Genomic DNA, 69,750 nt, shown 5'->3' on the forward strand with positions numbered 1-69,750 from the left:
GAGTTTCCCTGATGTGCAACATCCAGAACACATTAGTGCTGAAGCAGAAGAACTGGATTGCTTTGGAAAGCATTCAGCAAAGCGATGGAAAAGGGAAGGCTGGAGGAGATATACCTTCACCTTGCAATGATGGTGCACCAATTTTCCCTCCTTCCCATGGAAAGCCAGATTAAGATCTTTCTCCTCTGTTACATCTTGCTTTTTGGCTAGATGTCTTGATTCTGTTCTTAGGCATCCAGTTATAAATCCAAAATAATGCCTTTGACGTCAATAGCCCACATCTGCAGCTGGTGTGAATCACTGGTGCTCCGTTGACTCAGGTGATTACACCAGCTAAGGGGCTGGCCCAACAGAGTTATAATGGGTAAAAGTAATGGCCTAGCTCTTCAGATGGTGTAAATCGGCATCGTTACAGTGGCAGATCTGGCCCTGTGACTGTGAGATCAGACTCAGGAGTCAAGGTCACAAAGCCAATGATTTTGCATAGTCACCAAAGAAACATGTCCATAATACATACCAGGTTAATGTAACTGTTCATGACTATGTCCACACTTGTAACCTGCTAGCATGTTAACACTGTTGAGCCATATTCTGCTCTGACCTGGAATAACTCCATTGATTTCAGTGGCATTGCTCTGGATTTTCATCAGTGCTGATGACATTTTGACCCATTGTTCACAATTCTGAGGGCTACAGGGTCCATATGGACAATGCTGAAGCAACTACATTTGGACCTGGGGTAAGCAAGGGCAGAACATGCGTGTCAGTCATAACTGACATTCGGTGGATGTGCAAAAGGACTGTAACTTCCATGCCAATGAGCCAGGAGATGAGGTATCAGAACACGGTGTTCACTGGGGGGTGTAGGAAGTGTATGTGTCTGAGCCAGAATCTCATTTATACTAGTGTTACTCCAGTACCTGTGTAACTCCACTGGCCACAATGGAGTTACGATAGATTCTCACCATTGTGAAATCACTGGTGCAAATCAACAGAGCTCCATTGAAGTGATTGAAGATGAGTATCTGGGGTGCTTTTTCTAACCCCTGGTTGCTGGGTGCGTTTCCTAGGCCGTGGCCTCGCTCAGTTTCTGCCCCGTCAGCCTGACTTTGGATGGCCCTGTTATCGCTACTACGACCGGCCATAGCATGTGACGGAGATAAGAGTGATTCACAGGTGCATGCAATCCAGCAAGCTACCAGTGTCAGTCCACTACGTACCTCCTGCCTGGGCACTATTCTATACATCACTAGTAACATGGAACCTCCACCTCTCCTCTTGCCATCAGCTTTTACTGCCCGGCTGTAATCACGGACTGCCTGTGAGTTGTTCAGCAAAGAGCACTCTCTCTCTCCTTCTCCTTTGTGTGTGGATGCTGTTAGTTCAGAGAGTGAAGGGAATGTGTTAATATCTCTGGAACCGGAGGGGGGATTTTTCATGGCAATTCACCTGAAAAAGCAGTTCTTGCTTCCAGAGTTTCTCTGATGACCATTTCTGCGCTTTTAAATTATTATTTTTTTCTCAGAAGAGGCTGGTACATACAAGGAAAAGTTGGACTCAAGCAGTCCCTGGCACCAGACTGTATTTTCCACAGCTTGTGCTTGGAATACAGCTAGCTCTTGTGTCCATATTCACTTGTTTATCCTTTCTCTTCCCCTCTTCCTCCTCTTCCCGGTCAGTTGTTAGAACCCTCTTTCCCTGATAAACATTACTTTTTTCAGGTAAGTCATTAAATCATTTCTGAAGAAATATTTAAAAAACCCAAATAAAATTAACTTTGTCCATTTGGATTCCCTAGCTGAGAAGAGACAAGATCAGACACCTGTGAGACCAAGGTACTTGTCAGATCCACAAGGCAGCTGGCAAACACCAAGTCTGGGATCCTTTGCTGCTAGGAGAAGGGTTTTCAAAATAATTCTATCGGCTCATTAGTGCATAAGTATCATGGCCATAAAAATATGCCAATCTTCTAGGGCTCCCGCTGTAAGAGGGGGGCCTCTCCAGAATGTTGTTCCAACTCTCCCGCTCTCTATCACTGCTACAATAGCGCTGATTGCCAATGATTCCCATGTCAAGGAGTGCATACCAGGATCTACATACTACAGCCACAGTTCCTGGATCTGGGACCGTTTATAGCTCATTGCTGTCTCTCTAGCTGCCACCTCTGCTCTAGGGTGACATAAGGGACTGATCCTGTGAGGTTCTGAGCTCCCTCTTCAAAATGTTTTGAGCTTTCAACATCCATTGATGTCAGTGGAGTCATTCCTGATTTGCACTGGCGAGTGTTCAGAATCAGGCCTTGCGCCTTTCTCATCTAGGCTGCTGGTTCAAATCTATCTCAGCCAGCAGTGACCAACAGTCATTACCATTAGGTAGCTAGTTGGTGTCTTCTGGAAGATCAGATGGAGATCCCAGTCCAGTTTCAGTGGGAAGTTGATCGTGTCGCACCCCGCAAATACCACTCTAGCTGGTACTGGGGTGAGGGTCCATGTCAGGGTGTGTCTATGGCACCAGGAAGCTCCAGTCTGGCCCTGCTGCAGCACACATCCCTGTGCAAAGGAAGAAACCTACGGTGGAACTGCAACCAGCAAAGAGTTGTTGCCGCTGGGAAGCAATCCTGCTTGGGAGTAAGAACAATGAAGAGAGTGGGGGCAATGCTGAGTCTACTGCAGTCGCGCTGCAAAAGAAATGTCAATGTAAAAATAGACTAATTCAGAAATAACCATCTTCCCTTGACTAGATCTCATGGCAGCGAAAGCCCCAAAGCAGAACAACGCCCGGAGCCAGGGGTTACTTCGAAACCACTTGTAATTCGTGGAAACCAATTTGCAAACTTTTGGGTGGTTTGGGAATAAGAAAAATCACTTTACAAATCATCGTCCACTGCAGGAAAAGCAATTGTCCTAGCCCCAGATTAAAAAAAAACATGCCGTGGGACTTTTTAAGCCTCCAGTCATGTGACAAATTAGAGGGACACCAAATAACATAATTTCAACACAGTCAAGCCGTGCACGCTCTGCCGGCATGGCGATTATCCTCTCGGTTTACACAGATCTTTGCACTCCTGCGGTGCTTTAATAACATCACTTTCAAACCCTGACATTTTGGTAACAGGAGGAGCAGCGAGTGCTCACTGCACCTACAGCAATAAGTCACTGTCAGTTCCCGTCGCTGAGGTTTCTTTGCTTTCTAACTATGAAGCTGCCTGTGCAGCTTGAACTCCTTTCTCTGACACGGAATATTTCACATTGCCCGAAAGAGTAACTCACTTGCCTGCTTGAAGCTGTGGGAGCCTCTGCAGATTATCTTGTAAGAGAGAGGTTTGCATTTAAACCCAGGAAATGGGGAGAGCAGCCCCTAAGGGTGGTCATATCTCTTCTGTACTGTTTGCATGACAGTAGTGCCTAGAAGACCCTATCAAGGCTGGGGTTAAGCGCTGGACATACAGATAGTAAGAGACAGCCGCTGCTGTGAAGAGTTCACCATCTAAACAGCAAGTTGGGCAAAGGGGAAGAAAGGAAGGATTATTATCCTCAATTTAGAGATGGGCAAATGAGGCACGAAGAAGTTAAGAGACTTGCCCAGGGAATGCATTAGCAGAGTGGGGAACTGTACCCAGCTTCCCTGAATCTTTGTGCAGGGCCTTCACCCAGGACTATCCCTCCATGCAGCCGGGGGTGCCTTGATTATAGAGGTGTAAATCAGGAATACACCCCTGACGTAAGTAGGGTTACTCTGCTGGAAATCAGCGTGAGTGTAGAACCAGGCTCCAATTCTGATCCCTGCTTCAACCTGGATCCCATGGGGGCGAGAACATAAAAAGAATGAGGGGTGGAGGGATAAATAACGGAGCATTTTTAAATCTCCAGAGGGGTTTGTTTGTGGTTCAGTTTAAGTTTAGGATGACATTTGGGGGGGCTTATTTTTTTAGACCTGACTGTCCATCCCTACTGCCTATCTAACCAGCCCACCTGGGCTCCTGATTGTATCCAGTGGGGTGCTTACTCCCACTGAAATCGGTGGTCAAGCCAGGGCCGCCCAGAGCGGGGGGGGGGCAAGTAGGGCAATTTGCCCCAGGCCTCGGGCCCAGCAGGGGCCCCTGGAGCAGGGTCCTTCACTCGCTCCGGGGGCCCCGGAAAACTCTCGCAAGGCCCGGGCCCCCGGAGCTTCTTCGCTCACGGTCTTCGCTAGCCGGGGGTCCTTCCGCTCTGGGGCAGAAGGACCCCCCCGCTGCCGAATTACCTCCGAAGTGGGACCCGCTGCCGAAGTGCAGCCGGGTCTTCGGCGGTAATTCGGCGGCGGGGGGGAGGGTCCTTCCGTTCCGGGACCCGCCGCCAAAGTGCCCCGAAGACCCAGGGTGGGGGCTGCACTTCGGCGGCGGGTCCCGCTTCGGCGGTAATTCGGCGGCGGGGGGGTCCCCGCCGTGGGTCTTTGGGGCACTTTGGCGGCGGGTCCCGGAATGGAAGGACCCCCCGCCGCCGACTTACCGCCAAAGCGGGGCCCCCCGCCGCCGAAGACCCCGGGCCCCCGGAATCCTCTGGGCAGCCCTGGGTCAAGCTACCACTAATGCCAATTACAGCAGTTTTGTGTGATGGTGTTTCTGCCGGGGGGGAACATGGGACAGATTCTCCTCTCTGTTACTCCAGTGTAAGATCTACTGAGCCTTATTTTGATCTCATTCATACTGGTGTAAATCAGGAGTAACTCCACTGAAGTCAGTGAAGTGACACCAATGTAAAATCAGTGTAAGTGTGATGAGACTTCATAGACTCATAGAATATCAGGGTTGAAAGGGACCTCAGGAGGTCATCTAGTCCCACCCCCTGCTCAAAGCAGGACCAAACCCAACTAAATCATCCCAGCCAGGGCTTTGTCAAGCCTGACCTTAAAAACCTCCAAGGATGGAGATTCCACCACCTCCCTAGGGAACCCATTCCAGTGCTTCACCACCCTCCTAGTGAAACAGTGTTTCCTAATATCCAACCTAGACCTCCCACACTGCAACTTGAGACCATTGCTCCTTGTTCTGTCATCTGCTACCACTGAGAACAGCCGAGCTCCATCCTCTTTGGAACCCACCTTCACGTAGTTGAAGGCTGCTATCAAATCCCCCCTCACTCTTCTCTTCTGCAGACTAAACAAGCCCAGTTTCCTCAGACTCTCCTCATAAGTCATGTGCCCCAGCCCCCTAATCATTTTTGTTGCCCTCTACTGGACTCTCTCCAATTTGTCCACATCCTTTCTGTAGTGGGGGGCCCAAAACTGGACGCAATACTCCAGATGCAGCCTCAGCAGTGCCGAATAGAGGGGAATAATCACTTTCCTTGATCTGCTGGCAATGCCCCTACTTATCCAGCCCAATCTGCCATTGGCTTTCTTGGCAACAAGGGCACACTGCTGACTCATATCCAGCTTCTCGTCCACTGTAATCCCCAGGTCCTTTTCTGCAGAACTGCCACTTAGCCAGTCAGTCCCCAGCCTGTAACAGAGACCCATTGATTTACTTCAGCGTTACACCCAAGTAACTCCAAACAGATTTGGTCCTATGAGTATATTGTGAGTAGGAGGAAGGAGACTGCCTGATCTGTGTACATATTTCCAAACTGCTAGCTCTCTGCTTGATCCTGTGTGCTGCCAAATGCCCCAGCAGTACGGTGCATGCTTGCTGCTCCCAGCAATACCACAGGGTGCTTAGCATTTTGCAGAATCCGGCCATAAATTAGGAATATTAAAGCATGTCAGAGAAGTGCCTATGTGCAAAATGGCCCCTTCTTGCTCAACATGCCTGCTTCCCATGGGCCTTTGAGGGTCAACTCACTCTACAGACCAAAGCAAGGTTTCACTCCTGTCAGTCCTGCAGAGCTTATTTAGCTATGGACAGGGCCGGCTCCAGGATTTCTGACGCCCCAAGCGGCCAAAAAAAAAAAGAAAAGAAAGAAGAAGCTGATTGGTGGCACTTTGGCGGCAGCTCGATCGCGCTGCTCCATTGTTCGGCAGTGGGTCCTTCACTGAGGGACCCGCTGCCGAAGACCTGGCTGGGCTGCCCCAATAGCGGACGGAGTGCCGCCCCTTTGCATTGGCTGCCCCAAAAACCTGCTTCCTTCGCTGGTGCCTGGAGCCGGCCCTGGCTATGGAAGCATGAGCTGGATTCTGCTCTGCCTTGTGCACCAGTGGCAGTGTTGTCAGCCAAGTTCTTTTCGAAGAATATCTATCTATCTATCTATCTATCTATCTATCTATCTATCTATCTATCTATCTATCCCCATCCACTCCCTCTATCTATCTATCTATCTATCTATCTATCTATCTATCTATCTATCTATCTATCCCCATCCACTCCCTCTATCTATCTATCTATCTATCTATCTATCTATCTATCTATCTATCTATCTATCCCCATCCACTCCCTCTATCTATCTATCTATCTATCTATCTATCTATCTATCCCCATCCACTCCATCTATCTATCTATCTATCTATCTATCTATCCCCATCCACTCCCTCTATCTATCTATCTATCTATCTATCTATCTATCTATCTATCTATCTATCTATCTATCCCCATCCACTCCATCTATCTATCTATCTATCTATCTATCTATCCCCATCCACTCCCTCTATCTATCTATCTATCTATCTATCTATCTATCTATCTATCTATCTATACCCATCCACTCCCTCTATCTATCTATCTATCTATCTATCTATCTATCTATCTATCTATCTATCTATACCCATCCACTCCCTCTATCTATCTATCTATCTATCTATCTATCTATCTATCTATCTATCTATCTATCCCCATCCACTCCCTCTATCTATCTATCTATCTATCTATCTATCTATCTATCTATCTATCTATCTATCTATCTATCCCCATCCACTCCCTCTATCTATCTATCTATCTATCTATCTATCTATCTATATTACGAAGCACCTAAGAGCCCCAGTTGTGGAGCAGGACCCCAGCATGCTAGGTGCTGTACAAACAAGAACAACAAGAAGGTCCCTGCCCCAAGCAGCTTACATTCTAAGTATTACTAGTGTGGCTTGATCAGTCATGTAGGTACTTCTATGACACCCATCGCAGCTGTAGCTGGGTGCAGTAGTATCTAAGATGGGAGGGGGGAATCCTAAAGCCACAGCTGTATTTCCACATCCCAGCTTCCCAGTTTGCATTTGCAAAACTATCAGTTAGGAAAATCCATCATCTTCTTGGAAGTCACTGACGGAGAATAAGAAGTGAACCTCACAATGTTATTTTTCTGACTGCAGCTTTGCTATATAGCAAGGTTCTGAATTGAGTCCATACGGGGCCATATGTCAGGTAGCATCTACACTACCATATTGCACGACAAGATGCAGTTTAAGAGCCTGGCCCTGCCCTTCCTGATATGCGGATTCTTTACTTACATGAATTGTTCCCTTGACGGCAACTTGCTTGAATAAGGGCTGCAAGATTGGGTACACAATGCTTAGTCAGCATTATCTGCTCTCTGTTTCATTCCAATGGTGGATGGTTGGTTTTAAATATATCTTGGATGCCTAATAATTCCAATAAGAACTTTCTAAAAGAAGATCAGAAAAGCCGTCCGCAGTATTTAAATCACTATGTTAATACGACTGAGGTCATGCGGCTCAAACATTACAAATCATTTTCAGATGCCGTCAGCGTATTTTTTTGCGCTTGTCTAGGTCTTCCTGTGACCATTGCTTGGAGAGCCATGTACACACCCAGAGGATTTGCTGTTTGGGGAGGGCTCAAATATCAAAGTGGAAAAAAGCACTTTGAAACCTAAAAGCTGACCATAAAGCCCAGCACATCATTTTCAGCAGCAGAACATTATTGTTACTCTGCTGACAAACTTCTTTTGAGGGCAGCAGAGCTGTCCAGCACCATTTTAGATTTGTCTTGAAGCCGCACGTAACCAAAATAAATATATGGTTACATGAGAAACTCCATTACATTTTTGCGTCTGGGTTCCAAGCCTAATTGTAAAGTAAGCACAACGCCAGTACATCTGCACTTATGGAGGGCCAGATTCCTCCCCGGTGTAATCCAGTTGACTCACACCTGGGATAACTTTGGCCAAGAGTGTGGAAGGAAGAGGTGTACGCTTCTAGGGCCTTGTGTGAAATGTGCGTTCCTACATAAGGAAGTGAGCTGATGTGATGAATGAGAGCAGGACAGGTAGACAGATGCACATCAAGGGTGTACTCAGGCAAAGAGCGGCAGAGACAGTCTGAATACTGAACCCTGAGACGTCTGTGTTTTCATGGAAGTGTTACAGGGTTTAAGCAAAGGAAGGTATCTGCTGAATTTTAAAGATGATGTTATATGGTCTTTCGTGTACCACAGCTTGGTTTGAGTAACTGATGCCCAGAGGATTACATTCCCAGTGCTGATTACTAAGTACTTCTTTAGCTCTATAGTATTCTAGCTGCTGTATTTTATGTAGGCAGAGTTGATAGCAACACCTACGGTTAAGATTGCCTAACACTTCTTATCATAATACCATGTTGTCAGTGGGTTTGTAACTTTGCTAAACTTTAACGGTTTGGGCTGAAATGTTTCATGCCAGGTGTCTGTCTCAGGCTAATTTTCTTTGTTTTGAAAGTTTCAGCAAAACTGGTTCCGCCATTTTGCAGAACAAGGTTAGGGGGAAATATGTTTTCTCCCTGTGGTAAAAAAAAAATTGTGCAAGAGTTTCACTGAGAAACTTTAGCAAGGCAGGTCTTTTGGAGCAGGGGGTTTGATGTTTGGCAAGGGGGCCACCTTGGGATCAAGTGTGTGCATTTTGCCTTCCCCAAGAAAATCCACCAAATCTGGCTAATTTATGAGCTACTGAAAATCTCAGTTCACAGAGATTTAGCAGAGACTTGTTAGGATTGGCCAGCTAAATTCTCCAAAGTATGCTCCATTCTGGGACTGTGAGGACTGAGCAAGCTTTTCTGTGGGGCTGCGGTGATGGTGGGCACAGAAACTCAGAGCAGGGTGTCTGGCTCAGCTTTGCTGTCCTGGTGCTCAGGCAGTGTGGAGGAGAAGCAGCAAACCTCCTGGCTGGAATGCAGAGGGATGAGGATCAGGGGGAAGAGCACAGGTGGTGGGAGAGCAGCAGAGATCGTGCCAGAGACAAGTTGCATGGGAGGACTAGGGGCAGTGGAGTAGAGGAGATGTACTTCTGTAGTGGGGGAGGAACAGGGACAGAGGGAGAATGGGGACAGGCTCTGGAGTTTATGAGACTTGCTGTTTTAGTCGAACAAAGACAGTGAGCTCAATACACAAATAATGAATGAAATTCTGTGGCTTTTCATGTTCTCTGTATGTATAAATATCTCGTCTGTGTGTTCCATTCTATGCATCCGAAGAAGTGAGCTGCAGCTCACGAAAGCTCATGCTTAAATAAATTTGTTAGTCTTTAAGGTGCCACAAGTACTCCTGTTTTTTTTTCTGTGGCTTCTGTTATCCAGAAGGTCCGACTAGATGATCTAATGGTGCCATCTGGCCTAAAAATCTTTGACTCTCTGCAAGGGGCAAAGGCAGAAGGGGGCAGGCAGGGGAAGAAGAGTTTATAACCACTAGAATATTTTCCCTTCAAGTGGCAGAGTCTGTGCTCTGGATCTAAAGGTGCCAACCTTGTTGATGTTGCATATGCAACTCATAGAATCATAGACTATCAGGGTTGGAAGGGACCTCAGGAGGTCATCTAGTCCCACCCCCTGCTCAAAGCAGGGCCAACCCCAACTAAATCATCCCAGCCAGGGCTTTGTCAAGCCGGGCCTTAAAAACCTCTAAGGAAGGAGATTCCACCACCCCCCTAGGGAACCCATTCCAGTGCTTCATCACCCTCCTAGTGAAATAGTGTTTCCTAATATCCAACCAAGACCTCCCCCACTGCAACTCATGTGGAACTCACTATGGTTACACATGATTCCAAATTTTTTTTCAGTGTTTCCCCCCCACCCAAAAAAACCCTTGGAAATTGCACCCAATAAGCATGCATTGAAAGAACATTCTTAACGTTGCAAAGTCAAGCATTCAAAAATTAGGAAATGCCAGAATTAAGGTTGCCTGCATCCCTTTGTGATTAAGCTTTATGACCCAGACTGTAATTACATGATCACATACTATTTTTTCCACGTGACCCCTGCCTCACTCAGTGCACAGAAAGGACCTGCTCTGGGGATGAATCAGGGTTATGCAGAGAAGGGACTGTTGTCCGTAGGACCCAGTCTCAATTGTTGCTGATGCAGGAAGGTTTGTAGGCAATGAGATAGGGGATTGCTGGAAGAGAATTACCTTGTTTCTTAGTTGACTGGTGCCCTGGTAAATTGGATTCTATCCCTGCCTCTACCATAGAGTTCCTGTGTGTTGCTGGGCAAATCACTTAACCCAAAATGTTCACAGGTGGTAACTCACTAACTGAGTGCTTCATTTTCCGGGTGCCTGACTTGAGACCCGGGGTCTGATTTGCTGAGCGCTCACAGCTGCAACTGATGTCAACAGGAGCTGTGCTCTGAGCAAATAAAGTGCTCTAAAGCGAACTACTCTGAAATATCAGGCCATAGGTGTCTCAGATTGGGCACCCCAAGTTAGTGGAGACTTTTGACCTTAGTCTCTCTGTGCCTCCCCATCAAGACCACTCAGATGCTATAGCAATTAGCACGAGAGACAAGCTCACGAGGAAATGGATATTTCTCTCTTCAGAGCAGAGTTTGAATAGTGTGCAATAAATAAGGTCTGGGGCCACGCTTTGAATGATGGGGATAAAAATAAATATTCTCTAGCTAACTATGAGAAGTTAGCACAGGCCATCGTGTGCACTGAAAGAGGCCAGGGCTCTCTGGAAGAACTACGGTGTGATCATGTAACTGAAGACTGTACCATAATGTGTGCACACAAGGGGCTGTATTACAGATGAACAGGCAGCTCTTAATTCCGGCACTTCCTACTTTTGAGAGTTTGACTGTGAAACTTCAGCATTCTTTTAATGCAACTTTTTTGTAGGTCATTATGAGCAGAGCAGCTTTCATCACAAAGCACTTTAGAGACCGTAGCCTGATCCTGGTCCCACAGAACTCAAAAGGTAAAGACTAGCCTTGACCTGGGTGGGAGAAGGATTGGCCCTCTGCGGGATATAAGGTACCATCCATTGCTGGAATTAGGTGCAGGTACAGTAGAGACAGTAAAAACAACAAGGAGTCCTTGTGGCACCTTAGAGACTAACAAATTTATTTGGGCATAAGCTTCCGTGGGCTAAAACCCACTTCGTCAGATGCATGGAGTAGAAAATACAGTATGGAGGTATAAATACACAGCATATGAAAAGATGGGAGTTGCCTTACCGAGTGGGGGGTCAGTGCTAACGAGCCAATTCAATTAAGGTAGAAGTGGGCTATTCTCAACAGTTGACAAAAAGGGAGGAAAAATCACTTTTGTGGTACTAATGAGTTCAATGTAATCAAGGTGGCCCATTTCAAACAGTTGACAAGAAGGTGTGAGTATCAGCGGGGGGGAGTTCATTTTTGTAGTGTTGTAGTGTTCACAGTGAGCACTCATTGGGGTTCAAGACAGCTGTTCAGGTCAGTCATGTTCTGCCCCTCTCTATTTACTATTTGTGAACATCCATGACAATAGTACTTTTGTTTGGAGAATGATTGTTCTTTGTGGGTGAAATTCACCCCTATGCAAAGAGCCAGCCTAAGGCCTATGTGAAATTTCAGTCCCACTTGAGCCCTACAAGTCCTTGTGCTGAACCTTGGCACAGGGATGAGTTTCATGATGTACAAATACCCATCTGTGCATGCAAAGCAGCTATTCCTGCATAAACCACAGGATCCGTTATTTGCTATTGGTTACTTGTCATTTCTCATTCTTTATATTTCTCTTTAAACCTCTGGGCCATGCAACCAGTGAAAAGAAAGAATCTTACATAGCATTGGCTACACTTAAAATGTTGCAGCATTGTTCTTCCCGTATAGCTACACCAACAAACCCTTCTAATGTAGAGGCAGCTCGTACTGCCAAAAAGGTCCTTTTGCCAGTATAGTTTATGCCAGTTCCCTGAGAGAAATAAGCGATAAGTGCATCCTCACGAGGGCTTTTCCTGTCACTGCTGTGTCAGGAAAAAAGCACCAACCAAAACCCAAATGAAAACAAAACAAAAACACACACCACCCCTAACTGATATAACGATGCCAGCCAAACTTTTACGTGTAGACCAGGCTTGTGACTTAGGTGTCTAATCACATAACAGAAACAATGAACAATTGTAAGGAGCAAATAAATTCACAATTTCCAATGCTGAAGATAAAAGGTCTCAGTTCATCAGATAATTTCATTTGTCATGAAGATCCAATTAGTGCTAGATGAGATGCAGCCACCTCTAGGGGGAGTTAATTGGCTAATTAATGTTTGCAAAGAAAATTGAAGATGAAGAGCATTATGCAATTTATAATTTTTGTTGTTGCTCTTTGTTATAATGCAGCAGCTGTTTAGCAGATTACAGCATCACTACACAATGGTTTAATTATGATGGGGCATCATCACTGAATGGGTATGTTTCTAGTGGGGTCCCGCGGGGATATGTTCTTGGCTCTACGCTATTGGACAATTTTATTAATGCCTTGGAAGAAAATATAAAATCCTTACTGAAAAAGTTTGCAGATGACACAAAAATTGGAGGAGTAGGAAATAATGAAGAGAACAGGTCATTGATGCAAGGCTATCTGGATCACTTGGTAAACTGGGCGCAAGAAAATAATGCACATTTTAATATGGTTAAATGTATAATACATCTAGGAACAAAGAATGTAGACCATACTTACATAACGGGAGACTCTACCCTGGGAAGCAGTGACTCTGGAAACGATTGAAAAAGGGAGTAGATAATCAGCTGATCATGAGCTCCTGCTCTGGCCAAAAAGGCTAATGCGATACTTGGATGCATGAACAGGGGAAACTTGAATACGAGCAGAGAGGTTATTTTACCTTTGTATTTGACACTGGCGTGAGCTGCTGGAATCCTGTGTCAGGTTTTGGTATCCACAGTTCAAGAAGGATGTTGATAAATTGCAGAGGGTTCAGAGAAGAGCCATGAGAATGATTAAAGGATTAGAAAACCTGCCTTACAGTGATAGACTTAAAGAGCTGAATCTATTTCACTTAATAAAGAGAGATTAGGGGGTGACTTGATCACAGTCTATAAGAATCTACACGGGGAACAAATATTTAATAATGGGCTCTTCACTCTAGCAGAGGAACGTCTAATATGATCCAATGGCTGAAGCTGAAGCTAGACAAACTCAGACTGGAAATTAGGTGTAAATTTTTACCAGTGAGAGTAATTAACCATTGGAACAGCTTACCAAGGTTGTGGTGGATTCTCCATGACTGACAATTTTTAAATCAAGACTGGCTGTTTTTCTAAAAGCCCTGCTCTAGGAATTATGTTGGGGCAGTTCTCTGGCCTGTGTAGGACATCAGACTAGATGATCACAGTAGTCCCTCCTGGCCTTCAAATCTATGAATCTCCAGATTAGTAAGTGAAGAAAATGTTGGTGTCCATTTGAAGTAACAGGAATGTTGGAATTTGGCCAGAATACCAGAGCAAATTTATTAAGTGTCATGGGATCTTTAATAATCACAAGTGGCCAAAGGCTTCGGTTTTACATCTCAGCTATAAACACAGCAGGTGTGTTTTTGAAGTAACTTCTATGGGTTAAATTGGGAGTAACTCTCCTGAAGTCAGGGCATTTGTACCAGAGCAAAACGAACATAAATAAGATCAGAATCAGGCCCCGCAGCCCCAACTCCACAGCACCATACTGAGGATTGGTTCAATATTGACTAAGAGGGAAGAATGTGGCCTGCTCGTTATTATTATTTATTACTATTATTGTAGTAGTGTCTAGCGGCCACCAATCAAGGAACAGGGCTCTGTTGTGCTCGGCGCTGTACATACATATATAACAAAAAGATGGTCTCTGGTTCCCTTTCCTCCAGCACCAAGCGTTGGTTGGAGACTCCCATCCAGGCCCATCTGGACTCCCTTTATTAGTATTGACGGGGTCCAAGCCCAGAGTAGGATGACTAAGGGTAATCATGTGCCCCAGTCCGTTTTCGCCAGACCTTTGCCATCACACTCTGCCTCATCATAGTAAAGCCAAAGTGAATTCCACTTTCTTAATTCTGTGGATGTGACTAAAAAGCTGTGAGTGGGTGTAGAAGAGGGTAGGAGCCCAGCCCTGTGAGGAAAGGTACTGCCTGGAACTGCAAAAGCTGTGAGGTCAGTGTGGAGCGCTGATGATTTTTTCACATAACCACATATCTTTCATTTTGGCAGTTCTGTGCCACAAAGCTAAACTCTAACCTTGCATTCAATTTCATGCTTCTATAGCCACATTTGTAATTAGCTTTAAGAGGAAAGTATGTGTTTCACTGCAAAGGCATATACTTTGCTACACTTTGGCGGGTCAGTGGCTCCTTAAAAATGTTTGGCTGGATGGATCGAAAAGAGTTTATTTCAGGTAATGAACAACATCAGCACAAATGGCTACACTGGGCAAAAGAGTCAGTGTAAAAAAAAAATGGACCCCCTTGTTTTTTTCCTTACCTAAACCTGGAAGACTAAACTGATTCAATCCAGGTCATCTTATATTTAGTCAGAAACCTGTTCACAGTTACATGGCTCAGTGGACTTGCCTTTCATTTCTAGGTTGCCAGTTTGACGCCACACCAGGTTGATAGAGACTAAAAATTGCCACCATGTGATGGTTTTTTTGGTGATCCATTTGAAATGAGCTGGTGTACTGTCTGTGCAGGCCCTAGAGGACATCTGTCCATATCACAGAAGCCACCATCACCATGGGTAAAGCTCTTGGTTGTCTTGGCAGTGGGGCCACGGATTTGGGCATGTAGGATAGACTGTATTTTTCACTCCAAGACATGTCCTTTCCCCCCATAGTTGGGGAGGTCAGAGGAAAGCCTGCCTTGCAATCAACTGTCCTGGATTATTTATTATCAATTATGGTCCCCAGGATGCTTCTGATTTGGCTTCTCCCACAAGTACTTAATTTAGACCAAATGGCATTTTAGACATTGAAAACTATTAATAGAAAATCTCTTATTGACTTTGATTTTGTAAATTAACTTCACTTTGTGGGTTTTGCCCTTTCATAGTCTGTGTAGCTGCAAGGAGTCACCTTAAGTGGAAGTGACACAACAGAAAGCTACGTTTGACAGCTCGCAGGTTTAATAATCGAGATCCTAGGATGATTCTTTCCCTCTGGAGCAAAATGTATCTTTATTCAGAAAACATGTGTGCACATTGTTAATGCACAATGTATGCATTACGTCTTTTGGGGTGTGTGTGTGTGTGTGTGTAAAGAGACATTCTTATAGTCATCTGCTCCCTGGCAATATCCACACACAGGAAAAAAAAAAAAGGTGATTTAACAATGATTAGTCCCATTCTGTACCAGTTCAGGACCTGAAAGTGTTTCCATCCTTCCAACTCGGATTTCGAGGTTTGATATAACCCAGCCATACTTACTTGCACGTTTGTAACTGAAAACGATAGTGACTATATAAATATTAAAGAGTCCTGTAGCACCTTATAGATTAACAGACGTATTGGAGCAGGAGCTTTCGTGGGTGAATACCCACTTCGTCGGATGCATGTAGTGGAAATTTCTAGGGGCAGGTATATATATGCAAGCAAGAAGCAGGCTAGAGATAAGGAGGTTAGTTCAATCAGGGAGGATGAGGCCCTGTTCTAGCAGTTGAGGTGTAAAAACCAAGGGAGGTGAAACTGCTTTTGTAGTTGGCTAGCCATTCACAGTCTTTGTTTAATCCTGACCTGATTGAACTAACCTCGTTATCTCTAGCCTGCTTCTTGCTTGCATATATATACCTGCCCCTGGAAATTTCCACTACATGCATCTGTCGAAGCGGGTATTCACCCACGAAAGCTCATGCTCCAATACATCTGTTAGTCTATAAGGTGTCACAGGACTCTTTGCTGCTTTTTACAGATCCAGACTAACACGGCTACCCCTCTGATACTATATTAAAATATTGCAGCTTCTCTGATCATGAGTTCATGATGTGGTCACCTGGCTTTGGAGCTTTAAAAAAGACACGAATGGGTAGAACACCATGTTTTACTAAACCGAAGAAGGCACCATACTTTAAACAATCCAAAATGGCTGACACAGCATACAAAGGTGTAATAAAAGCAATATTCAATGTTCCCCTCCAACAACAACAGCATCATACAATGCTGGGCTAGATTCTATTCTTAGATACATTTATGTAAGTCTGGTGTGATTCCTCTCCACTTTGGCGTTGCTCTGGCTTTACGTTGTTATAACTGAGATCAGAATCTGGCCAGCTGACTTCTGAGGTCAAAGAACCACCTGCTAGGCTCTCAGCTGATGTAAATCAGTGCAGTGCCATTAACTTCTGCAGAGCTACAATGATTGATGCCAGCTGAGGATCTAGCCCAAGGTGTTTAGTTCCTTGGCATCAAGTATAATAATCCTCAGACCTGCTTAAAATGGGGCTTTCTTTTTTCATGAACATTTTAGAGAAAAACAGAGATTTTTGCTTTCATTGGGATTTTTTGTGAAAATTTTCAGTTTTCACCCCCCAAAAAAATTCAGATCATTTTGGTGGGAAAAATCCCACTTTCTCTAACTTTTTAAATTTCCCCCACTTTTTTTCCACTGGAAACCCCTATTTTTTATGTCAGATGTTTTAGCAAACATTGTGACCAGCTCTAACAACCACAGTGAACTAAATCCTGATGTTCTTACTCCATCCTTACTCAAGTAACATTTCCATTGAGTACAAATTGACAGCATATGGCCCAATCTGAGAAAATGTTCTATGCCTTTGGCAGTATTTCACAGTGATTATGACTGCTGGGTAGCAGGGACTCTGAAAAAGATTTGGGAGTCATGGTGGATAACCAGCTGAACATGAGCTCCCAGTGTGATGCTGTGGCCAAAGGGGCTACGGCAACCCTGGGATGTATAAACATTGGAATCTCAAGTAGGAACAGAGAGGTTATTTTTCTTCTGTTTTTGGCAGTGATGCGACCTCTGCTGGAATCCTGTGTCCAGTTCTGGTGCCCACAATTCAAGAAGGAGGTTGATAAATTGGAGAGGGTTCGGAGAAGAGCCACGAGAATGATTAAAGGATTAGAAAACCTGCTTTAGAGAGAGAGACTCAAGGAGCTCAATCGATTGAGCTTAAAAAAGAGAAGGTTAAGGGGTGACTTGATTACAGTCTGTAAGTATCTACCAGGGGAGCAAATATTTAATAATGGGCCCTTTGGTCCAGCAGAGACAGGTCTAACCCGATTCAGTGGCTGGAAGTTGAAGCTAGACACATTCAGACTGCAAATAAGGTGTAAATTTTAAATGATGAGCATAATTAACCCTTGGAACAATGTACCAAGGGTTGTGGTGGATTCTCCATCACAGATCATTTGAAAATCTAGACTGGATGTTTTTTTTCTAAACGATCTGCTCTAGGAACTATTTGGGGAAGGTCTATGGCCTGTGCTCCTCATGGGGTCAGACTAGTGATCACATTGGTCCCTTCTGATCGTGCAATCTATGAAAAGCAGGCACTATACAGACTGAGTTATAAACTGCAGACTTCTACAGCTTTGGAGCCATGTCATTCCATGGCGATTTATGCAAAATGCCCATTGACTTTGGTGGAGTTCAATCTGCGGGATGATGGGTGAAGCTCCTTGTTGTAAGGAGGGTGTCTTCCTCTGAGATTGTGCCACGCCTGGGACTCCACTTTTGACTAGAGCCTCTGCTTGCTACTAAACTGCAAACAATAAATCAACATGAATGGATCCCCAGGAGAATACATCATTGGAATTCGCCCTGTGATGGACTGAACCACACCGATGTACCCTGTCGTCACGTCACAAGCTGGTGATGATAGCAGGAAAGCTGCTTGAATGAAGTTGCCTGTTCTGGAGTGCCAGCAATGTCGCAAATGCATCGTAGTGGAGAGCTCCATTTTTTCCATGAAGCTGCTCATTCTGATTCTGCAACACTTACTCACCTGGTGAGTACTTACTTACAGGAGTAGGCCCGCTGAAGCCAGTTAAAATCAGTGAGTAAATCTGCTTAGAAATCATGGTCCAGTGCTTTGTGTGTAGAGACTAGAATTCGTCTTAAACTTTGACATGCTCATGTTTGTTCCAGACAAATGAGCAGAATTCTAGTTAATATTGTTCTTTCCACAGTAACATTGAAGTAATAATAATGTACCCGAAACACAATCAGGCAGCCCCTTTAAGAGCAGGTCCTGCGAGCCCCGGCATAATTGGAGAATTGGCCCTTTAAGAGTGGGGCACACTGGGAAATGTAGTCTCCAGGAGAGATTGTTGGTAGTCGTATGACTGCGGGAGGGGTTAGTTGATTGGCCAAGATGATTATATAACTAGCAGCCCGCTGTTCAGGGGAGGGGTAGGGGAGTGGAGGTGCTGGTCTCAGGCTGGTCTGCCCATGGTAGCAGGCTTGGGAAGACGGCTGGTGGAACAGAGCAGGAACGAGAAGGGCTCTAGGGTCTGGACAGAGAAAGACCCCAAGGCGGGATCAGAAGGAAGTTGTATGGGTGTCGTATGGTGCTGAAGGGAGATAATGCTTGTAGTTATTTATGGAGCCCGGTGGCGACTTGCAGCCAGGGTAGAATCGAGTCTCCCTTCTGTGGCCCTGAGCTGCTGAGCCCAGGATGGGGCTAGAAGAGACTGTAGTCCAGTGAGGGAGAGTGTGACCCTGGGAGGCTGCAGCTGGGGCAAGCAGGGGAAGAGCCAGGTAGTCTAAGGAGGGAGGGGAGCTATTGTTTCCATTTGGTTTGATCTGTTAAGTATGGAAGGGGCGGACTCTTGTGTCTTAGCAGGCGGGCTAAGGCATCCCAGTGAGCCACCAGCCCTGGGGGCTGGAGGAGCACAAGGTGAAGACTATGGGTCAGTTGGAAGGGGGGTGGCATGATCATCGGGGTAGCTGCTGCATCATGCCTCAGGTGCAAGTCCCCACCGGGCTCCATAAATAAGTACAAGCATTATCTCCCTTCAACACCGTACAACATCCATGAAGGTCATGAACGGTGCCACCCTGAAACACCCCAAACAAATCCACAAGTCAGGCTGATGAAGGGCTAGACTGCACCACCTCAGGCAGACGATCCCTAGCATAGTCCCATTTTGAGTAAACTTGCACCAACATGAGCAAGTGTCTGTCGGGACAAAATTCTCCCACAGCCCTGGCTGGCGAAAGCCAGTCATCTTTAAGCAGATTTAATCATTGACTTCAGCTGAGGAAGCGTAAATACCCAGGATGCGCCTGCTTTTTTAGTAAATGGAAAAGAGGTTTGTGGGATGCTGAGTGACATGGCCAGCCCTCCAATGGCAGCACATGGTAGACAATGTTGAATAGAAGTGCTTACACTGAGGTAACTTTGCAGTGCATTGTTGTATGTGGTATTTAGGGCCCAGTCCAACCCCCTCTGACTTCAATGAACTTTGATTGGACCCTTGGGCCCCTATTAACATGAATTCCTGACACACCTTGGTGAAAAGTCACCTCCAGGGCTTAATTTTTTGGTTGCCATCAAGTATTAGAAGAAAATAGAACAGCTCAAACCAGTGTCTCTCAACCCTTTCAAGTTGGCAGCCTCTTATTCAAAGTCAAAAAGCTCTGCATCCCCTTTACATTTCCTATAAAAGAGTAAAAAACATGCATCTGTGACAATTAGGGTGACCAGATGTCCTGATTTTTATAGGGACAGTCCCGTCTTTTTCTTATATAGGCTCCTATTACCCCCCATCCCCTGTCCCAATTTTTGACATTTGCTGTCTGGTCATCCTAGTGATGATGGCAAGCCTGTCTAACTTATTTTGTGGGTTTGGAAAGTTTGACAGAAAATACTTGATCCTGAAGGATCAGGACCTCACGGGAGTCGGGGAGCCAGATTTTCTTCTCCTCAGATTGCCATGAAGTTTTCAACATCTCATGACCTCCTCTTCCCCATTGCCCCTGAGTTGAGAAACGCTGCATTCAGTTGAATTATTTATTTTATTTGCATTTAAGATAAAAGAGACCGGTCTATGGCTCTAGGTGCTCTAACATAGTTATACAGAAATACAATGAGATGAAAGGCCACCAGCATTAAAATCAGCAGTTCCATAGGAGCTCAGTCAGCCAGTCTCCTACTCTCTTCATCATCTAGGAAGAGTGCCCTCAGCCTTCTCCAGCTGCCCTGTCTAATAGCTGTCTTTTGCAGCATGCCCAGAAAGTCACCAGATTTAGGCTATGATTTAGTTCGGGATTGGTTGATTTAGTTGGGTTTGGTCCTGCTTTGAGCAGGGGGTTGGACTAGATGACCTCCTGAGGTCCCTTCCAACCCAGATATTCTATGATTCTATGTTGGATCCATGGGTGTGGGAGGGAGGTTTTGGAGCCTACAGGGTGAAGACCCTGCCAGCTGCTCCCTCTCTTTCATAACACGGGGATCTAGCTTGAGCTGCCTGGCTGACTCGGGCTGTGGTAGTGTGGCCTGGCAAGAGAGGTGGTCCCTAGGTAGGCTGGGGCCAGAGCACTTAGGGCTTTCTAAACCTTAAATTCCACCCGGAGACCAATGCCGACCCCAGAGCACAGGTGTCACGTGCTCCCAGCAAGATGCTCTGCTCCATAAGCAAGTTGCTGTGTCCTGTGACAGCTTCACTCTCTGAATGGTTTTAAGATATAGCAGCCCCATGTAGAGCACATTGCATCGTCTAATCGTAAGGTCACAAAAGCAGGGATAACAGTGGCACACTCCACATCCGAAAGGAAGGGCTGCAGCTTTGGAACTAGACGTGGCTGGGAAGAAAGTTATTTTGCAACAGACATTTCCAGTTGTATGGTTTCTATCAGTTCTACCACATTTTGCTGTCCTCCTTGCCTGGAGAGGGAGTTATGCTTTTCTTCACAGCTAGTTAAAATATTGTCCATTTCTTCTTTTATAATCATCTTCATAAGGGCAGATGGTGAGCCAGTAGTTTTAGTTCTGGGGCTACCAAGTTTTCAGAACACTTTTGCAAGCCAAACACATAAGAAGAAGCTACTTATAAAATTTCTTCTTGTTACCTACTGAGTTTTGGTAGGGTTATTGCAAAATCAAAGCAACAACAGTGACAAAAAGACACTGTATTGGTCAGCTTCTTTTGTCAAATAAACAAGGGGTCTGCAAATGTTCATACAATGGATTCTCCACAAGCAGGAATTTTATGCTTCTTAAAGATTGGGACAAAGAGTACTTTGCATTGTACGAACCATTCTGCAAATGGAAGAAGGAGGACAGGCAATAAAGAAGATGACAGACTCACATTTGCCTGGTATTTCAGGCAACTAAATGGGCACCATGGCTTTGCCTATAAAAAATGGCCCTCTGCTTTCACAGCTGGTACTCTGCTGCAGTTGCGATAATGAAGATAACAGTTCATACCCCTGAAAGACCTAAGTCCTTATGACAGATGTACAAAACAGCCTGCCTTTCCATATACCCCTCAGTGAATTTACAACAGCAATAACCAGCTAATAAAAATGCACTATTTGTATTTTTTCTCTCTAAAGTACATATTGCCCTTCTACATTCATTCCTGTAGTCCCATGAATTACTGTTGTTTAAAGACGTTCCAGGACATCATGTTTTCTCTATTATTGGTTGCAATACTAAGAGCTCAGAGGAAAGGTAATGATACCAAAGATTATTCCTCTCCCAGGAATGTCTCGGATTCTTTTTTAAAAAAACCTAGACCTTTAATTACAACCTAATCAGCTCGGTCCAAACAATAAATATAACAAATGTGAGGCAAGAGTGTGTGTGTGAGTGTGTGTGAGTGAGAGGGAGAGAAAGGTTTAGGGCAAGGATCAGTGGAAAATCTTTAGAAATGATGTAAGTGAAAGCAAAGGCAGGGATTGGAGTGTGGAGCCTACAGCAGAGACTATAAAAACTCTGAAAGAAAGCTAAGCATTAGGGATAAGTTAGGGTGGGAGATCCTAGCAAGATCCATCAAAGTTGGGGTTGCTTGTATCCAAGGCAAGGTAAGATAAGCGAGGAACTGGGCTGTGGGGGGCGGAGGGGGGTGTCTGGGATTTTTGTGTGTCTGCTGCTTTGTTTACAGAAACTCTTTCAATATTTGCTTTCTTTGTTAAGTATATGAACACTGAACATTTTGAAATTAACAAGCAAGCACAAAATACACACATACACATGTCTGATGGGAAAAGTGCAATTCCTCTGGGCATTTTGGGGTACAACAGTAAGAAGCACATCTCCCAGTAATTTGGGTACTGGAAATGAACTAATAATAGAAGATAGAAACATATTTCCGTTAGCTAACGAGTTAGCATGTAAACAAGTAACGAGTTAGCATGTAAACAGCGCATCCCTATTAAAGAGGCTTTTTGCTTTTATGCTTGTGCAGTGCTTAGAAGATGTAAAGTGCTCTCTAGATGCTAGATAATAGTGGTATTTTACTTGTTTTTCTTTGATTTTTCCCTTTTGCGTGTTATGTTCTACTCAGAATAAATCAAATGCATTTTATGGCTCTAAAGGAATTAAAGAGCCAATCTAGTTAAATAGCGCGATTGATTGCTTTGCTTTAATAAATAACGGATTTTTAGTGACATGTTTACATGGATGTTACCTGTAACATGTTTTAAGGCACAAGATGAAGAAATTAGACCAGGGAAAGCTCTTAGCCAGCAAGTTCTTTATTCTTTTCCTTTTGTAAAGCTCCTAAGTCTACAGAAGAGCATTAAGGATCAAGGGACATCCTAATATCAATGATGGGCCAGATTTGGAGTAACTCAGGTTTGCATTGTTGTAACTGAAAACATAGTCTGGCCCAGTGATTGTAATTGTGCTTTCTTCGTACTGGGCTCAAAATCTCTCTCACTCTCTCTGCCTCCGTAACTGGGGTCACTTAGTGTGTAAATGTAAAGAACTTTCAGGTCTGCACTCTGGAGGCTGCTGAGGCAACAGGGGGAGTTTTCTTGGGGAGCCAACATGGGCTTTGTTCACTGGGGTTCAAATCTCTGCAGTTCTTAAAACACAGGAGCGTGCACTACCGGCTTATTTGGCTGTTCACTTTAGAAGCAGCATCCTCTCTAATGGGTAGAACATAGGGTTGAGAATCAGGAGGATTATTCATGATGCTGGGGCAAGTTAACTTAACTTCTCTGGACCTCAATTTCCCATCTATATGATGGAGATGATCCTGCTGGCCTTTCTTTGTAGAGCACTTTGAAGTCTATGGATAAAAAAACCCACTGTGAAATAAATTAACAAGATTATATAAGTGCAAAGTTTTACTGTTTGGAGCAATGGTGTTTATCAATACTCCTGGTAAAATCCTGCCCTGCTGATTTCAGATGGATCAGGATTTGTATAACTCGAACTTCGTCTAACTGCTAAGTGTATCTCTGAGTTCTAGGACTGTTATTTTACTGAGCAAGTTCAAAACATGCATCAACTGTCTACAGATTGCTGGTCATATGATTGTAACTCACCTTTATATTCTTCTGAGTTTGCCCAAAGAAATAGATCACCTACAATTTCAACCTACAATAATCTTCACTCAGATATCAATTTTTTCTTCACCAATAATCAGTTTTGATCTTTGTTCACAAGGGTAATATATGTCTGTCATCCATTACATCACAGCTAATATTTGAGCCATTTATCTTACTATTGTAATGACATTCTTCTCTTTTTCAGAGGTGATCTTGAGAGCTTTATCTATATAATTATGGAAGTATATTTAACTGGCTGTAATGGGCACTATTCTCCTCTCAAATAACATAGTCTGCACTTATCTGTACGCAGAACTTCCACTTATGTCCCTCCATTGTTAAGAAAAGAGAAATTTCCTCTGCACCTGTGAATAAAAACCTAGTCTATATCCCTGTACATTTCACCTCTGTATATTTCCTCTTTCTGTTGTTTTAAAAGTTTGTTTTCTTTATTTTTAAATGCTGAAGGCATGCAAGCCTGTGACACTGAAGAACTGTTAGTTCTTATCCTGAAAAGCAAACAAAACTTTTTAAAAAAGAAGTCTTAAAATGTAAATGTAACTGTGATTAGAAACATTTAGAAAAGTTGGCTTGCTTATTTGGTAAATATATAAATGATTTAGGAGCTGAGCATTTGTTGGCAATGGATAACAGTCTAATAAAGTTTTGTTTTCCATAGTGCATACCAAGAATGCTATAAAGTTATTTCAATTATCTTGCTTAGCAAAGGTGGAAATTGGTGCTTCTCATTAATGGCTCTTTTCCTGTATGTTGTAAAAAATCTGCTTATTTAGCACTTTTTCCTAGGTGGGTTTTGTCAGTCATTTGTGGCTGATACATTTGGTGTCCAAGCATGATTGCCTTCAGACAAAGTGCTTTTCATTTGCTGTTATTAAATGTTTGTTTGTGGCGGGTGATAGTCAGGTACAGATTGTTCTTAGCTTTGCAAGCTGTCCAAATTGTGTAACTCCTACTAATTCCCAGGAAAACGTTCCTAGAATATCCCGCATGGACTATTTGGGCTGTACAAAATATTCAAATGAGCAAACAGTGACCATGCCTGATTATCCTCTTCCTACTGCTTTTGCATCTGTGTAACTCCATGGACTGCAGCTGAGTAACTCCCGATTTATGCTGGTGTGAGTTCAGATGTTCACACGGGGGCGGGAGGGTCTAGTCTCCTCTTAAAAACTCCTCTTAAAAATACATCCTGTAGCACTGATGAGAATTTGACATTCTGAGATTTAGCCCTTACTCACATGAGTAGCCCTACTGAAGTAAAGCAGCTTCTCTCGTTTGTATAACTGGAGGATCAGGCCCTTTACACAGGCAAGTCCCCTAGCGAAGAGAAGCAAAGAGAATGCCTGTTGCTATTATAGGAATATCCACAGTACAGCGGGAACTGAGCCTTCCAGCCCAGGGAGACTGACCCCTGCGAGCTCCACTCAAGCTAGTGCACTAAAAATAACAGAGCTTGTATTCAGGTGGATAGCTGGTGCCACAAAATCCAGGCTGCTATTTTTGGTGTGATGATAGACTTCCAGTTGAAGTCTATGAGAATTTTGCCTGAGTAAAGACAGCCAGAGCAATCATCTACATGCACGTGTTCTCACTCTCTTTCCAAAGTTTAAACGCAAGAAAACATTTAAGCACAATTTAACATAGATCAAAATAGCAGGGAAATAATTGCCAAGATGGCAAGATAACACAGGCAATAAGGATAAAGCACTGGCAACTGTGTTGTTAGAGTGAAGGTATACATCAAAGTTAAGATTTTCAAAAATGATTAATGATTTTGGGTGCTCATATTCAGACACCTTGAAGGAGCCTGATTTTCAGAAATTGCTGAGTACTCGCCCTCTGAAAATCAAGCCCCCAGATGGATCCCCGACATCACTCATCACTTTTGGATTCTTGGCCAAAGTTCATCAGTTTTAAATATGAGATTTGGAAGATCCTAGTAGATTTAAGTAGACGAAGCCTGCCATGAGCTATTTCCCTACATTCTCAGGGGTCTGAGCAGTCATTGCACTAACCAGATTAATAGTAAAAGGCAGTTTGAAATGATCATAGAGAAAGCTAATTCTGACTGCATCATATATATAATAAAAGAATTGATGTGGATTTCCAAAACTTAAAAATCAAAACTTACTTCAGCAAATGCATTATTAACAACAGAGAGTATATCTGGCTTTAACTGTTTATAATTTATGGAATGCATTTTCCAGTAAGTCCCATACTTCAATGTCTTTTTATAATGGACTGCTTTCTGCAGAGTGTGTCATATCTCATCTGTGGGATGAGAGCAAAAGAGCAATGCTAAGCTATTTGTGTGCTGGATTCAGCAGTGGTATTTTTCCCCTTCCTCGTACATTTTCATGGTATTACTGATAATTCCACTTGCATTTAAGCAAGGCTCCCTAGAACTTTCTGAAATCACCGACATTTCTGATATGGGAGTATCTTGGCTTTTATGGTAATGAATGCACTTGAGGGCACAGTCCTGCTTCAACGGAAATCCGTGTGAGTTTGCCCATTGACCTCAATGGGAGCAGGATTTTTCCCAGATCCTCCAGTGCATCTGTTAGTAGCTCATATCCTTGTTTCAGATATGAAATCTTAAGGACAATGGGTAAGACTCTCAGTGGAGAGACTCACAAAACGATACATTTAACTAGCACAGGTAGTAACAGAACACATTTGATGGCACTTGAATAATTGCAAAATAGTACAATAAGAACATAACATAATAACATAAGAACAGCCGTACCAGGTCAGACCAAAGGTCCATCTAGCCCAGTATCCTGTGTACCAGGTGCCCCAGAGGGCGTGGACCTAACAGGCAATGATCAAGTGATCTCTCTCCTGCCTTCCATCTCCACCCTCTGACAAACAGAGGCTAGGGACACCATTCCTTACCCATCATGGCTAATAGCCATTAATGGACTTAACCTCCATGAACCAATGAGCTGGTTGCTGAGCGTGCACACCACTGCCCTCTACAGGATGGAATTACAATTGCTAAGGGTGATGTCAGAGGCCCTGTGTGACTAACGGTAATGGAGATTCTCCTTTACCTCTAATAGTAGAGGCCTATGCTTCTAGAGTGGGAAGATCTGAGTTTTCATGCTATTGCAATGAAGAACCTAATGTCTATGATGCGCAGTCCATGACAGTCCGTGACCCTGATCCTTCCTCTGAACACCATACACGCACATCCCGGCAAAGCCCCATTGACTTCAGGGGCCTGCCTACTCCTGTTCACTGCAAGAGTAAGGTCTAAGTTTCTGGAGGAGTGCGGAGCTGTTACAATGTTGCTATTAAAATTTGCGTGAGAGAGTAATCAATGCACAATGGCAGGAGAGTGAAAGATTGTGCTGCAGTGTATGAAGTCTTGCCTCAGTTCTGTTGCTAACTGTCAAGCAGGAAAAATAAACCGCTTGTGATTTATGCTGAGAGTAATCTTCAGAGTGGTGTGAAATATGGTTGTTTGAATCGGAAAGAACAATGATGGCTGTTCACATTTTTGATAGGGAATGGTTTTGAACTCTGCGATGAATTACACTGTCTGGTTTTTGCTCAGCCATCTTGGCTTGGGGATGTCGTTTCGCTTTTGTTAAAAGAAAAAAGAAAAACATATCTGCAGAGCCCTTGGGTCTGATGTTAGGGAGTTACCACGCTATGGATGATCAAGAGCTCTACTTTGGTTTGGCCTTCTGTTGGAAAGGCGCTTCGAATGGTACGTGCAGAGGTTGCTGCTGTTTATCCTGTCTTGATATGGCAGAAAAATGTTCTTTCTTTTATCTGTTTTAATTGGAACACCAACAAAGATGCTGAATTACACCAGGAATTTAAGCTTTGCTGCGTTTTGAGCTAAAATATGGGTGAAACCCATAAATATGTCGAAATTTCAGACATGCAATTTTATCTGTTGAAAGCTGGACAGTATTTTATTTATTTCAGATAACACAGATTCTGAGACATGCATTCACATGGAGTAGCACCTTACCTCCTCATGTAGACCCAGTGAATTCAGTGGGAGTATTTGTCGAGTAAGTGCTACTCAGCATGAGTAAAGCTATTGGAATCTAGCCCACAACAAGGAGGACAAATCCTGCCAGGAGCTGTGTTGCAGTCATAAGTTTACTCAGAGCAGTTCAGATCTAACTTCACATCTCTTTGGGAGTAGGGAGGTAGAACACTAGCGTTCAACACCTACCCGAGATTAAGCTTGAGTCACGATGTAAGTAGAAGGGGAACAGATATCTACAAAATCCAAGTGACAAAGAAACTGAGTGGAATTGTTCAGGCAACATCGGAATATACAATAGCCGAACAACAGAAGAAAGAGAAGTAACTAGTGTAAATAGCTAAACTCCGGGAATATGGTTAAAAGTGGTGGGTCAAATTCATGTCTGACATACACAAATGTAACACCCCTGACTGTGGTGAGTTCAGCTGACGCCATCATCAATGGCTTTGACTTTGCTTTCAGTGGCAAAAATGATTTAGGGCAAAATCACTCACAGAAGGGAAAATCCTGCTTCTTTCTCCCACCTCAGCGGGCCTAGGGGAACCAATATCCTTCTCTGCGGCAGGAGAGGACAGCGTTTAGGGGAGCAGCAAGCTCGTTGTCCTCATACAGAAGGGTTCAGAAGCCAGGACTGAGGAGTGGTGGGGTTAAGATGGTCTCAGGCTGGCTCTGATTTTGCTCCCATTTAAGTCAATGAGACCGTACTTTTGCAACTGACTTCAATGAGAGCAGAAGCAGGACCTTAGTCCCTACAATTTCCTCTCCTAATTTTGCCGGAGTTGAGTTCCAGCTGGTTAATCAAATGTCTTTTGTGATGCAGGTGCCATAGTGTTTATTTTTATTAGTGCACCAGATGCCGTTTTTAGCTCTTTGGTCTCTGGGATGAATGAATACCAGCGCAGACATTAAACCATATGAAACGGGTGTATTTAACCTCACCATTTATTTTTACTTCCCCATATCCAAATAATCAGGATGTGGTTCTCTGCAAGGTGATAGATGGCGACTTTTCCTTTCAATGCACAGCCAAGTACAAAAATACACATTATAAAGCACCACAACGGGGAGGGTGGGGACCATGGTCCACATGCTCAATTGCTGTAAATTGGTGTAGCTCTGTTAGCTTCTGGATCACTGCTCAGAATGAGTGGACACATCAGTCTCACCTTATTCATTCTTTTGTCTCTCTCCTTTAACTCCTCTGGAGTTATTCTGGTTTATATCAGCCATTTCCTAAACTTTATGGACAAAAGAAAAGGGTATGAAACCAGATAACAAAAGTACATGTAAAAATAATTAAAATTAACACCATTTTTATACCTTCCTCTACAGCGTCTGCTACTAGCGAATGTCAGTACAAGGGTAATAGCCAAGGTGGCTTGTTGTTCTGATCACTTAAGGGAAAGCCCATGTGAGAAGCAAAGAAATTAGGTTGACCAGATGTCCTGATTTTATAGGCACAGTCCCGATTTTTGGGTCTTTTTCTTTTATAGGCTCCTATTACCCCTCACTCCCTGTCCCAAATTTTCACACTTGCTGTCTGGTCACCCTAAGAGAAATGAAGACACGTGTTATAGCTGGACTTTGAAACCAGGAGTCCAAGCACTTTGCTTCATCTCTCTTGTAGTGTGGGAAACAAGAGCAAAGTCAAACATTTCTGCTGGGTATATTCTGCCCGATCTCGTGAGAGATCTGCGAAAGTGAGGATAAAACAACTCTCGTACATCATCAGAATGTATTTACACAGCCAGCTCCAGCAGGAGAGTCAACAGAGAGTGGCGGAGTCAGAGCTGAATTATGCTCTCTGGGGCTGGGCATGGAAAGAAGATTAACAAGCAGATTAGCAGATTTCTTCTGGGGCTGGAGGCCCCAACCCAACTCCCATTCAAATCAATGGCAAGATTTCCAGCCAGGTCGGTGTGAGCTGGATCGGCTCCTAAGCATCAAGGAAGGCAGAACTGGGCACTAAACTATGAGTCAGGGGCTGCTCCTGGCTCTGCTGAGTGACCTGGACAAGTCATCATTCCCCTCTATTCGGCACTGGTGAGGCCTCATCTGTGTCCAGTTTTGGGCCCCACACTACAAGAAGGATGTGGAAAAATTGGAAAGAGTCCAGCGGAGGGCAAAAAAAATGACTAGGGGGCTAGAGCACATGACTTATGAGGAGAGGCTGAGGGAACTGGGATTGTTTAGTCTGCAGAAGAGAAGAATGAGGGGGGATTTGATACCTGCTTTCAACTACCTGAAAAGGGGGTTCCACAGAGAATGGATCTAGACTGTTTCAGTGGTACCAGATGACAGAACAAGGAGCAATGGTCTCAAGTTGCAGTGGGGGAGGTTTAGGTTGGATATTAGGAAAAACATTTTCACTAGGAGGGTGGTGAAGCACTGGAATGGGTTACCTAGGGAGGTGGTGGAATCTCCATCCATAGAGGTTTTAAGGCCCAGCTTGACAAAGCCCTGGCTGGGATGATTTAGTTGGGGTTGGTCCTGCTTTGAGATTCTATGATTCTATGATTCTAAGTCATTTCCCCTCCATGTGTCTGGTCTGTTTGGGGCTGGCTCATCTTTGTCCTTGTAACTGCTCACTGCTGCCCTTGTCACATGCCCTTCCTCCTCTGAGCGTGTTGGTGGGTTCAATAGGTTGTTCTGCTTTGCAGATGCTGCAGGTTCGGTTTGGGGTGGTGCACTCTGTCCTGGCGCTTACTCTGCTGCGGTGGCACACCGGCACTGCTGCCCTCGCTGAGGCAGCTCCACAGGTAAGAGGCCATTCCTGACACTGCCGCGTGCAGCTTCCCTTCCTAGGGAGCTCGAAGCCAGGGACAGCTGGAGAGGCAGGTATCTCCTGAGGACGGGGATGAGATGGGCAGCGGGCTCTAAGGGCAGTGTTCGACTTAGACTGTGACGGTACCATGTGCCGAGTGTAAAGGGTGGCACAGAGCTGTGCTGCCCCAGGAGCAGAAGAGAGGATGACGTGTGAACCAGAGTCACAGTGTCTCCCCCACCACTCACTCGCTGTGGGGAGGAAGAGTAGGGTACTTCATCCCACCCCATGGAGTAACTTCTCCTCTCCCCTCTTTGCACCACCTATTCTAGCCAGGGATTAGGGGAGAAGGATGCAAGACTGGCACCCTCTCTGCCCCATCCGTGACCACTTATTCGCAGTGGGGAGTATTGGATGGTGAGCTGAGGAAGATGGGGATCTGTTTATCAAGAGACAAACAGGTGAAATTCATCAGATAAAAGTTGTGACGATTTACCCAGCTCCATGGAGACTGAGTACAGTAAATGGGCAAATACTTTGCTCAAATGATGGATTCCCTGACATCTTTCCAGGAGCCCAAGTATTGCACCACGCTGTTCTTTAGCAGGTGCAGCCTGTGCAGGCCAAAGAGCCACATAGCATCCTGCTGATTTATTTGAGTGGACTCCAGCTGGATCAAGAAGGAGCATTGGATGGAGACCTATCGTCCTGCCATGCTTCACCTGCCCATGAAAGCTGTGGGATTCTGTGGGCCACACCATAAAACATGAATGGGGCACATCTGACCCAGAGGCCACGCTTTGGGCACTCTTTAGTGGAGAAATTAAAATACACTAGGGCTGGGAGGGAAATGTTTTTATTTCCCATAGAAAACCAAATTTTTAGTCCAGAAATCAAAAACTGAAAAAATGAGAGCCAAAACCCAACAGATATTGATTCAGACATGGCACCCCAGTGTATCAGGGGAATTGTAGTTTGAGTGCTGCTGGCTATCAGTCTCTTCTGTAGGCTGGACTCCTTGGTCAGACTACATTTCCCATGATGCATCATGATCTGCCCTCTTGCTGTGCCACTGCAATGCAACATGGGAGCTGCAGTCTAGCCAGAAGACCAGCACAGAGGAGAATAGATTCATGAGACACCCAAACAACTCCCATCAGGGTCTGAAACAGCATTCCTAAATCAATATGTTCTGTCTTGGAATATTCCTTTCTTTGACAAAGTCGAATTTCTCTGCAGAAAGCTGACCCCTTGATAACAAAATTTGTTCAGTCAAAAAAACAATTTTGATGGAAAAATTGCAACCAGCCCTAAAAGCCATCAGGAGTTTATAATTTTGAACAGGTCTCAGCTTCCAAGGATTTTGCCTTAATATCTGGCAAGATCTTCTGTTAAAGTGGACTATATATGAAGGGTTTTAAATGGTGAAAGCTTTCAAGTTTCCTTGAAAGATTTTTTGTCTTCCTTAAAGTCTCATCAGACTAGTGTTCACATGTGCAAAAGAGTTTCCTAAATGAACTACTCTTAAACCCTCAAACAACCTAATAAACACATCTTACCTGTGATCTATGTGGAGTGCATACAGTTCACATAGCTCTACATGTAGATGGACTTGTAGAATTTCCCTGATGTCTTGTTAAGATCAAGGGAAGCCCATTCGTTCCAGATTACACACTTTACAAATATTGCAGTATAATGCAGCGATTCAGGGGAATCCTTTCTATCCTTAGCAGTGGGTTCCATTTCCTCATCCAATCCATGACCATCCAACCTAATGAGATATTTGTAAACTCCATTTATTTAATGATTTCTGACTGGCTCCCTGAATACGCACAGCAGAAGCACAAAAGGAAGGAGGTTAGGTAATTCATCTGCATTTTTCAAACATAGGCCACATGAATGTGGATATTCTTACAGTAACTACAGAAGAAATTCTGCTACTATCTTACCTTTATATCTGAATCTGAATCATTCCTGGGATATCAGACCAAGATATCCCGGGAACCATGAACAAGACTGCCTCGTCCCCGTCTTTCAGGCTCTTTGCTGGGATGGCTCCCTTGTTGTGTTTCTAACTTCACTCCTCACAAGGACAAGTTGTTGGCCTATCACTCAATCCCTGACCTAGGGGACCAATGGCAGCCTTTCTTCTGGTCCCTATCGTTGGACCTGTATGGCTTGGGTAGCCCTACCAAGAGTTAAAGTTCCCACCAGCATAGCTGTCAGCCTTCCCACCGTGTCAAGGTGCTGTCCTCTGAGAAGGAGACATGTATTGCCTTTGAAATGCTGCCTCCCTTGGAACTGAGCATATTCACGCAACAGAATAAAACCAGTGTCTAGGTCAGGAACTGAAGAAGAAGACTGTGTCCAACTGAAAGTGAATGGGGAATTTGAAGTAGGCAGAGAATAATCACCTACATTATCGTTGAGCAAAGGCACTGAGGCAAACATCCTTAATCTGCCGAAAAGTGCCACAGATTCTTTAATGACCAAAAGTGGTCAGAGCATCAGCTTTACGTCTGTTTTTAAAAAGACTAACCGTGGAGCAATGTTTTTTGCCTCTTACAAAGCAGAGCAAATTGTTTCATTGTCTGTTTTTATGTCTTCGGTATTGACAGAGGCCAGTCAGTATTTGTCAGCTACCCAATGTGCATAAATATAGTCTAGTAAGGGTGTTAACCTTAATGTCATAAGAACATAAGAACAACCATATTGGGTGAGACGAATGGTTCATCCAGCCCAGTATCTTGTCTTCCGACAGTGGCCAATGCCAGGTGTTTCAAAGGGAATGAACAGAACAGGGCAATCATCAAGTGTCCTAAATGAAGTTCAGAAAACATCCTGCCTATCCAAATTCCCTGTAAGTTTCAAGAGGATACCCTGTTCTTTATTTCCTGTCCTAAACGTGCATAAGGCTGCCATGCCATGTCCTACCTCTGAATTGGTAGCATTTCAGTGCTAGGTGAAATGATTTTGATATATTCTTTGCATAACAATTTGTCAAACTTGTAAAGTGATTTGGGATGAAAAATACTGTATAGGCATGTATAGGCCGGACCTGTGGACGGGGCAGGTAAACGAACCAGCCCAGCCCGCCAGGGGCTTTCCCTACACAAGCGGTAACCCCCATTTGAGAAACCCTGTCATAAACCAAAAATCAGTTTCCTGAAAATATCAGAGTTTTGAAGCTGTTTTCATTTCAAAGGGTTTGAAAATAAAAATTTAATTTTCCCTCCAAAATTCATAGAATTATTGAATTGAAATTCAAAAAAATACTGAATACATTATTAAAAATGTTATTGAAATGATTATGGAAAGTTTTTGTTTACCAAGAACCCAGGTTTCAGTAAATAAAAAATGTTGATAACCATTTTGAATAACATTTTAGAGAAAAATTTCAATTAAAAAGTCACACAATTTTTTGTGAAAAATGAAGAATTTCAACAATGTCAACAACCTTATATTAAAAAAATTCCTCTTGGAAAAGTGGCCAATTTTCAAGAAGAAATCTTCTCATTCCAACGATTTCCTTCAGCTTTAGTATTTGTTGGTTCTAATGTATTTATGGGCTGTACTGAAATGCTTTACCTGAACCAGAAACATCGAGCAAACCCATTCCCTCTTCCTTTGCAGCCCTTTGACTCTTCCATAGTATTAGGCATGGAAGCACATTCTGCATCCAGCGAAGAGAAGTCCGCCACTGACCTGGCAGCTAAGCTGCTGCTTCTTGATGAGCTAGTGTCTCTGGAAAATGACGTGATTGAGACCAAGAAGAAAAGAAGTTTCCCAGGGTTTGGGTCTCCTCTCGATAGACTTTCTGCTAGTTCGGTAGATCTGAAAGGCAAGCAGAGGTAAGCTGAGTGATCGGATGGTATAGTGATGAGCACTATAAAGAATATTGATAGATAGACCTTCCAAACACAAGCTACTCATTTTCATTAGCTAGCTAGTTCTGTGGTCGGCTGTGGGTAATTCATTTGTCAGTATATTGAAGTCACTGCAGACTACTCGTCTTCTCAATGTTGCTGCAAGATTTATGGTAAGTAATGCACTCTGCAGCTGATTTATCCCTGTAGCCCTAATCAACCTACAAGAGACATCCAGGTAAACGTATTCCTCCAGCGCATCCTTTTCCATTCATGTTAATGGCCCTTCAGTTTAAAAGGCTATTTAGGCAGTAAAACTGTTCAAGGAATATATACTGTCTGGGGTTTAAAAGTGAATGGGGGGGCGGGAATGTTTCCAAGTACTGATGGCTGGTGAGAGGGCATCTTACACAGCAAATCTTGACCAACACTGTAGTGCGCATACAAGTCATGGACAGTACATGATAGGATGGCATCCTGAGTAAGGCCTTTAGGATCCTGGTCTATTGGTTTCACTGAGACTGGATCTGAGCAAAGCCCTGTACGATGTACCTATCCTACAACACACCTGGTAATATTCAGGCCTGATCTCTTGACTGTTCACCTAAGAGGAGATGGGGCTTTATGTCGGAACGAGCCAAGGAGATGAGAACTAAGAAGGCAAAGGAGATGCATGTGGCTGCTGGGCAAGACTTGCAGGGTGTCTGATGTTCATCGTAATGGAAAGTGCTCACTGAGATCGCGCTCTTTCGCCTCCCCTGCTATTTGCTGCTGGTGACCATCTTCCCTCACCTTTCAGCCCCAATCCAGCAAAGCACTTAGTGATGTGCTTAAAGTTAGGCATTTGCTTAAGTGATTTGCTGGAGAGGGGCCTTCGTATGGATGGGTGAACAAAGTTAAGATCAAATAAAACCTGATCCAGGCCTTCACCCAAAACTCACCACAAACCTGGAACCAGAATTTTTACTGAGGTCTGTAAAAGTTTGGCTGACTATGTTTAATTTGGAAGTGAAAAATATTCACTAGAGCTAGCCAACATTTTCCAAAATTGTTTTTTCCAAAGACATTTTTGCAATTAACCAGCTTTAATACTAGCTCTGCACTTTTAGGCTCTGGCCAGTAGGGGGTGAGAGGTGAAATGATTATAACCTCAGGCAGGGTTTTTTGCCTTACAGCTCACTATGAACTCAAAATGGGCCCATTTCTGTGAAAAAAAAAATAACTGCGGTAAGTGCGTGGGGTTTTTAAGCCAAATTTGGCTGTTTTGGGGAGCAAAAATGAACCCTTTTTTCAAAAGAAGCCATGGAAATTCATATTTTAGATGTAAAAATATTGATTTGATCTAAATTACAGAGAAAGCAAAATATCTGAGGAAGGAAAGCAGGAAGTTTGAGAAATGGGCCAATATTTCTCATGACATTTCTCAAATCAAAACCAGTTTCATCCAGGTCTAGCTGAACTCAGAAGTGCCAGAGTATCACCAAATATCTCCTTTCATGACATTTCCAGCCCCGGTTTCACCCTCGAGGGTTTCATTGCTCGGAGGAGCAGACAAGCTTTTGGTTCCTGGGTGAACCAAATGTTGAAGCCATTTGAGTTTCTCTGATCACTACGTTTTACACAGCTACTGTTCTACCCAGCATCCTCAGAGCACCCTATACAATGACCACACTAGTGTATAGACCAAGGGAATGCTGTTTGGTCGTATAGACCAAATGCAAAATGTTTCTTAGCGTATATACTAGGGCACGTGTAAACCAATGCCAGGGTCTCTGCCTTCTCCATGGGATGACAGCCTGCTACTGTAACACCTTTAGCTCAAGGTGTTAGAGATCCTGAATGTAATAGCTTGAAAAGCTCTCAAATGCTGAAAAAGACTTTACGGCCTGCATTAATACAGTGCTGTGATATATGCTCACATAGAAGAAACTTACAGCACAGACTGGGTGAAATCTTAGCCCCACTGAAGTCGATGGCAAAGTGGCCATTCACTTCGTCCTGGATTTCACCTATTCTTTGTTAACGTTAAGGAGCTTTGGAAAGCATAGACAAAAGCAGGAGAGGATGAGCTTTTAGATGAGACTTGAAGCGATGAAGACTCCAGTAAGCATCACAAAGGCATAAATAATGTTTTTAAACAAAATTCCTTTTGATTTTCCTGCCCAATACCAAGGCCTGCTTGGCCGAGAGGTGAAGATGCACAGAAGCTCTGCAAAAAAACCAGGAGGACTTGTGGCACCTTAAAGACTAACAAATTTATTTCAGCATGAGCTTTCGTGAGCTACAGCTCACTTCTTCGGATGCATAGAATGGAACACACAGACAGGGGATATTTATACATACAGAGAACATGAAAAGGTGGAAGTATGCATACTGTAGACGGGTCGGACTCACCCCTGCGGCGCCTCCTGCTGGTGACTCCGGGAATTAGCTCTGTTCCAGCGTTCGGAGCGCCCTCTGCAGGCTGGTGATCCACCTGTCTTCTGGCCCCCGTGTCCCTCCCTGGACCCGGTGCCCTTTCACATGGGGTGCTGCCCCCTGGCAGTAACCCCTTTCTCTTAGGGTCTCCCCTCCTAAGGGAACCCCCACCCTCTATCTCCACCTTGCCTCAGTATATGGCTACTGTCAGTCATTGTCTAGCCCCACATCCTGGGGCAGACTGCAGTATCAGCCACTCATCACTGGCAAGGAGGGTTTGGACCTGCTGCCTTGGCCTACCCCTGGGCTGCCCTCTGCAACCCCCAGTACCTGTTGGCCCACTGCTAGGCCGCAGCCTGGGGCTTTCTAGGCTGGAGCTCCCCAGCTCCTCAGCCTGTCCCCAGCCCTGCTCCACTCAGGTACTCTATGTCAGCTCCTAAGCACCCAGGCCCATCTCTCTCTGTAGCCAGAGAGAGACTGTCTGGGCTTCTGGCTTCCCTGCCTTTTATAAGGCCCTGGGCTCAGTTTGGGGCGTGGCCCCCAGCTGCAGCCATTTCCCCAATCAGCCCAGCCAAAAAGCCCCTTCCCAGGGCTGTTTTTAACCCCTTCAGGGCCGGAGCAGGGTCCACCCTGCTACACATACCAACAGGCAGAGTCTAATCAATTGAGATGAGCTATCGTTAGCAGGAGGAAAAAAACTTTTTGAAGTGATAATTAAGATGGCCCATAGAAGGTGTGAGGAGAACTTAACATAGGGAAATAGATTCAATTGGACAGACGCTTTGCAGGATGGGCTAAAAATCCCTGTTATTGCTGCAGATGGCCACAAGAGGGATCAGCTCAACCATAAAACACCTTAACTTTGTTCCAAGGAATCATAGACTCCGAGACTTTCAGGTCAGAAGGGACCATTATGATCATCTAGTCCGACCTCCTGCACAATGCAGGCCACAGAATCTCACCCACCCACTCCTGTAACAAACCCCTAACCTATGTCTGAGCTACTGAAGTCCTCAAATTGTGGTTTAAAGACGTCAAGCTGCAGAGAATCCTCCAGCAAGTGACTCGTGCCCCATGCTGCAGAGGAAGGCGGAAAAAAAACAGGGCCTCCCCCAATCTGCCCTGGAGGAAAATTCCTTCCTGACCCCAAATATGGCGATCAGTTAAACCCTGAGCATGTAGGCAAGACTCACCAGCCAGCACCCAGGAAAGAATTCTCCGCAGTAACTCAGATCCCACCCCATCTAACATCCCATCACAGGCCACTGGGCATATTTACCGCTATTAGTCAAAGATCAATTAATTGCCAAAATTAGGCTATCCCATCATACCATCCCCTCCATAAACTTATCAAGCTTCGTCTTGAAGCCAGATATGTCTTTTGCCTCCACTGCTCCCCTTGGAAGGCTGTTCCAGAACTTCACTCCTCTAATGGTTAGAAACCTTCGTCTAATTTCAAGTCTAAACTTCCTGATGGCCAATTTATATCCATTTGTTCTTGTGTCCACATTGGTACTGAGCTTAAATAATTCCTCTCCCTCCCTGGTATTTATCCCTCTGATATATTTATAGAGAGCAATCATATCTCCCCTCAACCGTCTTCTGGTTAGGCTAAACAAGCCAAGCTCTTTGGGTCTCCTTTCATAAGACAGGTTTTCCATTCCTCGGATCATCCTAGTAGCCCTTCTTTGAACCTGCTTTCGATGGGAAACATCGGGCCCAAATTAAAGAATTCTGGGGCCCTGACCACTATGGAAATTGGGGGGCTCCCCAGATTCCTTAAATTGTTACTGCCCCTTACGTACCCAGCCCCATACAGACCCCCTAAATGCCCCCACCTCACATCTATCCCAACAACCCTCCACCAGCCCCCACTGATCCCGAGAGCTCCCCCACGCACGTCCCAGCAGCCCTGACATACATCCCGCTGGCTGCAGCCCCCAACACTGCAGCCCCACCAGCCACAGCCCCTAGCATCCCCCATTCACCACCAACATCCCATTCCCCAACCCCACTGCCCCCCAGCACTTGCCCCATATCCCTCACACCCACTTTCCCCAGGACCCTCCTGGCCACTCACCGGCACATCCCCACAACTCAGCACTCCACTCTGGGCGACAGTGGCTCCTCCTTATCCCAGCCACCCAGGTCTGCTGGCTCCCATCGCCCACCTCTACGCTCCCTGACATGATGGAGGGGCAGCCAGGCCAAATCTGAGTGAGTGCCATTGTGAGCTGGGGCGCAGCGTCATAGCACTGCTTGGTTTGGGGGGGTTTCTGGTGGCTGGGGGCTCCTCGGAGATGGGTCCCTCTGCAAGGGCACTGAGTGCACCTTGGTTAGGCCGAGCCTGGGACCTATGTGACAGTCTGGGTTTTGAGTTCCAGTTTTACAGTGAATTTAGCGATGCTGAAAGGCAGCAGATTGACAGCTCTGGAACATTAAGTTCTCCTTATATCCAAGCAAACACAGAGAGAGAGCAGAACTGCACCCTGCCCTGATGCCTCTGCTTCCCTCGCAGGGAAAAAAGGTGTGTTCTTAACACAAGTTAGCTAACACGAAGTAAAACCCTGGTGAAGACCAGGGCAACTGGCAGTTTTCACACGTTTTAGCAGGATGAGTTAAAGACTTTGGGGGATCCTATGGTTTACCGTGATCCACTAACTCTTGTGAAAACTTCAAACTGCCCGATCTTCACTAGGATTTTACACTGGTAGCTACCTGGAGTTAAGGACATGCCTTGTTTCCTAGTGAAGACAAGGCCCAGCAGAGTGAAGAGAGTTCATTTTCCAGTCCTCCATCTCTTTGTAAAGTTTCTCCAAGGACAAAAATTAGGATTAGTCCCCAGGTGGGAATTCACTAGGTGTTTGCAGAAACACCATGGTTTTTGTTGCAAAGTGGCGGTGCTTTTATGGGTGAAATGCGAGTTCCTCCACTCTCAAAAACCGTGCTCAGTTTTTCATGAAACGTTGTTTTGTTTTTCCTGCCCGCATGGCCGTATTGGTCAGGGTGAAAGACACAAGGGAAGGTTTAGCGAGGAATATCTCACCTTTTGGTTCTCTTTGTTTAAAACCAATGACTGAAATCTCATGCTCATGTTTGCGGCTATTGAGTTGTCTAAACCTTGCATTGCAAACAACCATTGTTAGAAAGGAAACTGGAAAACAGCTATTAAGTCTCCTCTATTTCATCTCTTCTACCCCTGCAGGATGCTTCCCCCCCGTACCTTCCCCCTTCGCCCCCCCATGATTTGCGGACTCTATTCGAAATGTCCAGAACAATGGAGCACCCTCACCACGTGCACTTCATTTCAGAGAGCATCCTGCAAGATAATGTTTGAAAGCTAGTGAAGTGACTTCACTGAATGATTTTAAAAAAAACTAAGTCACAGCCAGGAAAGCCTTTGCCCCAGGACAGGCAGGGCAAGGGGAGAAGTGACCTTAGACTACTGCTGAACCACCCAGCTTCTGGGCTGCTGAAATGGCCTCTGGCATAAGTTAGAGCAGCCCCCAGGGCTGCCTATGGATTTGACTGCAGCTCAAACCTCTATGGCTACACTCCTCCTGCCCCTGGCATTAACCCAACGCTCCTTCTGCACCGGGGGAATTCATCCGCGGCCTGTCGATGTGCATGTCCTGCCCCATGGCTGCCACAGTGTTGTCTGGGGGGACAGGATCAGCCCCTTAGTGTTTGTCACAAGAAAGTAACACACAATACTCTGCAATACTCAGCACGTAGAGCCCTGCCCCCCTGGGGCTCAGCCCGGATCTGGGCCCCCAGAGCTTGGAGTCGGACCTTGCCTAAGGCATCTGCCCCTCCTTACAGCCCTCCCCTTGAGCCCGTCTTCTAGGGGAGTGCGGAGCTGAGTTTGAGTTAACCCTTTGTTCGCCCTGGCACACAGCTGTGGCTTGCAGGCAGGCTGATTTCCTGGGATTCACCCTCTATTTCCCATCCCACTCCTCTTAGTCACACCCCCTCCCTCTCTTCCCTGTGGCCTCCCTCACTAATTCCTCTCTGGCCTTGATTTTCAGACTCTTTAGGGACTTGGCTCCACCTCCATCTACCGTCCCGCCCCATAACCTTTCTGGGCTTGGCCACCCCCTACGGTAGGGGAGGGAACATGGTGGAAGAGCTGGGCATCTGCAGAGTTTAGGGAAAGGGCAAGTGGTCTGCATGGGAGCCCCGGATGCAAGGGGCGTCTGGACAGTCGAACGGAGCAGAGCTTAGCTCCGACTTAGGCTCAGATCCTGCCCTTCGTTTCGAATGAATTACATTGGCGGCGGGGAGGAGGTGCTTTCGGTGCGAAGGCCCCCCTGGAGTTATCCTTAGTAAGCTACTGCCTGAGCGCAGAGCCGAGCTGCTGCTCTTTGAGTTGAGGACGGAGGTACGTGTCTGAGGAGATTTCAAAGGGCCTGGAACTCTGTGGGTTTGAAACATAACCGCGGATCCAGCCCTCGTTCCTCGAAAGGCCTGGGTTTTACTGACACTGGCCCTGTAACAGTCTCCGCCTCGCCTGCGGGCCAAGGGAACGCTCCTGTGGATTCCCCGGGGCTGCCAAAGATGGTTGGAGCAAGACGCGGTGCATGGCAGCAAGTGCTGCTCCTTGCTAACGGCGCTGGCACGGCTGTGCAGCCAGCAGCCTCCCAGTGGGAGGAGAGGCCCGTCAGGGTCAGCAGGAAAAGCTGACAACCTTGCAACTGTTCCCTGGAGGTGTGAGAGAGGCAAGAGGAAGCGGGGAAGGGAGAGTGAGTTCAGAGGAGACAGGGAGTGGGCCTGGGGGAAGCCAGGGGCAGGGCTGGGTGCAGACTGGGAACCTGGAGACAAGGAAGCGAAATCGGTTTCATTTTACAGGCTTGTTTCATGAGCAACATAAAAAGAGGGGGATCGGTTCAGCACTGCCATGCGGCCCTCTGCCCCACCTGGGCTGGTGCAAAGGGCCATATGGGAGGCCTCCATCCCCACAGAATGACCCCAGCCTGTGGGGCTACTACAGCAGGTACAGAGACCCCTCTCCAGCATCTTTGCTGCAGCCCCGGTGCAAGGGACACTGGGAGCAGAGGAGGGAGGGGGCAGATCAGGAGCGGGAGGAGGAAGAGGAGAAGAAGGCGTAATGGGAGTGTACTTACCCCAGGTCATGTAGGATGGAACATCAGTTGTGCCAACACAACATCTGTTGCTTCTTTGGCACTAGGAGACGAGTCCGTCCTTCTCAATATTTTCCTGCTGTTTACAACATTTGGAGGAACTATTCAGTTTTGCTGTGACACATTGGCAAGGTCGGATTTGCTGCAGTGACTCAGACTGATGGTTCATTGTCTTTGGTGTTTTTGTTTCTGACAGTGGACAATGCTGAGTGCTTCAGAGGAAGGTATAAAACCCCACCAAATACCTGACTGTGCACCATTGTACCTTGGAGGAGGACAGGCCTGAAAAATAAGGTTTCCCAGCCCTTGTAACTTAATATTTGATATTTGTCTTAATAATATCCTGCAGCAATGAGTTCCATGGGTGAATGAAACTTTGCATAAATACTATTCCCGTTTACATTTTAAAAATCTTTTTTCTCTTCTTTGAATAGTAGATGAACAACTACCAAATGGGGATAATGGACCAAATTCAGCCTTTCTGTAAACAGCTGCAACTCTATGCTCCCAGCAGGGATAGTTTTCTTATAGAGGCTGCAGTTTATGAAATGCAAAACACCTTATTTTGAGTAACTGTCCAGAACCTCCAGCTTTAACAACAGAGCTGCCCTGACCAAACCCCATTGCCAAGACAGGTGTGAAATGGAGGAAGCAAAGATGCAAGCACTTTTAGGTTACTCCTGTGAAGTATCCTTACCAGTTTTTTGCCCTGTTCTTGTGTGCAGGAAGGTGGTGGAGTTGCCCAAGCGACGATTTGGAATTCCTCTAGACCGAATCGGAACGAACCGTCTCGCCAGCACCAGAGGTTAGCAGAGGGTGCAAGTAAGTCAGGTTCACCAAAGCAATGTTCGGGCACCTGGGATCCAGTGCTGCTCTCGGTTACGGACCTGCAAGCTCATGTGATGTCAGTGGATTTGGAGGTCAAATCTGTGGAAAGATGGTTTCATGTCATCAGGAGGGGGGACCTGGTAACAGTCTTCAAATATGTTACGGTCTGTTATAAAGGGAACGGTGATCGATTGTTCCCCATGTCCACTGGGGATAGGACAAGAAGTAATGGACTTAATCAGTAGCAAGGGAAATGTAGGTTGGATATTAGGAAAAACTTTCTAGCTCTAAGGGTAGTTAAGCTCTGGAACAGGCTCCCAAGGGAGGTTGTGGAATCCCCGTCATTGGAGGTTTTTAAGAACAGGTCGAACAAACACCTGTCAGGGGCGATCCAGGTTTCCTTGGTCCTGCCCCAGCGCAGCGGGCTGGGCTAGATGTCTTCCTGAGGTCCCTTCCAGCCTGACATTCCTATGATTCTATATAACATTGCTTTAGCTCTGTGTATTTAGCTTTCATGCCAAAAGAAGTTAGGAATTTATAACCCCCACAACAAATCCAATACACCTAACTTTGCTTGTCTTTCATAGACCTTTTTAGAGTATCTTTGTCTGGGGCTTTGAGTTTCTGACTAGGACAATGTAACTTTCACTGCCTTTTTTTTTTTCTGCAGGTGCATCTATGCTGGATGATTGATGCTGTATTGGGAATGTCACAGAGATATGGAAGATGCTTCAGAGAGTGTCTTGTCATTGATTAATGATTCAACATTTAAGGAATTGACCTGCTGCAAAATCTATTTCACATTGTATTTTACAAACAGTAACAGATTCAATCCATCAGATCAGAACATTCTCACAGCGACGTTTTGGTCTGACAATAAAAGGGAACAGAAAATGAGTGTATATAATTTCACTGCATGACCATTTTTTTTTAACTCATAAAAGTTTCTTATCCTAGCAAGGACTATTAGAATCTTTGAAGAAAAATAAAACTTTTAGAGATGCCAACAGCACTCCAGGAAGGCAGAATTGCTTTGTAAATTTCACTCAAGAGGGTTGGTTATTTGTTTCATGTGGCTAAAAGAAAGATTTACTGGTTAAGGGGACAAATCCAGCTTTTATTCAGTCCTTATTCAGGCAAAACTTTTACTGATGTCAGCAGGAGTTTACTGAATAAAGCCTGTGTAAATACCTTAGGATTTAGCCTGATACTTGTAACAATCTTTCCCTTACCTCTCTTGTATCTATGTCATGAATCTTTTCATCTGACAGACACTGAAACTTGGTGAGGCTGTTACTTCCATTACACCTCAGAGCTGATTAGTTCCTTTCACTCCTTCTTGTACATACGTGGGATGAACTGGAGGTGCCCTCCAAGTAGGAGGTGACATGGCCACTGAGCCATCTTCATACAGCACCTGGCTTTAGCTCCCTGAAGTGTTTAGGACAAGGAGATTTCACCCCCTCTTCCTTCTCTCACCCTGCAAAACATGACCGGGGTCAGAGATGTGGCTCAATTCCAGTGTTTGGATTTGCATCCAGATCTGATTTTTCCTGAAGCTGGGGGTGTTCAGTGCTGGAATTTGGGTCCAGCCCATTACAAAGAAAGGGGAGTCAGCTGGATAGCTCAGATCAGGATCCAAACTCCAAGGGTGATTTGTACCAATCTGTCATCAGGAATAATCATATAGTGTCATCCAGGAAAGGAACTATGTCAGCATGGGACCATAGGAGGCTGGGCCATACCAGGCTCTTTCTTTTAAGTGTGACTGAAGCAAGGCAGCAAGCAGCAATGTGCCACAAAACCCAGTTTTAGGCAGGTGGGCTGTGGCCTATGTGGAGTAGTGAATTAAGCATCCACCTTCTGATCTCATGTACTACGCAGAGGAGGGAGACTGGCCACCAGTGGAAAGTTGGCTGAGTAGGGAGGAATCCGGACAACTCCCCAAGAGGAACTAATGTTTCCTGACAGTTCCTACCCTCCCTCCCCCTCCGCTCCCCGTGACTGGAACTGAAGCTGGTTGAAAACAAGGAATTTTCACAGAAATCTTTATTTTTGTCAACATTTCTAGTTTAGAAAACTTCTCGATTCTTACAAAGCTGTGGCCTCATAGGATTTCATAGCTGTAGCTTGTCACAAATCTGTACTCCAAGGCACTTTGGCCTTCACAGCCACATAGCTCTGCTGTTTGTTGTATCTGCCTTTGAATGGACTGTGGGATGGCACACACCAATTTTCTCTGTCAGATAGGAAAAGATGGGTTTGGTTGTCAGTTCTCTGCCTTTTTTTAAATATATATATATATATATATAGCTATTATCTTTTAACCACTGATTTTGTAGCATAGTCGCAAATGATCACAGCCCCAGACTGAAATCTGCAATGTTACAGAAAGAAAGAAGGGCTGTGCCTGAGACATGACGAGTCGCCTCATTCATTTACTCCCGTTTTTCTGGGGTCTGCTGAAATTTGTGTTGAATTCTGCTTATTTCTTTAAACATGCAGTCTGAGGGGGACTCTCTCCCGGTTACACACCTGGGGAGGCTCAGACTGGAGAAATCCAGAACTAATGCATTATGTTATATAAAGGTAATAATTGGAGATATACCAATCTCCTAGAACTGGAAAGGACCTTGAAAGGTCATTGAGTCCAGCCCCCTGCCTTCACTAGCAGGACCAATTTTTGCCCCAGATCCCTAAGTGGCCTTCTCAAGGATTGAATTTACAACCCTGGGTTTAGTAGGCCAATGCTCAAACCACTGAGCCATCCCCCCTAATATTTTGTTGGGATGCTAAAACTACATTACAATAAAATGTACTGCGTAACTATTGGTCAGCGTTAGCCCTTTTCTCTGTTCTAACCACAGATAAATATTGCAGTCTACAGGCATGTACAGAAATATCTCCTTCAGGACTCCTGGGTTCTCTTCCAAACTGCCACTGGATTGCTTGTTTTACTGTGGCCAAATCATGTAGCCTCTCTTTTCTCAGTTCATCCACCAATGCCTAACTTGAAAGGGTGTTCTGAGGCTTAAATTTGTTTGCAAAGCACTTTTTTAATCAATGGATGAAAAGTCCTATTTAAATACGAAGCATTAGGAGGCCTGTGAAAGCTCTGTGTTAAAACTGGATAGAAAAGAGTAAGCCTGGGCACCACTGCGGTTCTCACAGTCGAATCACGCTGGCCAAGGTTTTTGTACATAGCATGGAGGTTAGCAAACATGAGGTGATGATACTGTGACATGTACTGTGTAGCAACTTTACCTGTTTTCCTCTGTTCACAAAACCATTCGGATGGGGTGTCTGCTAATAAATGAACACAAGTGACCATCTTGTGAAAATATGTTTACATTGTCTTATGTGTGGTCCCTGAGTATCAGGATTCTCAGAGCAGCAAATCAGCTCATATTATTGCCACGGACAAAGTGTGGTTATGGTGGGGAAAAAATGGCTGTCCAAGTGGCGCCTGAGTGAGGGGGTAAAGATTTCTCTTCTCCAAGTTGCAGAGGAAAGTGCAAGAAACTTCATTTAGGGACTAACTTGCCCCGGAGGATGTTTCTACTTAACCCAAGGCTCTTGGTGGTTGGTTTATACTTTCTTACTCAGTCTCACTGTTCCTTGTGGCAGGATGCTGTCCTGGCAGCCTGACAGCAGCAAGGCATGGAGCTGCAAAGGGGACGGCAGGACCACAGCCTGTCATTCAAGAGAAGTAGGAAGCGGGACAAGCTGCCTCCTATAAACCACAGCCTCAATCTGATGACTAAGACACATGTCAAGCCCCTCGGCCTTCTCGGCCAGCTGCCATGAATGCTGGAGCCCAAGCCCCATAGCCTGCCCCATGTGAACTTGAGAGGCTGCCCTTAAAGGGTCAGCAATGAACTCGATGCAAGAATCACTGGGTGGGGTTCTCTGGCCTGTGCGATGCAGGAAATCAGAGTAGATGATCCTAACGGGTCCTTCTGGCCTTAAAAATCTAGGAATTCAGTAACATTTATCGCACCACGGTATCTCATATTGATCACTGCAGCTACCTGAGTACAGGGAAGTACTGCAGTACCTCAGATGCTGCCATGTGGGTACCCACCAACTGTGTAATAGCTACAAACATCTGATTCCCTTTGCAGACTCTATTCCTCATGCTGCTGTGGACACGGCTGGGCTGCAGAACCCAGCTGGCGTTTGCTACCCTGGCCATTAGAAAACCTGGCTCGTCACTGGTGAAACTGCACTCAGTTGATCTGAAAGCCAGTGAGAGGCATAAATATAGAGCCCTGAACAGGTCCCCAAACTATTGTGACTACACTACTCTTTTAAGAGAGCTATTGCTCTCCGGAATGGGCTGTGGGTTATTCCTGTCTCTCTGGCTTTTGTGATAGTAGAGAACAACACACGAAGGCAGGTTTACACAGAGGCACTGAGTATGTATCCATAATCTGCAGGAGAGTCCAAGTCCCAAAGAGTTAACTTTAGCAGCACAATGTACTTTGGGGGTGATCAAACTGAGCTAATGTATGCAAAGTGCTAATCTATGCCAATGGCCTACATTCGATGTGTGCCAGCTTCGGCATCATAGCAAGCTGTGTAGGTCCACTGTTCTTGAAGAGCATCCAAACTATTGGTGTAAACATGCACCTTCTGCCAGAGCCCAGGCAGCTGATGTAGGATAATAATTGGTGCTTTGGGGGGAAGTGGTGTTTTTGAAGAACGTGTACCAGGCAACCTGCAGTGAAATACTACGGCTAGACAGGCCTGGAGACACATGTCCAATTATAGCCCAAATCATTTCACTCATCCACACTGCAAAGCCAAATTCTATTCTTCTATCTCTTACTGGGAATCCAACGTTACCTCTATTGGCTTCAGCAGAGTGATCCTGGACTTACACTTGGGAATATGGCCCAGGAACTGGCTGTATTTCATTTGCAAATAACTAAAAAAAATATTTTCTTCCTTGGTTAGTTGAAGAAGTGCCCCTTTCTGATGAGTGCCCGCAGAACCCCCGGGCAGCAGTATGACATTGTGTGAATTCTATGCATGTGGGTTTAGTTAGGGGGTAGAGGGGGTAGCCGGGATGGTCGCCCGCTCCTGCCTTTAAAAGGCTTAAATCAGCCTGGGGAGAGGGCTATGGCAGGGAAGGAAAAGTGGGGCTGATTGGGGAAAGCAGCCTCAGCTGGGGGCCATGCCCCAATCAGGCCGAGGCTGGTGTAATGAGGGCCCAGCTGGCCCTTATAAGAGGGCTGGGGCCAGACGCCAGAGACAGACTCTCTCTAGCTTTGAGAGGGAGGGACCTGGCTGCAGGGAGCTGAGAGAAGGTACCTGGTGTGGAGCAGGGCTGGGGGAAGGCCAAGGGAGCTGGGGAGCTCTGGCCTGGAAACCCCCCAGGCTGCGGCCTAGTGGAAGGCCAATTAGGTAATGGGGCTTGCAGGGGGCAGCCCACAGGCAGGCAGAGGCAGCAGGTCCAATCCCCCCTTGCCTATGATGAGTGGCTTTTACACTGCAGTCTGCCGCAGTGAGCGGGGGCTAGATGGTGACCGGCAGTAGCCCACAACTGAGGCAAGGTGGGGATAGAGGGTTGGGGGTTCCCCTGGGTGGGGAACCCCTGAGACTGTGGGGGTATTGCCAGGGGGCAGCATCCCAAAGACAAGAGGCACCTGGTCCTGGGAGGAACATGGGGGGCCAGCAGCAGTGGGACACCGGCCTGCAGAGGGCGCTCCGGAGGCTGGAGACGCTAATTCGCAGAGACGACCAGCAGGAGGCGCCACAGCAGTGAGTCACGCACTGTCAGAGAGGGTGAAGCACGGGAGAAGTCCACCCTTGGGAGTCAGAACCCTAGGTAGGCTGGAACTCAAAGAGGTTGGACCAGTGGCTTAGCACAAGTGCACTTCCGTGTTGGAGATGAAGCCCTGATTCCCAAAACTGGTCAAAGGAAGCAGCTGCTACTTTTGTCACTGTTGAATACTAGGCTAGATAAACCTTTGGTCTATTCCATTGTGGCTATTTCTATGCTGTGCGAGTCTGGAAGGAAGAACAGACCCGGCCCTTGCTAATGAAGGAGACAGAAAACATCAGGGGACTCTGAAATATAAATCAGCATTTTACCTTTATTTGACTTATATCCTAAAGGAGCCGGTATTCTGGCCCTTTTCTCCTCTGAAGTAAAGACTGGCGGATACACGCTGTGCACACCGACAGGACACAAATAGCGACAACACTGCAAAGCTGTGGCAGCAAGCCAGCCAAATCCCCACAATGCACTCAGCCCGCTATTATTCACCTTGTCAGTTAAAGGGCAAACACATCCCCTCCCGGCTCCCGGCCTGCCCCCACCACAGGAGATGGGTGGTGCCGTTGTCCTGGGCCCAGGTTTAGAAGGGGAATGGGACCACGGACACCACAATGAATAGCAGCTGCAAAGAGTGGTGCCTACAGGGCATTCCCCTCCCACACTCAGGGGGACTAGGCGAGGGGGAGGCACTAGGAGGACCAGGAGAAAAGAGGAGGCGAGGAAAAGTTGAGGGTTAAGACCAAACCAGTGATAGACTGAAAGGAGACAGGGCAGGCAGATGCTATAACAAATGGAGGGGGAGGGAAGTATGAGGGAAGAAGGGGTGAAACGTGGGCATTTCCCGGTCTTGTCCGAATTCCCGTCGATCCTGGCTGCAGCCCTGCCTAGCTCCTCGCTGGGAAAAGCACCCAAGGGAGCAGCACGATGAAGGTACAGAAGATACGTTAACACAGGGACACCACAGCGAGGCGATTCGGGGCCGTCCTTCTCTCTCTCTTCCAGTCCCAGCGGGGCTTCACACGCAATATTTCCAAAAGCAGGCTAGGGAGGGCCAGGAGAGAAAGCGAGATGTTAGGTGCCAGCTCATGTAAAACTCGACTGGCAGTAGGCAGCAGTCCTGCATTCTTGGCAGGGAGAATGGACGGGATGACATCTTAGATCTTGGCCACCTCTAATTCACTGTATTCTTGGTTAATTTCCATGTCCTTCCTCACTGTCTCTCAGCCACACAAACAATTGCTCCTTGTTTTGCCCATACGCAAGAGAGCAGTGACCTCGACAAAGGGGACACGTTTTCACGTTCAGCTTGTGTAATGTGGGCGGACTCATGCAGACAAAGGGGTTTCTGCAGAACGGAGAGCCAAGATGTACCAAATTACCCCATACCCCCTCTGGAATGAAAAGGGACGACTCCTGCAAGGCTGCTTGAAGTTTCCAAATGGATTTTAGAAGCACTTAAAGGATCCCTGCAGTGGTTCCAGTTGCTAAAATTCCCTTACACACGAGGACCTTTAACAGAGCTATTCCTTACAGCCTGGGGTCCCCTGTTCCTTTATGAACCAACAAGCTCTTAAAAGCTTCTGATTTCCCACCAAAAGGGACCAAAATAGGACCATTTTGGGATGCTGCCAAAGCCCCTTAGAGTATCAGAAGCAAATGGCAATGTGGACAGAAAGCAGCCAGTCAGCTCAGGCTAGAGGGAGATCCTGCTGCTAGTGCAGTCAACGAGGCTGATTAACTAGCAGACAACGGCTGGTCACAATGGATGGCTGAGCTCTGCTGACCTTGGGGTTCTCAGCAGATCTGCTATAGCCCGTAGAGAGCGCGCCCTAAAGGGGCAGGCGGGCTGCAGGCAGCTCGATCCCAGAGGCTGCTCTAAAACCAAAACCCACCGCGTTTGTCAGGGTGTGATGGCAGCAGGCCCGCCTCGGCATAGGCCTCCTCAGAGCCTTCCCCAGCCACAAGCTGCTCCTTTAACTTCTCCAGCTGTTTGGAACAAGCACAAGGTTAGATTAACCTCTCCTGACCCACCCCCAGCCTTCTTCCGCAAGCCACCCCCCCACCTGTCACTGCATAGAGTGCCACGGCCTTATTCCTCTTGCCACTGTGGCTTTGGTGTCCTCCTCTCACTTTCCATGCTCGTTTCCCGTTCACTTTCCCTTCTGGCAGCAGTGAACCTGTAGCACTGGTTTCTCTGCGACAGGGCTTCCATGTTAACGGCCATTGTTTCCCGCTTCTAGAGGCGAGGGCCATCTGCAGCAAGGAGATTCTGTGCTTCTGCTCTGCCAACGTAGCTCCCAGGAAACCAGATCCTAATATCCCAGATCTCTGGGGAAGGTCCCATTGGAATCAGGGCACTGTGCTGGGGCCCATCTCGATCCCAGCTGCAGCTAGGTGTGATATAGTGACACATTGCAAAAGCCGGTTGGACTGAGAGTCAGGAGACCTGGGTTCTAGTCCCAGCTCTCCCATGACCTGCCATGTGATCATGGGTGAGTCACTTCCACTCCCCGGGCCTCAGTTTCCCCTCACACGCTTTCTATCCTGTTGTGGGCTGGCTGGCCCTTTGAGGCAAGCTGGGCTCAGGCTTTCCCATGACTTAGCAGCTATCCCTAAGCCTCACCAATGAACTTGCAACATAAGGGTGGCTCTGTGACCACAGCTGGTTGCAATGGGCTTAATTAGCTGTAGAGGTGAAGCCAGGAGATGGCTAGTTAAATAAAGCTGGGAACTCAGCAGAGGGAGGAACAAGCAGGAGAGCCTGAGGAAATCAGGCTGAGTTTCCCCATGGAGCAGGGTAGGTTCCTGTGGGGGGATCCCTGAGATGTGGCCTCAAAGGAGCAGGGAGACCCTCAGGGGTTAACATGCTGGCATGCCTGGTGAAGGGAAGCAGCGGGACAGTCCTGCTGGGCAAGAAGCAAGAGAAGAGAAGCTCTGCAGGGGTCAGGAGCTGCAGAGAACTTCCGTGGCTCCCGAGAGGGCCGGAAGAGCTGCTAGTCCGGGCATTTGATTTGGACTTGAAGTTGGATGGATCTTTTGTTACCCTGGAAGGGGAGTGAACTGTCATGTGACCTGGCCGGAGGGCCGAGCCACAGAAAACAGAGAGGGAGAGAGGAGAAGACCCCGGCTGGGACTAGCCATCGCAGCCACGGGACCGGCCACCGAGGGGTAAGAGACCAAGTTCCCTGCACTGCTATGTCCCTAGAGGTGAGGGCACACGCACACACCGGCCTTGTCTGCTTAGACCCTCCGCTCTCTGGTGCAGGGACTGTCCCCATGGGGTGGTGGATCCCCAGCAAAATGGAGACATGCTCCTGGAGTCGGCCTCTAAGTGCTACTGTGACACAAACCAGCATAATAAAGGACCTGGGGAAATTCAGACTGGGAGTAGGACTCTGTGCTGTGGTCCTGTCTCTAATCTGAACCAGTTCCCCCCCCATAGCTCCTTGGTGTGACCCAGTGATGGGATTAAACACGACAAAGCAGCAACACCTGCCTCTGTACCTAGCCCCTTCTGCCTCTTCCCGGGGAAGGGTTTCCCTCTTACGGGAACTTTTTTCCCCAGCGTGCCTTTCCGGATGCTGGCCCTGTAAATATGGCAGAGACAGGTCACTGCTGCAACCTAACCAATGTTATTTCCTATCTTGCTCCCAGTGCAAAGCTGATGGTGGATTCTCCATCACTGGCCACTTTTCTATCACGACTGGATGTTTTTCTAAAATATCTGCTCTAGGAGTTACTTGGGGGAAGTCCTTGGGCCTGTGCTATGCAAGCGGATCACAAGGGTCCCTTCTGGCTTGGCAGTCTATGAATGTATTCCTTCCAGCTGATGAGCATTTTAACCCCCTGCTGTGCTTTCCTCTTCCTCTTCCCGAGGAGACGGCCCGTTCTCACACTGGGGCACTGAAATTGATGAAAAACAGGCCGGGGATCGCAACGAACCCACTCGTTCAGTCTGGGTATTATTGACCCACTACTGGCTTTTGTCTGATTCACTCTGCATCAATGCATGCGCCCCTCACCTGTTCAAGTTCTTCAAATTTCTTTGCCAGCTCCAAGTCTGGAAGAAAGAACACAGGTAGTGTAAATATTGGTACTGCTTCCTGAAACCCCCAGGAGAAGGAATGTCCTCATTCACCCTTTATAAGTGCAAGGCCTCTTTACCATTGAATTCCTACTTAGCCCTGAAAATATGGGTTAGTTGAAAACCCAGCAGAAGAGCTGGCATTTCCTACAAGTTCTATAGGACTTTCCCTTAATGCTAAATATTAAAGGGGACAGGTTGTCATGTTTGTTTTGTAACTTATACAACATACCTGATGGGTACAAATATAACAGCTAAAATAAGGGCATGTACTGGCCAATGCCAACTCAGCAGCTCCCCATCACCTTGGTTGGGCAAAAGCCAGAACAAATGGGCCTAGTCCCATGCCCTGAAGGCCAGTAACTCAGGCTTTGTCAGGCTAAAGCAACAGGGGAATTATGTATCTATGATTAAGTGACAGAGCAGGAGAGAACCAATGCAGTCGCCATTACGGTTATGCTGGAGAGTTGGTGGCTCCCAGCAGGCGTGCCTTTGACTATTGGCAATCACAGACCTTGGTGTGGCAGATCCACGTCTAACCACCCTTCACTCAGGATCAGTGTAAGTGTGAGGGGGTGTCCACCCCCCCCCCAGGACTGGAAGGAGTTAAGGTGCCCAGGTAGGTCTGTTAACTCCATAGGCTGCACCTGGCGGGAGAGCCAGGGAGCAGGGAGCTGATTGCAGGCAGGTTCAGCTGGGCAGGAACAGGTGGGGCCTATCAAGCCAGGAAGCTGGCAATAGACAAGGGCTGCTGCTGGGAAAGGCTCAGTCACTCCCTGGGAAGAGGGAGGAGCGTTTGAGGAAGGAGGGGAACCAGGAGTTGTTGGACGCAGTCCAGGAAAGGAGCAGTGAGGGCTGGGAGAGCAAAGCCCAGGATTACTGGACTGGAGTCCAGAGCAGTGGGTGAGCCCCGGTTCCCCTACCAGCCACCCGGGTGTGGCATAGACCAGGCGAGGGGCACTGAATGGGAAGACTGCCTGGGTCACTGTGGGAGGGGCAGAGAACAGACGGGGGCACGCTGAGTGCCCCGGCCGGAGGGCTGAGTCACAAAGAGGATGCTGCAGTGCCTGGTGTGATGGCATGTGACCCCGGAAGGGTCGTCGACCTTGAGAGCTAATCCCCAGAGTGACCAGGAGGAGGTGCCAGACAAGCCGTGAGTGATGCGCCCCGGGACAGTAAGACGCAATTAAGTGCCTTGATGCAGCAACATAGCTAACACGATAGAAAACACTGCCCAAGGGGTGAGGCTACGTGCAAGGCCAGGCAGAAGCTGAACTATGTGGGCAGAGGTGGTTTCCGGGGTATTCAGTGCAAACCCGGCAGCTGTGTGGGGCCCGTCTACAGAGCCTTTGCCAGTACAGCTACGCCAGCAAAGCCTGCTACAGGAGACGCAGCTTGTGCCAGTGAAAGGAGTTCTGCAGGCCTAGCTCTCCCACCTTCCCAAATGACATTAGATATGCTGCCAAAATCACTCTTCTCTTGGTACAGCTGCATCTACACTGAGGGGTTTTCCCCACTCCTTGATGACCTGGCGATGTCAACAGAACTGCGAGAAGCAGAAAAGTGGCCAGAAAGCCAGGAGCCACCCAGAGAAGCGCTGGTAACATGGCCTTGAGAGGAAGCCAAGAGACAGAGCTTCTTTTGGGCAGAGTGCTGGCTGGAAAGATGCATGGACCCGTGAGCCTGGAAACTATCTGCTGCTGTTTGTTCTTGCTGCATTCGGGGAAACAGGCCTTTCTACAGTCTTTGTAAATAAACAGGATTGCACCAAAGAAACACCTGTCTCCACCATCAATTTCTCCCCCAGTGGAGACAACCTGCAAGACTCCGAATATTGGCTAACTGCTTGGGCCAAAAGGGGCACCAGTATGCATAAAGCCAATACAGTATCTCAGTCTTGATTTAAAAGACAGCATGGTCCAGTGGACAGGCTGGGAAGCAAGAGAGCTGGCTTCTGTTCCTGGCTCTGCCTCCTGTGGCACCTTGGACAAATCCCTTCAAGGTTCTGTGACCCGCTTTTCACAGCAGCAAAACAGAGATTGCAAAAGCACTTGAGATCTAGGGATGAAAACTGCTACCTAAGTGCTTGCAGTTGTTACTGCAGACACATCCACTTCTTGCAGCATTTCTGGCGTCTGCTTTGGCTACAGTCCCGCAAGCCAGTGGGCTGGCCAAGGGCTGCGGCATCCCGAAAATGAACAGCAGCTCACACTGGAACAGAGGGGAGACTAAAAAAGGCTAATTTACTGACGACACTTTGCCTTGGTGTAAACCCTCTGCCTATGCTTCCCTTGGAGATTAATTGTTAGCAGTTTCCCGGCATAAAATGAAGCCTGCCTCTAAGAGTAATAACTAACCCATAAGCCTGTTCTTTCTTGAATGCGTCCTATTTGTAAGCTGAATTCCTTCGTTAGCAGAAGAACTTGACTGATTTGCTTTGCAGGATTATCCAGCCATTCAGAACTACGGCTGCCTCACTGAGTTTAGCAGAGGGAAGGGTGGAGACCGTTGCAGTCCTTGGGGCATTTTGTCACTGCTTGTCCCTGTGCTCTCCTGTTTCCATCAGAATTGTCACTGTGAAGAGGACAACACAGTCCTGCTCTGAAGACCTACACTGCCAGTGAGAACCCTCCATTGACTTCAATGGGCTTTGGGCTGGGCCTTCAGTGAGCAAATGTTATCTCATGGATTTGAATGACGCTCCCTCCTTTTGTGCCAGGAGAAGTCTCACGATACCCTGCCACGTTCTGGGGCTGGGATCCTGCTGAAATCGACAGGAAGGCCTGGAGCCCTTAGAATTACACTGTCTGGTTTTTGGTCACGTCCGATCTCGCGGCTGGGATAACCTCCCACGTGATAGCACAGTGCCTCCAGCCCCCACCAAAGCAGAGCTGCAAAGGGATGGAGCAGCAAGAAAAATCCCATTGACTGAACTTTTCCCAACTTTAACAATGTCAGGTTCTGATGGGCGTTCCCCCTGGTTCTTAGCTCATCCAGAGAACCCGGCTGAGCCCGATCACCTCTTTGCTCTCTGTAAAGGGTATAAATGATGATCAGCTATTTGTACGCGCTCCTGTTGAAGACATTGCATAAGTTTTAACGTTCCAGCCAGACCCTGAGCTGCCTCTGAGGGCCCCTAGCTGCAGCGTGTGTGTGTGTGTGTGTGTGTGTGTGTGTGTGTGTGTGTGTGTGTGTGTGTGTGTGTGTGTGTGTGTGTGTGTGGCTTCCCTCCCCCCGACCCTGGGCTTGCGCTGAGCTGGACCCGTCGGCTGGCACAGTATAGAACTCTTTCCAGCAGCCAGGGATTACTGGGGTGCAGGGAGGCTTCCGTCAGTCTTCCTTGTCACTAGCCATGCCACTTGTGTCTGCTACGGGGATGTGGGGACTGGAGAAACTTCTATGATAATTCAATGCCACCTGCGAATTCCCCTGTGCTGCGGGAGCCTCCGGGGGCCAGCTAAGATGGCTTTAGGTCAGACTTGCAATGGAAAAGCAGCATCAAGTAACCCCAGTGTACCAGACGGTCTGATCCACTGGGTGTAGGTCCCAATCCTACAAGGTGCTGAGCGGTCTCCATTCCCATAGCAATCCGTGGTAATTCGGGGGCTCAGCCCTTAAGCATCAGGCCCTTAGTATTCAAATATACAAAGCTGCCTCCAGGGATCTGGGATGGGAAGCTGGAGCCGGGATTGATGAGTGTGTCACGCGCCCCTTCACTTACTGCTATTCGCTGGTTGCCTCCAGCCGAGGTTTTTGTTAAGCAGCAGCGTCAGCAGGACATCTTGGTGATTGGTGTCTCCTCTCTCCGGAAACCCTTGGTTTTCTGCAGCACATAAAATACCTCTCTCAGGCTGTGATGCCAGGATGAATGGGTTTCCCGGCACAAGAACGGAGGAGGGAAATATCTCACTGCCGCATAATGGGAGGTTGGGAGGGATGGGGGGCTGGGAGAGGGAGATGTACTGGGGGGGTCTCCCATGGGTGGGTGGGGTTGCAATCCTCACCCTCAGCCCTAGCAGAGCTGCTTTGTGGCTGCTCCTGCTTATAACAGGGTCCTGGTCAACGTGGCCCCTCCCTGTTACGCAGGGGGGAGTCAGACAGTTGCAGTGCCTAGTCCATCATCCATCCACTGGGGACTCCCTCTCCACCCCTGCCCTGCCCCAGCTGCTCCCACAGAATCGCACTGGAGCTGGGGAGGAGCTGGGAGTCCGTGCAGCCGGTCTCCCCGAGACCAATCCCTGGTGCACACGTACTGGAGTTCCCACCAGCCTAGAGGTAAGCGCCCCCACCTCTGGGCTCACTCCCCTGCTGTGCTTGAGATAAACCCGGCACAGGTGATAAAAAGCCTTTGTGTTCACCCTGGCTAGAGCCAGCCAGGGGGCAGGCTGGCCTCAGAGCTACTCTAAGTCACGCCTGTCCACCCATGGGGCCACGGACTGGTCCAGCGCCAGGCAGGGCCACCCTCTATGGATGTCCAAGACATACCTTCATTTCCCTGGGAAAGCCCCCTGTGCTGACTCTAGGCCACCCGGGGATTCCCTGTGCACAAGGGGAATCCTCCCAGAACCTGTTAAATCAACTGTCTGCTGCCAGAAGGGGACAGGGCCCTCGGTGAAACCCCCAGACAGAGCGTTCTCTGTATCGGTCCCTTAGGCAGAGTGGGGAGTCACTGCTCCCTGGAAAGATCGCTCCTCAAACCCCATGGATCCACCAGTATCTGATCACCAGACGGTCACCATAGCCCAGGGCCATATGCACCGAGACTCTGTAGCGCTGCAGAGACCAGGAGTTCCGAGCTCAGCCCAGCCGGTCTCTTATATAGCCTGAAGTGAGGGGTAGGGCACACAGTCAGCGTTCACTTTTGTGAGGCAAGCAGGGGGGGGAAATGCATGAGAGTGCCCAGGCTCCCATCCCATTTCAGATCCCAAAGCTCCTGTAGAGACCATAGACAGGCAAGAATGGTGCCCGAGGAACAGTATTCTTCTCTTCCTGATCCTCCAGGCTTCCGTTCCCTCCACACATGGAGGTGAGGGGCAATCATTTCACCCAAGTGGCTTCACCTTTATCTAACCCTGATGGGTTTAAAGCAAAACATACACACACAGGGGGCAACACGCTGTTATTATTATGGCTGATCTCATGGAATGTAGTGGAGGCTTAGGGGGTGTGGGACATCTATTTAGACACAGCGGCATAAATCTGGGGGAGCTGGGGAGCTGAGGCGCTGTGCCTACTCTGATGATCATAAATGCTGGCCAAATTCATCCCTGGCGTGGTACCTGGACTGGTGTCACTGGGCCTGATCCTGATCTCAGTTACAAGCCAGAATTAACGCCCCAGAATTTAGCGGCATCACAAGAGGGATGCGTTTAATCATGGTGAGTTTAAAGATGATTTGGGTTATGATGGTTTTGAAATGGTGGTGGTTAGGCATGTAGGAGTTTGCTTTAGAAAAAAAATATAAATGCACAATCAAAAGAAAAGGCATTATTATTAAACCAACCAGGCAATATTATTAAACCGACCAGGCAACAGAGGAGGAAAAATCAATTTAAAAGCAATGTTATTTTCCAGCTTATGTTGGGCTGCTCCTGTTTCCCGCTCAAAGGCTCTGTAACAAAGATTAATGACACCATTTCCCTGCAGAATAAGTGCGAGCCAAGACGCACTCAAGTTACTTAAAGAAGAACGTGTAAAAAAGAAGCCTCCTTGGATAAAATGTCTAGTACTGACACCTAGGAGCTGTCAGATCTCGTACGCTCTGTGCCAGGACCATCACTGGATAATACCAGGGCATTTTTTTTCCTAAGAGACTTTCTTTATGAATAGCAAGAGAGATTCTCATGAGACACATTCCTTCTGATGTGACACAGTCACTGTTAAATGTGATGTATTATACAACCAGAAATGGACATAGGGATGGTTGTAGGTCACACTAATATAATGAGGCTTCTCAGTAGCTCAATGGTTGGTCAAATGTTTAGTATAGTGAGGTAGTAATCGGTAACCTTATTTTCTTCCCATGTGAAAATCAGTGCTGTAGGGTTGGGCCAAGCAGAAAGGAAATCCCCCAACCAACCAACCAACCAACCAACCAGCAGAGAGAAGTACCTACCTGTGTCATCTAGGCTGAGTTTCAGCTTACCTTGTAGTGCAAGAGGTTTTCCATGTGCAGACGGTATCAACAGCATTATAGAGAAAACAGTTAGGAGCCCAAGGCAGAGCTGGATCGAACAGATTTTGTCCATGTTCCCGCCACCCAAAAGAACTCTTCCTTCACGCTCGATGGAGGACTTCAGTGTAACCCGGCTCCAGAAGAGCTCACTTTTAAAAGCCAGCGAATGTGCAATGATTACAAATGGTCTTTGGAGGAGGGGGAGAAAAAAAAACTTCTGAAATATAATTCAACCTGTCAATATGATTCACTCCTTGGATAATGGACAGATCAACCCAGGAACAGACGTCATAAGGAACCCGGTCAATATGTCTCTTATCTGACCAATCCCATGAATGTTCCCGCTCTCACACACACACGCGCGCATCCATATACAGGTTCTGCGGCTCTATTATAGAAATGTATTCCGTGAGCTGGCTCACAGGGAGCTTTGCAATTTATTATTGCACTCTCCAGCGCTTGTGCTAATTAACCTGAGATGTAGAAAGTGCCAGAATGGTGGAGGGGAAGACAGGGCTGTTCATTTACTTTAACTGATTGCTGGCACTTGAGCATTGGTTTTATCATCAACAGGCAAAATGCTGCATTTGATTTCAGGGTAGAGTATGGGCTGGGGGTTAAATTTGACATCAGATACGAAAGTCATCAAAAGCCCATGTTTTATTAAGATAAAATGTGGTAAGATGCACTGTAAAACCTTTTGGTGTTTGTTTTAGGGGTCTGGCTTCATCTTTTTAGCTTGTATTTATTGCCTTCCCATCTATCTCAGTGATCTGTTGGGAATTTTCAATTACAACTTTATGATACCAAGAGAGATGCTGCAATAACAAGCGTCCTGGTAAACTCTGTTCTCAGCTCCTGTTACTTTCTGTGAGTGACACTGCAAAGATGAGCTGCAGAACTGAGTCACTCACAGCCTGCACTAGCAACAAGCTGAACTGTACGCACAGTGCCACTGACTCACCTGATATTCTTGGCTGCCGCAACGCTGTCCCAAATTGCCCATCTCACTCCGCCTGGTGCTACCTGCTTTTAGCATTAGCTGGAAGGCAATATTGACTTGGAGTTGGGATTTCTGGGGTTTGTTTTCCAGCTCTGCCAATGACTTGTGGTGTGACCTTGAACAAGTCACTTTTGATGCCCCAGCTTACCCAGCTATACAACGGGGACTAAATAAATTAATGCTGGTGAAGCCCTTTGAGATCTTTGGGTGAACAGTGCTTTTTAAGTGCAGAAAATGACAGCGATTGCTCATGAAAATGAGAGACAATAGGCCTGATCCCATAAGATGCTCTTCTGCAAGGTGCCATTGGGCCTCAGCTCCCACTGAAGTCAATGGAAGTTGTATTGACATTGTTCAATGCAACCTTGCAGAACTGGGACAATAGCCCACGAAGGCCGTGAAGTGTAGTGCCCATTTCCCTCTTGATCTTGATTTGCTGCATCCCTGCTCGCTAAACCACTGCCCAGGCTAACCTGAGCAGACATGGGCAATCGTGCTGGATTGCACTGAAGTGCTGTGACGGGAAGGGCACGATGATAGCTGGGAAGACGGCATATTTATTTTCAGCTGTGTCCTATCCCGATGCAATCAGCCTTCTAGGGCACGTGCAAACCATTATCCTCTAGCCAAATGAGGTGCAACATGACACTCTGGCTTTGGCGGTACTATAAAGCAAGAGGAGAAATCAATCTGTCTTTTGGGGTGCTGACAGAAGGTAGTGGTGACTAGGCTGATTTCCAAGCCCAGAGAAGCTGAAAGTTATCCTGCAACTCAATAATGTTATGAGTGTGTTTAGCATCTAATTAACTGGACACCTGGAGATCTAGAATTCAAACAAGGACAATACCAACTACAGCTGGTTGAATTTCTTTCTTTCTTTCTTTCTGTCAAAAAATAATTTAAATGAAAATGACATTTGGTCAAAATGGAGATATTTCATGTTTGATGAAATTTTCTGAGTTTGTTTCAATGAAAATTACCAAAAGCTGAAAAAATGTAGGTTTTCAATTTGGTGTTTTCAATAACAAAGAAAAACAAACAGCACAAACCTGAAAAATTCCTGCAAGAAAGTTTTTCAAAACGTTTCAAAACTTCCTGCAAAATGTTGGTATTTTCCCACTAGCTCTAAATCAGATCTTTCAGAGACCGAACAAACCAGGACTTTCTCCGTCATCAGAAGTTAGTGCATCAGCTAACTGTAATATCTATCCCCTCAGTGCCTCTGAAACTATTATTCCTTTCAGACACAAGAACTCCCACACTCTCCTGGAGCACGTACCTCCTGATAACACACAAGTTAGCATATGTCACCAGTTTGACTAAGTTCAATTTAATACACAACAAGCGGTTCTCAGTCTGAGGTAGTACCACCTTAAGCAGGAACTCGCTGTGGATGTTAGCAACCTTATCAATTATAGTTCACACTCACACCACCCTTTCAGAGGGAAGGGTCAGCTAAAGAAGCTGGTGGTTCTGTAACCAGCAGGTGGTTTTCTGGCTTCCTCTCAGCTTGTCTCCAGACCTGGTGTAGAACTGAGTCTTGTACTGGTATTGATGGTGGATGCTGCTCTCCTGGTGATAGATCTGAGTAAGGTGTCGCTGCTGAATCCAGCTGTCAGCAGCCCTTGGTACCAATGAGGCTTTGTTGAGGTCTTGTAGTATCTCGTAGAGGGACACCGGAAAAGCTCCTCACTGGGGTTTGCTCTTTCATTGCAGAGAAATCCCAGGGGGATAGCACTGGGCTGATGTGACTGTTCAGCCGCCCAAAGTGTCCTCGCATCTATTGTGTCACGTCTCCAACATGATGGGCACGTGAGGTCGGATGCTGCAGTGTGATCACAGTGCAGACCATGCTCATCTCTCCATCTCCTTTCTGCCGGGCTCAGATCCTCCAGTGTCACTTTTCCTGGTGTTTGGCCAAATGAAGGACCGGAATGAAGGCGAATGGGCAGCCATTCTGCCTGATGAGACAGATGCGAGACTGGCTGGTATGGAATGAGGTGGTATCTAGAGGAGTGGGGGGGGATCTGTACATGCCTGCCTGTTGCCAAAGGTCCTATTGGGTTCATTGCTGCTGTGGGACTTTTGGATGGCAGTGACTGGCCTTAATGAGAGGTTTCCCTGAATGAAAGGGGCTCTGTGTTTGGCCCATTAATCCATCTGGGAGAAGCTTTGTCAAGTTGCAAAATGCTGATAAAAAAATGTCACTGACATTTCAATTAAATGGAGACAAATTTGGATGAAATATTTCCAATATTTTTCTTGTTTTTAAAATCAGCTCCAATCATCAATAATGTCTTGCACGTCATCTGGTGAAGGACTGCCTCCTGTACTTGCAGGCAGCTGGTGTCCAACATAAGAGTTCTCCAGCTTTAGTCTTCATGGTCCTAATCTGTCATGGCCGCTTCTCCTGGGCACAAGCTCGTGAAGCTGTGCTAGCATAGCATAATGTATCTGGTGTCAAAAGGGAAATGAACAACAATGGACAAAACCCACCAGTCCATATTGTTGGGAATATGCAGACCAGGGGCACGCTGGCTGGATTCCACTGAACTCAGAGGAGCTGCTTCAACATGCACCAGCTCTGTGTATGGACAGATGAGGTTAAGCTCCTCAATGTAATCCCACCTCCATGTCTTTCTGCATTCTGCTCTCTCTCTCTGCCCCTTGCGAAGACCCTCTTGGTTCTTGTGTGATGAAACCATTCAATCATGATAAGGGCCATCAATGGAGCTTTGCCATTATCTTCAAAGGAGCCAGAATTTCACCCAGTAGCTACCGGATGAAAGATTGATTCTCCAAGTAGCCTAACCTCAGATTCATCCCAAAGCAGCATTCACATCTCTGAGACAAACATCCATCAAAGAGAATTCAACATATTCCTCAGATAACTGTGAAGACGTGCCACCAGCCTTGGCTTGATGAGAGGGAGAGAATGTGGAGGGGCCGCTTCACACAGCACATGCGGGGTTTGGAAAGAGAAATCTTTGTTTTTCACAAGCACTCGGGAGGCTCTGAAGAGTTTCCCACTCCGCAGGCGTTCCATGTGAGCCGGAGCAGCGCTCTCTGGGTTTGCCTGGCTCCTGTGTTCTCCACTGAGCCGCCACATGCTGGATCCCGGTGAAAACGCCCTGCTGAGTATGCACCTCCCAAAAGAGGCTTCCCGTCAGGGACATGCCATCACTGCATCCCCCAGGCCGTAGCTAATGACGGTGGTCGGCTGGCGTCACTGGCCAGGGGAGAAGGATGCCTCCCCTGGCGTAGCTCCCATTGCATGCTGAGCAGTAGCTTCAGAGAGACATTGGCTTCGTGCCCACAGTTCCTCTGTTTATGGAGGCAAGGGGTGGGAGTATAGGGAACATTTCCTCGGAGCAGGGCCACTGTTCCTCCCACAGGGCCAGACTGTCCCCACTGGCCCCCAGTCTCCTCCTCCTCCCCACTCATCCAGTCACAGGGGCCGCTCCAGGCACCAGCGCAGCAAGCGCGTGCCTGGGGCAGCAAGCTGCAGGGGGTGGCCTGCTGGTCGCTGTGAGGGTGGCAGTCAGGCAGCCTGCGGTGACGTTTCTGCGGGAGGTCTGCCAGTCCCGCGGCTTCGGCGGCGAGTACGTCGAAGGTGCGGGACCAGCAGACCTCCCGCAGAACCACCGCCGAATCCGCGGGACTGGTGGACCTCCCGCAGAAACGCCGCTGAAGGCTGCCTGACGGCCGTGCTTGGAGCAGCAAAAAACATAGAGCTGCCCCTGCACAGTCAGGTTCCCCCCCCCACTCCAGTGTATCGTCCTCTTCCCCCCCGGAATCCTCTTCCCACCCAACTCGCCCCATTCAGGCGTTTCCCCCAGTCCTCCTTCCCCAACTCCCTTTCCTCCAGTCGGGTTCCCTCCTTGGCGTTTCTCTGCCTGGCTCCTCCCACCCTGCCAGTACTTCGCCCTGCCCCTGCCCAGGCTGCCTCCCCACCCCACCCAGCCCCACATCCTCACCCATAGCCAAAGCGGAGACGATGGAAAATCCCCTCCCCGCTGGACACGAGCGTCTCCCTGTTTCACACACATTCGCCCCCTGTGGGCACGGTGTCCCCCGCCCTGTGGAAGGGAGCGATTCTCTGTGTGAGGGAATGAAAGGACCGTGCCCATGTGCCTGCAGAACACCCCTCTGCACACACGCGCGCTCTCCTGGGAGCGGCCCTCAGTGGGGCAGGAGCTGTACTTATTAGAAAATGAGACTTTCTGTTCCCCAGGGGCCTGTTAAAACCAGTCAATATTTATGAAGCTTTTAGTCTGAACTGATGCAATTTGTTCCTTCGCTACATGCTTGTTGCTCAGCCCATAATGATTATAAAATTAGACACTCCGGGTTAACTGTCTCCTGGCAAGCTCTGCTAAGAGAAGTGGAGGGGAGGGGTCCAGGCTGCCCCATGCTGTGGGTCTTGTTCTCCCCTCATTGCACCGAGGTAACTAACACCGGGTTGGGGCACTGAGGGAAGCTCCCCACAGGGGTGGGGCATACTGCAGAGGTGGGAATGAAAGGAGCTGGGTTCTCATCCTGGCTTTCTCCCGAGTCCCTGACTCACTGTGCGTTCTTGGGCAAGCTACTTAACCTCTGCCTCTGCCTATAACGCCAGGTATAGTGATGCACACGTATGCCCCGGAGGGTAATTACCATTGATTAAGTGCTTTGAGATCCTCAGCTGCAGGAGACCAGGCAGGTGCTGAGATATGAATTCAATGACACAAATGCACTGGAATTTCAAGAAGGCCACCCTGGTTAACGGCACAGCAGCTGTGCCAGCTACCCCATCAATGCCCTGACCTGGAGGCATCTCCTCTAGGAGGCAGAAGGGGCACGGGCGTCTCTACTGAGACTGACAACGGGGAGACGACGGGTGTACCGCTCCCTCCCACTATGACATGGGTGGTGACACCCCCAGCCCAGCCCATTTCACAGGGCACTGAACACAGCGTTCCCCAGCCATGATGCAGAATGACCAACGTGGGGTCTAGGTAGCACTTCCATGAACCCCATCGCCGTGCCCTGGGCCCTGAGAAGGGGCCCTCTTCTGCTCTCATTTACACCAGTGTAAATCTGGAGCGACGCTGCTAAAGTCAGTGAAGCTATTTCCTACTGCCAGGCTGGTACCCACTTAGATCAATCTCCGTTGTGACGAGATCCTATCTGCCTTGGGCCCAACCCCAGTCCATGGAGCAGCTGCCGTATCTGGCCTCTGAACACAGCCGATTATACCAGCAGGAAGCCATGGAAATCACGGGAGTGACACTAGATGTAACAAACGTATGTGCTGCTGGCACCAGAGACAGCATCGCTGGAAATCAGACCCCAGGAATATCCCCGCCACAGACGTAGGCACCAGCCGCGTGAGCCATGGGCGATCTCCCCTGAGCGATGGTAGATGTAGGTCTCATCATCCTCTCTGAGGGCCGGGCACTTGCTCTGTCATGCATACGAAGCCTGTATGTCACACGGTGCTGTACCCAGTTTCCCATAGGGCAAGCTAACGGGGAGGCCAAGGGAAATAAAGGTATTTTAGGATCCTCATGGGCTTTCCAGCCCTCAGGATGTCACTGGTTTCGGAGCACAGTCTCCTCCTAAAAGCACCCTGTAGATTTAAATCCTTTCCATCTAAACATGCATGCCCCCCACTCCCTCTCCCTCTGCCCCTCCTGTTCCTCTCCCCACCCATCGCTCTGACCCTCGGGATTCTTGAGAGTTCTTAGCTGATTGGCTGAACATTATAGCATCAGCATCTGCGCCGAATGGACACTGAATAAACCGATTCTGGAGGCAAATCTGGGCCGCTCCCCTGTGTAAACGCTGCACGCTGCTTTCCCACTGTGTCCTCTGCAGCAAGGGAAGCTGGTTCGGGTTGCACTTCAGCCCTTGGTGCTTCGTGGCTTCTGACAACGCTCTTCCCTTCTCTTCTGTTTGGGCTTTATGCCGCGTCTGTCGGGCAGCCAAGCCCCTGCACCGCTCCCTTTGGCCCACTGGCCCTTGGGAAGCTGTGTCTGTATCCCACGGCAGGGACGAGGTTTCCAGACTGCCCGATGTGATTCTTACTCCCCAGGTGTCGGGGCCAGCCCAGGGCATGGAGGGAAGCAGAGGGGTTCAGGACCTCAGGGCCTTCACAGACCCTGCAGCCTGTCGATGGTAAGATATATTTGTGTCCCTTGAAAGTGCGCCTGGCCCACATTACCTCCAAGTCCGTCCTGGAGCTGAGAGGATCATCAGTCTCAGCCTTCAAACCTCGAGGCCACATACAGCATCACAAATCCTGCTGCATGTGCCCCCCGCCCCCGTCTCTAAACAGATACCGCAGCAGGGGCTCCCCGTCAGCCCTCCACACTGCAAGGGGAGGTTTCTCTCCCCAGTCAGCCTCACACTGGAATCCCCCGCACACAGTGTGTACTGGGGACAGGATTTGGGCCTCCCATGGGACCTTGGAAATACACCCCAGCATTCGGCTTCTCAGCCCAACCTGCTCTCCAGCCTGAATATCTTTGCTGAGCTGTGGAGACAGGCCAGGCTGGAAGAGCAGAAAAGAAGCGGCTGCAGGTGAAATGCAAACCTGAGTGAAGTCTCACGCTGTATGACTGGGTTCCACTTGATTATTAATGCTGAGAGCAATGAACAGAGATTATTAATGCTCGGACCAAAACCCAGATCTGTGGACACTGAACTTTGGAAATGTGGATCTGGATCCAATGCCAAATGTGACGAAGGGCCACTGCTTCCATAATGGGATCAACCAGTCTCCTAGCTGGAGCTGGGTCTGTACTCGGAAATAACCCGCCTGCTGAAATAGCACGTCTCAAGCCGAGTTCACAGCACGTTACAAACCAGGATAGATGGTGTTGGTGTCAGGGATGGGCCTTTTCCTGTTCCCGTGAAAAAAACGCCACATTTGAGCAAGCTGTCAGAAAAAGCCTCCAAAAAATCTCAGTGCGCACACGCTCAGTCGAGACTTACTAGAAGGGGGCGACTGAATTCTCCCCGGATTTCGTGCGCTGAACATGGGCTGCAGGAGCTGAGCAGAAGCTGCAATTGTTCCCCCCATGTGCTGTGGGTCATTTTGGTGCCAGGCACCAGGACTGAGAGCCGGGAGTCTCTCTCCTGTGTCCTCAAGTCAAGGCTCCCTTTGAGAGGGAAGCATGACTGGACTGCAATGGGAACAAGAGCTAGGGGGCGGAAGGAGTAGATTGACTCTAAGAGCCTGCGGAGGAGACTGGGAGTCAGGGTGGGGAGAATACTGGCACTCTCGTGGGGATCCTGGAGGGAGAGACTGGGCCTGGTGGAGCAAGCAGCCTGGTCCTGGGGGGAGGAGGAGCAGCTGTGATTGGGGGAAGGGAGAGGTCTGGGACAGGAACAAACTGGAGGGGCCAGGGCCAGGAGCCAGGGGTAGGAAGATGTGTTCCTCATTTTCTGGGTGCCTGACTTTAGATCCTGGGTTCTGATCTGCAGAAGTGCTGAGCACTCGCAGCTGCAACTGACGTCAATGGGAGCTGTGCTCTGAACATAGGAAGTGCTAGATCCAGGTCAGGACTCTGAAAAATCAGCTCCCAGGCATCTCACATGAGTGAGATTAGCGGACATGCTTAACCTTTCTCTCTTTGAGCCTCAGTTCTGCCCCTGTAAAGTGGGGATAATAGCACCCATTTATCTCAGGGTGGTGTGAGATAATGAATTAATGTTTGTGAAGCACTCAGCTCCTATAGCAGTGAGCACCATAGAAAAGCCAAATTAGTCGTCCTATATGCAGAGCAGGGTTTGATGCGCTAACATCCGTCTGTGACACAGAGGCCCATTGGTGCTGATGGGCAAACTGGGTTGATTGTTCTTTACAAGCAAGTTTTGTTTGAGACCGGGCAAACTCAATACACCTAAAATACCACTTTCATGGTATTTATCTGTGAAGGGTAGCATGTGAGGCCTCTACTGGAAGCTTGTAACTTACCAGTACTCATAATCGTTGTGAGATATGTGTGCGGGTAACGTTTTCAGTACAGTCACAAATTATGCCTTATGGCCTTGGAGTAAGTCACCAGGGAAGCATGTGTCTCATGATGAACCATCCAAGTGGGAAGGAGTTGTCACCCCTCCCTGGTCAGCCGGTGATGTAATGCAAGGTTCAGTTGCCTTGCCCCATCCCAGAACAGACAATGGAAAACTGTCAAAAACAGTTGCAAACAATCAAAACCACTTGGAGGTAAAACGGAGCATTACAGGAGACGGGGATCCCCCCATGAGTGGATAAAGACGGGTTCAGTATGTCACAGGGTGGAGAAAGACTCTCTGCACCCATTCACTGAGAAGACATCTTATTCTGCGGGGATGTTTCATGAAAGACTGATCCTGATTCCTGGGAAGCCAGCCAGCTCTGTAACAGACTGAACTCGGAGGGCGTGTGTATGGGGGGAAGATCTGCTTTATGAGATAGGAAAGGTCACTACTGATAAGTGTGGGCCCCAGTTCACATTTTATGGTTCCATTTTGTATTGTAACCATTTGCTTCCATCCCTCTGGGGAGTAACTGCGGCACTTCACCCAGACGCAACTAAGGCCAGGTCTACACTACAGACTATGGGTAGAACCACATCGCTCGGGTCTGGATTTCCCACACTACTGAGTAGGGTGACCAGACGTCCCGATTTGTAGGTGTTTGTCCCGCGTCCTGATCGATGTTTGGTCGGGATGTAATTTGTCCTGATATTTCGCACCCCTGTTTTTTGTTTTGTTTTGTTCTGCTGGAGGGACTCTATTTTTTTTCCCTCTCTCTGCCGGCAGGATTCTGGTTTTTTTATTTCATTTTTTTTCCCCTCTGCTGGTGGGACTCCGGGATTCTGTGGTTTTTTTTTTTTTTTAATTTTGCTGTGCTGGCAGAACTCCGTTTTTTTGCTCCACTGGTGGGACTCCGTCCCCCCCCCCCCATGTGTCCCGATATTTTCTTCATCCCATCTGGTCACCCTACTCCTGAGTGATGTAGTTATACCAACCTAACCCCCCGTGTAGACAGTGCTGTGTTGGCGGGAGGGCTACTGCCATTGACACAGCTACCACCGCTCGGGGAGGTGGATTAACTATGCCGACGGGAGAAGTACTCCTGTCAGCATAGGAGTGTCTTTGCTAAAGCATGACAGTAGCGCTGTCCATGAAGACAAACCCTAAGACTGAACAGGGGACCAGAGGTTCCAATATTTCGCTTGTAAGGTGCTTTGGGATCCTGCAGGATGAAAAGCACTACAGAGCCGTAAGTTGTTCTTACAATGCTGCTGGCAGTCTGTAGCAAACTCTGAACAGCGACCTGTTTCCTTGGTACTATTTAATTCATCCCCACCTGCAGGTCCTCTGGGGTCATGTTCTCTTCATTATCTCTTAGATTTCCTGTGCATTCCAGATGATTAGTTCCCTTTTCCTTTCTCAAAAGGTCTTATCTAAATATAAATTTCAGCATCCAGCACACATGGCTGCCCACAGGTCAGAAAGAGGCAGGACACTGATGCAGCAGCTGCAAAGGAAATGCTTTATTTTGCCTGCCGGATGCAGCCTAAGAGCGTATTATTTCCCGCTGTCCTTTGCGGTGCCTTGTGTCACCACAGCAGGTCTCTGGGGATCTCTGCAGATATTCTAGCCTTGCTACAGCAAGACTTGTTGAGAGTGGATGTAAAGAGCTGCCCCAAGGAAGCTAGGCCTAGTGCACAGATTAAATGGGTTCTGCCCACCCCAGAACTATGCTACATAGCTCCATCTGCTGGCACTTTATCTATTACTTAGTTACATATATACAGGCACAGAGCACTCTTGTAACAGGCCTAAGTCACTTCAGGGCCCAGTGGCACCAATATGGCAGCTGTTGACAACAGGTAAATTAGCTTTTGATTCTTTTATGTTTGATTCTTTTATGTTGGATTTTGGGCCCTAATCTAGCAACTGGCTGGCTGGCCCCTTGGCCTCATGTGGCCCTAGGAAATCAGAGCAGACCACAGCAGGAGAGTGTCTCCACGGAACACGTGTCAGAATTGTGGACTTAAAACAGTGCTGTCAAAGTTCAGGGGCTG

General features: G+C 47.2%; 2 protein-coding genes across 2 annotated transcripts; one reads left to right on the plus strand and one right to left on the minus strand.

The window, feature by feature from the left end:
* Window positions 1-11,115: 11,115 nt before the first annotated feature.
* OSTN (osteocrin) lies at window positions 11,116-45,952 on the plus strand. Its single transcript, XM_045029525.1, has 5 exons — window positions 11,116-11,143; window positions 30,283-30,381; window positions 34,020-34,237; window positions 42,537-42,616; window positions 43,310-45,952. Exons 2-5 carry the CDS (start codon window positions 30,283-30,285, stop codon window positions 43,330-43,332), a joined length of 420 nt encoding a protein of 139 aa, XP_044885460.1. The 5' UTR covers window positions 11,116-11,143; the 3' UTR covers window positions 43,333-45,952.
* Window positions 45,953-48,367: 2,415 nt separating this feature from the next.
* UTS2B (urotensin 2B) lies at window positions 48,368-58,756 on the minus strand. Its single transcript, XM_045029094.1, has 5 exons — window positions 58,654-58,756; window positions 56,230-56,331; window positions 52,447-52,484; window positions 50,317-50,410; window positions 48,368-48,417 (listed from the first exon to the last, which is right to left on the minus strand). The coding sequence occupies exons 1-5, from the start codon at window positions 58,754-58,756 to the stop codon at window positions 48,368-48,370; spliced, it is 387 nt and encodes a 128-aa protein (XP_044885029.1).
* Between the last annotated feature and the right edge of the window lie 10,994 nt (window positions 58,757-69,750).

This window comes from Mauremys mutica, chromosome 9 (genome assembly GCF_020497125.1).
Source record: "Mauremys mutica isolate MM-2020 ecotype Southern chromosome 9, ASM2049712v1, whole genome shotgun sequence".
NCBI lineage: Eukaryota > Metazoa > Chordata > Testudines > Geoemydidae > Mauremys > Mauremys mutica.

Coding starts and splice junctions, on each gene's coding strand:
- OSTN (XM_045029525.1), top strand. CDS start 30,283: ATGCTGCAGGTTCGGTTTGGGGTGGTGCACTCTGTCCTGGCGCTTACT. Junction 30,382..34,019: donor TCGCTGAGGCAGCTCCACAG/GTAAGAGGCCAT, acceptor CTTCCTTTGCAG/CCCTTTGACTCTTCCATAGT. Junction 42,617..43,309: donor CCGTCTCGCCAGCACCAGAG/GTTAGCAGAGGG, acceptor TTTTTTCTGCAG/GTGCATCTATGCTGGATGAT.
- UTS2B (XM_045029094.1), bottom strand. CDS start 58,756: ATGGACAAAATCTGTTCGATCCAGCTCTGCCTTGGGCTCCTAACTGTT. Junction 56,332..58,653: donor AAAACCTCTTGCACTACAAG/GTAAGCTGAAAC, acceptor TATGTGCTGCAG/AAAACCAAGGGTTTCCGGAG. Junction 48,418..50,316: donor ATCACACCCTGACAAACGCG/GTGGGTTTTGGT, acceptor CCTCTCTGACAG/TGCGTGACTCACTGCTGTGG.